The following is a 70,720-nucleotide window of genomic DNA, read 5'->3' on the forward strand; positions in this document are numbered from 1 at the left end:
ATTATTTAACATAACATATCAATGTATTATGATATAATATAATATTATATTATATTTATAGTATAATACAATAATAAATATATAAAATATTATAATTATTAGTGTAAATTAATTTTTCATCATTTTAATGATCATTTATCTCTCTAACAAATAGAGAGAAAGGAAGAAGAAGATTGAGAGGGAAAGAGAGAAAGAAAGAAGCGGGATAAGGATTTTAGGGGGAAAAATGTGATTTAAATGGGGGTATTTTGGTCCAAAAAATAGCTTCCCGACAAAGCTGAAAACAGCATTTTTGAAAAGCTCCAAATTAGAGCTTCTCCCCAAAAGCTGTTTTCAGCTTCCGGCAAAAGCTAAAACAGTTTTCCGAAAATTTTACCAAACACCATTTTTTATCTAAAAGTACTTTTGGAGGGCCAAAAACTATTTTTTGGCCCTCCAAAAGCTCCCCCAAACAGGGCCTTAGATGGTATAGAAATATAAATCCATGCATCTATATCAAGTTTTTGTTTTTTTAAGTTCCATACGTTACTGCATGTTTAAACCCTAATTGCTTAGAAAAATAACAACTAGTGATTGCACAAATACCTAATGCATCGTAACCTCATCCTACATGGTTCAAACTCCATATTAAGTTTTGATGGATTTCTTCCTAGTTTTCACTTTTCTCCAATAATTTAAAAAAGGTCATACTACCATGTTGGTCCATGCATGATGCCAAACACAGCCACCTTATTGGATTCTCTTTTTCGTCCCACCTCAAAACCATTATCACATTCATAGTCTCCCTTGTACCCTTCACACCCACTCTTATCCATCTCTAGCCTCAAGATTGTGAGGCAGAGGACTCCCCAATAAGCTTAGTTGTCTTCTAGCAAGCTCGACACCAAGCCTTGCCTTTTTACTACCTTACGAGGCCATCTTAGTGCCCTTGTCTCCATCTTGAAGACAAGACCTCTCTCTCTAAAGTCCAAGCCCATCCCTTTCCTCCCCTACTTTGGCCACTTTACCTCAGGACTTGCCACATCTACACTCCATTCATAACACGAGAACCTCATCCTTTATAGCGACGAGCTCCTCGTGATGTTGCAAAACTATATATATCATCTCTCAACCTGAAGACGAGGGATTTCGATCCTCTCGACGCCTCCTCACTGGGTGTTGGGATGTGAGAAAATTTAGAGCGAGATGAAGAAAACTGAAACCTGTCACAAGAGAGAGAAGAGAGTTGGCTGCAATTAAGCATGGAGGAGGAAGAGAGAGTGGAGAAGGGAGTTGCATGCTAGATCACAGAGCGAAGGAAATTAAGAGAGGCTAGGGCGCCATGCATGAAGAAATGAGAGAGGGGGAAGTGAAGAAGATCAGTGTGCGTGAATGGGAGGCAACGTTGCGTGGAGTGCTAAAGTGTTCTCTAGCACTCCCTCTGGCTTGCTTTAATGTTTCCAGATTTCTTTTTCTTTTATTATTTTCCTTCTTTTGACCTTTCCATGAAGTTTTAATACCATTAATCTCTCTCAGCATGGATTACTACTTAGTTTGTGATAGTGAATCAAATATAGAGCAATTGGTGACATAATCTTGTGCGTTATCGACCACCTTAGAAGCACTGGAGTTATCAAGATGTGCCTTATCATGTTGTTTGTCATTATTAGCATGTTTTTGGCAACCTTTTGAAATTTGAAGACAATTTTGTACGTGCCAACCAAATTGTGATCATGTTAGGTTGATCTCCTCCTCCTCCTCCCATGCAATCTTCTTCCTAGAAACTCTTGTTGTCATCAACTACGGCCTATGTGAGGGATTCACAAACATGCAAATTCCATCTCTATTATTGGTGTAACAACTCAGGACCTCATCCAAAATGACTAGCCTGAAAGTATTATTTGGATTTCTTGATCTTGTATAAATACCCAAGATCTACCTAGCGAATAATCGATGTAGGACTAAACACACGCCCGCATGAGTCCTCACATACTCCCCCCGTTTAAGCCCTGACGTCCTCGTCAGGCTAAGGGTTCAAATTCTTTCAAATCTAATCACAAACACCACGATCGGCTCGTGGGCAGCCCCAATAGATCCACGCTGCAGTATCTCCTAGTTCACATAGGTTATGGGCTGGGTCGACTCTAATACCATTTGTAAGTTGTAACAACCCAGGACCTCATCCAAAATGGCTAGCCGAAAAATATTATTTGGTTTTCTTGATCCTGATAAGTACCCAAATCTACCCAGCGAATAACTAATGTGGGACTAAACACACGCCCGCACGAATCCTCACACATATTGTTGCATATTTAATTGAATTCTTATTTTGAACAAAGTTTGCTTATCATTTATCATTTATCAAGGGCAAGAACTCTCTATCCAAACAAGTCTTCTTTAACCTAGAAATTAATGAACCTATAAATGTCTTCGAGACCTACATCTATCAACAATATTATCTACCAAGATAATGACTAAAACCAAAAAAAAAGGTTCTATTCCGAACATCATGAGAAAGAGAGCTAAAGCATTTTAAAGAAAGTGTGACGGAAAAAAATGGCCTGCTCCTGGCTCTGTAGAATTTCTACAGCTTGCTACAAGAGGAGCGCTTTCATTCCCTGCCACCCTCTTTTATAATTGGCTATTCCTTGTCGGCATTCTCCGGACAAGATCTTTCATGATCAATCCCAGAATTGGATAAATAATAATTGGGACAAAAAAATAATAATAATCCAACGCACTAACGATGGACTTTGATTCAGAATTGGCCATCTGGAATGGCAATAACATTCTTCGGATCAATTAACAACTCAAAAGATTTGGCTGACCAAATGACCAAACTTTATCCAACGTTTGTAATTACAATCTTATTTGGTTCGGACATCATAGGTGTTTGGAATCCACAAACCATTCCAATGGATGGTCAAAATTTCTTTGAATATATTCGGCTTGTGCAAAGCTTGGATTGGAGAAGGATATGATTCTTGGATTTCTTTTACTGGAGCTATGCTATTTTTTTAAATTTTTGACTAGTCTGATGCTCTTTACCTTGAAAAATCACACAGGTCTCAAAAAGTATTTGTTATGCATACCCGTCAGAATTTCTTTGTATATATTCAGCTTAAGTAAAACTCAGATTCAAGAAGAATATGATTCTTGGATTTCTTTTGTTGGAGCTATGCTATTTAATTTTTAACTGATCTGATGCTCTTTAGTTGGAAAATCACACAAGTCTCCAAAGGTATATGGAATATGCCCGTCAATATATACAGTTTAAGCAAAACTCGGATTCGAGAAGAATATGATTCTTGGGTTTCCTTTATTGGAGCTATGCTTCTTTTTTTTTAATTATTTTTTATAACTAGTTCAATGCTCTTTACCTTGAAAATTCACACAAGTCTCAAAAAATATATAAAATGAATACGCATTATAATTCAGAGCAACTAAAGGAGCAAGGCTTATTATACTTACCAGTTGTAACAATTTAAAATCTCATCCAAAATGGCTAGTCGAAATGTATTATTTGGGTTGCTTGATTCCATTCAAGTCCTGCCTTGTCAGACTAGGGATCCAAATTCATTCAAATCTAATCACAAACACCATGATCGGCTCATAGTTAGCCCTAATGAATCCGTGCTGCAATGTCTCTTAGTCCACATAGGCTATGGGCTGGGTTTGCTATATACCATTTGTAATAATTCAGAGCCTCATCCAAAATAACTAACTGGAAAGTATTATTTGGATTTCTTGATTCTATATAAGTACTCAAAATCTATCCAGCAAGTAACCGATGTGAGACTAAACATATGTCCGTACGGATCCTCATATTAGTTATTTTAATTATATATGATATGAAATCTATAAATTCTTTCTTGCCAGTTCACTGGTATCAATGGTGAGATTGTTCTTTGAGACTTATCCAGGCCTTCATCTTGCTTGAGAAAATATGACAGGAAAAGAGTTAAAGTTTGGTGACTAGTTAAACCGGAATATCAATAACTAGAGTACGTAGATCAGTTGTAGAAACCCACAACCGACATGGTTGAAGGTGACTTGGCCATGCTGTCACAGTCATGCATGCTTGGGATCCGCTTGTCCTTCCACCCCCATTCTTTTTCCTTCTTTTCTGGAGTGCATATGATCCTCGTTCTTAGGTCCCTTGTAATTTATTAGTTTTTTTGTCCCCACTTATGTCTTGAGGGGTCCACAACGCGACTTAAACTATTGCAGCCACAGAGCTAGGGGTGGCAATTGGGCCGGGTCAGGCATAAACAGGTCGGGTCAAATACAGGTCGGGTCAGAAAACTATAAATCTGAATCCGACCTATTTATTAAACGGGTCAGGAATTACAAACCTGAACCTGACCTGTTTATTAAACAGGTAACCCGACCCGACCCGTTTAACCTGTTTAATAAACAGGTAACCTGTTTACCCAACCCGACCCGACCTGTTTAACCTGTTTGCCCAACCTGACCTGTTTAATCTGTTTAGACCTATTTAATCTGTCCAACCCAACCTGTTTAACCTGCCCAACCTGACCTGTTTAGACCTGTTTAGACCCATTTAGACCCGTTTAACCTGTTTAGACCCGTTTAACCTGTTTAACCCGTTTAACCCATTTAACCTGTTTAGACCTGTTTAACCTGCCCAATAGTTAAACGGGTTAAACGGTTTAAACGGGTCAGACATCTAAAACCCGTATCCGACCCAATTAATAAACAAGTTAAACGGGTCGACCTGTTTACGACCCAAACCTGTTTATGGCGGGTCGAACACGGGTCGGGTTGGCGGGTCGGGTCATATTTTGCCACCCCTACACAGAGCCACTGCCTCCCACTGCACCACATCACCATTTGATTAAAGCGATAGTTTTTTACATAAATACCCTTCTAAAAATTTAAATTAACATAAATATCCTCATAAAATATTATTTTTTATAAATATTCCAAATATAACGATTTTTCTAACACTATTAATAAAAATTATATTTATTTTAATTATAAATTAAATAAAATTTTAAAATTATTTTTTTATCTTCCATCGCAGTAGCTTTATAAATGTTTCTTTTGCACACCTATTCATTAAGTATATTTTAGTTATTTTAATTTAAAATTATTATTTTTTTAACGATGTTAGATTGTGCAGATACATATGCAAAACTAAGAATAAAAAAAAAGATAGTATAGCAAAATAAATATTTTATAAGAATTTTAATAAATATTAATTTTTAAAAAATATTTATATAAAATTTAATATCTAGAAAGGTATTCATGAGAAAACACCGAAGAAATTTAACCTCTTAGCTCTTACATTGTTGCACGCAACCACTAAATTAAAAACATCATGAGAAACATGCAATTTATTAAAATAGAGCATATTAATTAGTTAACAAAACTATCATCAAAAATATTAAGGAAGGAAAGAGACTAAACAGGTCAATTAAGATGACTCCTTTTAGTCAAAGCCAGGTGGACATGCACGTAGCCATCTAGCATCCAGAAATAATATAAAAAATTACAAATAATTAATTAAAATAGAGAGCAATAATATGGCCACACAATCTTGGGTCTCCAACCCTATCATGTTATGCCAAGACGAAAGACCACTCGATTGAAATGAAGGACCCACCAATTGCCGAATTTGGATTGGCTGAGAGTGAACTCACCAAAGTTTGAAGAAAACTCATGTGGCATGGTTCTTGAAAGAATAAAAAAAGTCCCTTTTGTGCAAAAAGGCAAACAGTAACATTAAAATGAAAAGAACAGAGAAGAAAAGAAAAGCTTCATCCAATGCTGTCTACAGTCCACACCATATGTTTCCCACAGTAACCTCTTGCCCACTGCTTCTTCTCAATTGTTTGGGAGTGACCTTAGGGTGCTTGCTGCTAAATTTATTTTGTCCATAAATTTTTCTACACCCAAAATTGCCCCACCAGTGAAGCTAATGGGGCAGCGAACTAGGTGGCTGCTTATGTAGCCAGTTATCCCAGTAATACCTTGTGGGTTGGAGATGAAAAGTTGCACTTGACACTTTGAGGTATTTTGTTTTTCGATTTTATTGGGTATATCCATACTCGTCAGATATGATCCATCCGTCTTAGCAACAACAACAAAAAAAAGCCCCACCAGAAAATAGTGCAATAAGCTGCACAAAAAAATCTAAACATTCTTCTAAATATCAAAATTTATATAAATATCTTTTCAAAATTAATATTTACATGTATATCGATATAAAATACTTATTTTGCTACTTTATCTTTTTTTTATTCTTGTTTTTGCTTATGTGCTTAAAAAATTAACGGTTCCAAATTAAAATAACTAAAATACTTTTAATAGATAGGTGCGTAAAAAAATATTTATAAAACGATCATAATAGAGAACAAAAAAAAATTCAAATATTTATAAAATAAATATGGCTTTTATTAACGAAGATCCATTATATTATGAGCATTTGTGCAAAAACAGTGTTTCATGAAGGTATAAAAATAAATATAAATTTCAAGAAGATATTTTGTAAATTTGAATTATTAGCAAAAAAAAACTCACTATTTCGGCAGAGCGTCTTTTCTTTTTCTAAAAACAATTTTTAATTTAATTCAACATATATTATATTTCCAATAATACCCAGGAGTATACAATGATACCATTTCAAAATTATGTCCAAATATAAAGTTTTTGAATGACACCGAAAAAAAAAGTCGGTAAGTTTACCCGCAAAGAACTTTAACCATCAAGGTGTCGGCCGATCTAGTCTGTCCAATTAGCGAACGCCACTACGGCCGATAAGGCGACGCTAAACTTCTCCGCGGTTTACCATAACACAACCAAGCGCCATCCCACTAGCCTTATTAATATTTCCGTCGGCCCATCCCCTTCCAAGATTCGTTCTCTCCTCTCCTTCCTCCTTCCTGCTCTCAGTTTTTTCCCCCTTCAATTTTGTCCTTTTCTTGGTCAGATTGCTTCAGTGCTTGTAGCGGAGAAGAAGGCAATTTTTTTTATTTTTTTGAGGTTTTTTTTTTTTGCTCAATACCGCTGCAATTTATAAGCTTTCAGGAGAGGAAAAGGTGAGTTTTTTACTATTAAAATAGTTTTTTTTTAATCTCTTTTGGGTGGGAATAGATTAAAAAGTGTAGGAGATGATGGGGACTCCGCCTGGGTTGCATGTCAGGTTCTTGGTTTTCCAATGGAGGGTTGGTTCCAGAATATAAAAATTTGAAGGAGAGAACTGGATAGAATAGGGAGGAGGTTCCAGCTGCCTTCTTTGTCCGATCTCCGACTTTTCTTACACTTATGGGTTGTCCGTCCTTGTTTCAGGAGATTATATCTATTTTTCGGCATCTCCAGCTGTTGTTGGATCTCTTTCCATTTCAAAAATCTTAGCTTTCCATCAATCTTTCGATATTTTCTAGTTCTGTCCCTGGAGGCCTTTTAAATGTGTGATTTTTCGCGATTTCTGGTTGATCGGTTGTCTGTTTGAGCTGTGGTCATAGTGGCAGCTACGGAAGAGAGCGTTGGATGTGTTTCGTTGGTCCTTGAGGCTCCTATGATAAGATGCAGCCAGATCAGAGAAGAAAGGTGAAGTTTTTCCTCATTCATTCTTCTTCTTCTTGATTACTTGGTAGACCATATCGGTCTTACTTTGACTGTTTTTGCCTCCTTTTGTCTACTTTGGTATTCTATTGTTGTATTTTGTGGATCGTGTCTGTCTTTTGTGATGTTTTTCTTTGGTAGGTGAGATCTTTCCAGTTTTTGGCATCTGTGTTGAATATAATATAACTATTCTTGAAAGTGGCGAATTTTATATTCAGAGGATGAAGTGGTGCTCAAATAGACAAGCGGAGAATCAAGAGATTGTTTGAATTTTTCTTTCTCCTATAGCCTTCCTTATCATTTTCAATTTTTGATGCGAATTTTTGAAGATTTCGACGTTTGCAGATTGCGGTGGAATTTCTTGGTTACATACTCAATTTTGTCAAATTTTGTATGCATGTCTCTGTAGAATAAATAATGATGAATTTTCAGTTTGGATGATGTGGTACCCGTACCTCTCGTATGACCCAAGATGTGTGATGATCTTGTACTGTTGGAGATTGGATAAATTAGCCACGGTCATCTGAGAATAGTTTGGATGTGACACGCTGAGAATAGGTTTGTTGCTTGCTGTTTCTCTAGTGACCCCACTCCTGAAAGCATTGAAATTTTCATCTGATAGTGCATTATGCAAACACATGCAATTAGTTCATCTTGCATGTGGACCAGTTTATCTGCTGATGACTTTTTTGCTTCTTTCTGTCTGATTAAAGGAGGGTTATTCTGTGCAAGGCACTGAATTTGTGTAGCTGCTTAATCACTTGCTTGCATAAGCTTTTATTTATCATGCCCGCTTGTTATGTCATGTTCCAGCCCATTAAAAGTTTTAGAAATGCCAACTCCTATATAGAGATATGAAGGATCTATATAAGGCTTGCAAATATATCTTTTGAGAGCATATTTTACCCTTGATTGGGGAGATATCTTTTGGCATTAGTAAAATATCTTTGGGCAACTTCTATCTTTTGGCACATTTTACCCTGATTGTCTTTTTCCTCCCTTTTATATGTTCAAAATTGTAGTTGCTGCTTGTAGTCTCATGCTTTTTATGTAGTTCTAACTGCCAGCCCATATTCTGGACCTGATGACATTGATTATGCAGGCATCAGCAGAAGTAGACTTCTTCACAGAATATGGCGAGGGTAGCAGATACAGGATAGAAGAAGTGATAGGGAAAGGCAGCTATGGTGTTGTGTGCTCTGCTCTCGATACTCATACTGGGGAAAAAGTTGCCATCAAGAAGATCAATGATATCTTTGAACATGTCTCTGATGCCACACGTATACTTCGCGAGATTAAGCTTCTCAGACTCCTGCGTCATGCAGACATTGTGGAAATCAAACACATACTACTGCCTCCATCAAGAAGGGAATTCAAAGACATCTATGTTGTCTTTGAACTCATGGAGTCTGATTTGCACCAGGTTATTAAGGCCAATGATGATTTGACTCCAGAACACTATCAATTTTTCCTTTATCAACTGCTTCGAGGTTTAAAGTACATACACACAGGTGTAGTACATCAATCTTTTGCATGAGTTTTTATTTTCTATTTCATTTGCTTTTTTAAAAGATGCACGTGCTTATGGACATTGCAACCGTGCTGTAAAAGTAAGGGAGGATGATGCCAGAAGCAACCCTAATGTAAAGATTAGTAGCCCAAGGATTGGGGGAGTATAATGCAAGATCAACTATTTATGGTGCAAGAAACATAATTTAGTTAAATACATATCTTTAAATCTAGATGCATAATAGATGCGAATCAACCAACACAAAATGATTTTTGCTCCATATGCTTGTTACGTGATTTACTGGGACTTGTTTCCCCTGCTTTATTCCATTGTTTCTGAATTCTCTTAGTCCAATTATATGCCATAAAAATTGGCTACTCTTAGGAATATGGGGTTGATTTAAGTTGATTAAGGACTAGAGATTTGTATAATTTTGATACGTAGCTGAGTCACACCTACTCTTCAGTCTTGCTCCTGCTTCTGCAGCTGCTTCCAGGTCCTTCATTGTTCTAATATCTTTCTCTTTACTGCATATTTTTTCAAAATCAATCTTCAATCAGGACTTTTGATTTATTTTTTCATCATTTTTAAATCGTTGTTCATGCATTTCTTGAGAATACAACCATAGGAATAAATTATAAAGTATTGCATAATTCTAATCATAAGTTATTACATGTTTCTGCATCTGTTCTTCATTGCCATTCCCACACTTTTTCTTAACTCAGACAACTAAAATGGTCCCTAAATTCGTAAAGCTCTTCATTTGTTATTCATTCAGGGACAATCCTTTAAATTCTTTTCCCACCTGCCCTTTGCTTGAAACATTGGCTTCTTTTGCCTTTTTTTTTTCTTGCTGCTATATAGTGTTTTTGTACTGTATCATGCCAAATGTCAAAACACTAGCAAAAGCATTTAAAGATACTTGAGGTACATAATTATCTTCTTCATCGGGATTATGGTTTTCCAAATCATGCATGAATCACATTGAATGTTGTGTATCGATCTTAATCCAACTTGGTCTTTTTCTTGGCTACTAATTTTATTCTTCTGCTTTCATGCCTATGATTTGCAGCAAATGTATTTCACAGGGATCTCAAACCCAAAAATATTTTAGCGAATGCTGACTGCAAACTCAAGATATGTGACTTTGGACTTGCAAGGGTGGCCTTCAATGACACTCCCACTGCCATATTTTGGACGGTATTTTCTTCTCAGTTAAATATGGCCAGTAGTTTTATAAATAATATCCCTTGGATCTCAACATTGAATTAGCAGTTTGAACAATTGAACTAACCTAATTATTTTTGGCACTACTTGCAGGATTATGTTGCAACAAGGTGGTATAGGGCGCCTGAATTGTGTGGATCATTTTTCTCGAAGGTCTGTAGGATTTATTCATCCTTCATGTTGATTTTTTTTAAAAAAATCAAAGCTCTAATACTGCTTTTGGTGATCTAGATTTTATATGAGCTACTATTTGAAGAATATTTTTCTTTGGCTAAATTTTAATTATGTTCTGTCTTAGTATATTTATAATATTACTTCTGTATTTTATTGGAAAATCAGTGAATGGTCTATGCTTGAATAATTCCCTGCAAAGAAATGTCACCATAACAGTTATAATATTGGAAATGAATGCTTCTCTCTCTTATGTTGCATTATTTAATTACTGAAGATCTAGAAAAGTATGGAAAGTTTTGATGGATATTGACCTTACAACAACCACCAAGTGGTTGGGATGATTAGTCTGGCTCAACCATTATCAATGCACAGTAATTGGACTTTTGTCATCTCTTCTTTATTGAGTTCTTGGTTAAGGAGACGAAAATGATTTATGGGTAGAAGTTAAAATTAAAAATAGGAAAACATTTAATTTGAAACCATGGTTTCAAGTGCTGGCCTGTGCCTTCTGCCATGCACCATGCCAAGCCGTATTGACACTTGGCATGGATTAGCATTGGCATCTATTGAATGCTATTAATAAACAGGGCTTTTTAAATTCCTTATTTTATTTTATTTAATTCAATTTGACCTTATTTTTTAACATGGACAGCTAGCACATGTGTCTTGTGCCTCTGGCATTTAAAACTCTTGGTTAAAACTTAAAACAGTTCTGTAAATTAGAAGACAAGCTTGGAAAACAGGATGGAGGACCAGAATTATAGAGAAGATTTGATGCAGAGGGAAAGCACCTGAGAGGGGCTGCATAAAAACAAACACTGATGCCTCTGTAGTGGGAATCCAAACAAAACTGGTATTGGATTGATTACTGGAAATCAAAGAGGCCAAGCTATTGACAGTGTTCGAGAAGTACAACTTTTCGGATGAGTGCTTTTCACTTGATTTAGAAGATATGACCCCACTTTGGTGGCAAATTGAGATAGATAGTCACTTCAGTCATCATGAAAAAGGGGCGAGTTGCTGGCTATATTCTTGCATAAAGGGGTGATATATCATGAGAGAGCTTGTGGTTTAAATGAACTCTCATAATCTTGCATTGGACTGGTGGATTTGTGACTAATTTTTCCTTGAGCTAGATGAAAGGGGTGGAAGGTCATAAGCTCTCAGCAAAGAGGGGAGCTTGCTGGATGGATGTGGCCCCACATATCAAGTGTTAGAAACTGGGATTTTTTTTTTATAATAATACACTCATGCATGTGTGTCTCTTTTTTGTTTGTTTGTTGATATAGTTGGTGTTTCATGTTCATAGTAATGTTGATAGTGTTTTATGATCTGTGAAACATTTGGTCACATAATGTAACAAAGTATTATTTGCTAGTAATATATTGGCGGATTTAAACATTTCTTGGTATTGCTATTGCTCTATGCCATGGCTAGTCTTCTATTTATCACCATAGCGCTAAGAAAAATGAACAAAATTATATCCCTTACCCAAGCAACCTTAGGCTCTTTTTGCTATATTAGCCTGTGAATAGGCACCTTGATTGTCTCATTGATAAATAAAATTCTGACAATATCTTTGTCCTTAAGTTTGTAAAAGCATCTGTACATCTATGTAATTTAGTTTACCATTTGAATCTGTTGCAGTACACACCAGCAATAGATATCTGGAGCATTGGCTGTATCTTTGCCGAATTATTAACTGGAAAGCCTCTTTTTCCTGGAAAGAATGTGGTCCACCAATTGGATTTAATGACAGATCTGTTGGGAACTCCTTCTCCAGAAGCCATTGCCAGGGTCCATGTCACTTCACAAAAACTCTTTAACATGCATGAGGATGTCCTTTTTAGGTCATGGTAATCTGTAGTAGCTACATTGAACCTTTCTTTACTTTCTGCAGGTACGCAATGAGAAGGCCAGACGATATTTAAGCAGCATGCGCAGGAAAAAACCTGTACCTTTCTCTCAGAAATTTCCAAATACCGATCCACTTGCTCTTCGTTTGCTAGAGAGGATGCTAGCTTTTGAACCCAAGGATCGCCCAACTGCTGAGGAGGTACAGTTAGCAGGCTTCAACTGGATTACCATAGTAGAAATGAAGCTTTCTGTTTCTCCTTTACTTTGTATGTAAATATGCTTGCTCCATCTAAAGAAGCTGATTTTGCCACAAGGTGTCAGGCTTTGGCCGATCCCTATTTCAGGAATATAGCAAAGGTTGAGAGGGAGCCTTCTGCTCAGCCAGTTACCAAAATGGAGTTTGAATTTGAGAGACGAAGGATAACAAAGGAGGATGTAAGGGAGCTCATATATAGAGAAATTCTTGAGTATCATCCAAAGCTGAAGAAAGAGTTCTTGGAAGGGACGGAGTCAACTGGTTTCATGTATCCAAGGTATTTTGCTATAATGACCTAATCCCAAAACTTCGGGACCATTGGAGTCCTGATTCCTATACTCAGTTCCTTTGAGATCATAATTACTGAATATACATGCTGGAGGCTTGTATTGTCGCGAAGTTTGCATCTGGCTTTCCATAATGAAATTACCTAAGATGTATCTATTCTGAACTTTCAATGCACTTATCCTGGTTTATGGGTGCAACTTAGCTAAGCTTGGCAAGCCAGTTCTTGTTCTAGCTTGACTTGTTTATAATCAAGCCAAGCTCAAGCTCAGCTTAATAATAATTTGATACTAACTCCTAGGCTTAAAGTTGACTCAATTAATTTGAAGCTGAAGTCAAGTTGTTAATGAGCAGCTCATTGGCAGGAGCTAGAGCCCCACCATGACTTTTAGTATACATATTTAGCATATCTCAATCATTAGATTCTAAATGAGTTTAGAATGGTGGTAACACTTAGTTACTGAACTACATTGATCTCAAATTATTCTTAAATGATAGACTTTATTAGAAATAATAGTTTAGTTGAAACAAATGTACATGCACATGGGCATCCAGACATACTCATGCATACGAGTCATAAACTATTGTTATGGCAGTTCTGAAGCTAAGCTTGAAGTTAGTTTGAGCTCAGTTTCGGGCTCAAGCTTGTCTCATTTACTAATTGAGCAACTTTTCAAGCCAGCTAGCGGGCAGCTCATGGAACTGACAGCTGTACACAGGTTCACTTCACCATTTAGGTGTTTCTAATTGTTCTCATGATCTTAAGTTTCTTTAAAGCATTCATATCTCATAATGATGCTTGGAGAGAGAGAGAGAGAGAGATGGGTGTATAGTTCTTAGTGGCCGGAATTTTCTACCTAGGTAATGTACCTGTTTCGGATTCTTACCAGAATGTTGAACCTATAGACATTTCCTGAGCAATGACTAAAACTGTTTCTAAAATGTCCACTTTCCCACACATTCCTGGTTATAATTCCTTTTGTCAGTCTGGAACATAACAGTTGTTTTAGGCCTTAGAAAACTCTACATGCTTGACCTTGGATTCTTATAATTATTGAAATTACCTAGAACAAAGCTGCATATGTGCAAACTAAATTGTAAATCTAAAAATGTCTTAGAGAAGTATTCCCTTGATCATTAATTCAAATTATGTTTTCATGGTAATTTAACAATATTTACTTTACCATTGGCTTCAGTCACCTTGTTCTCAAAAATAGTGTAGTGTAATTGTATACCAATAAATATTTATATTGCCATCCAAGTTCTCAACTGCTGGTGGTACTGGTGGACACATAACAAGTCAGGCCAGTACTGGCATCCAGCATGGGTCAGAATGACACCAATTAAATTACTTTTTATTTTTTTGTTTTTTTATTTTGGCATGGAACGGTGTGCAGCACAACATGTGTCACGCTGGCAGGATGGTCACTATCTTTAGAAACCTTTTTGCCATTAATTAATTAGTCTAGAACATCTAATTCCCACTTTTTTTAAACTCTTCTTTCTTAGCCATCAGTGTTAGTGAAAATCTTGAAATTTAGATTCAACTAATTTTGTTTGCAGTGCTGTGGATCACTTCAAGAAGCAGTTTGCTTATCTTGAAGAGAACTATGGAAATGGTGCAACTGTTGCCCCACCTGAGAGGCAACACGCGTCATTACCCAGGTACCTGATATTTCATGCTTGAAGATAGCCAAAGGAATCGGTTTCTCTTTGTGTATGAAACTGATTCAGCTTTGTGTGCATAGGCCTTGTGTTTTTTATTCAGATAACAAGATGCAGAACTCAAGGGACATTACAGAAGATTTTTCTAAATGTTTAATCAAGGAAACTGAGAAGCCAAAACCAGAGAATTGCATGGTCCCTATGACAAGGGCTCCACTTCAAGTTCCCCAAAGATTCCAAGGTAATATAGAGTTTTCTTACAATTTTTCTGCAGCAAGTGAACTTGTTGGCTCTATTTTCCATACTTCTATATGTAATTTCAATTAGTGGATAGCATTTAATCTCATGGGCTGTTTGATATTGAAGATAATCTTAATATACTTTATGGTAGGCATGTTAAAGATATTCATCTGGGAGCTTGATCTCTAAAATAATAAATAGAAATTAAATGACATTTTGAAAGAATAGGAAGAATCATGTGAATTCCACCAATAATATTACTCCACCAAAGAAGCAAAGCTAGAAAGTGATTTAAGTGTCATATAGTTGGCCTGGAGAGCTAACTATGCAACATTGAAACAGCCACCATTATTATGCTTCTGAATGGGGTCAATTTAATTGGAGAACTCTAAGAAAGGGGGATATGCAAATGGATTGCTTCTTCCTGCACTTAATTCAAGTAATCCTAGTACTGCCCCATCTTGCCCCCTTTTCTCAGACTTTTGCCTTATATGATCTTCTTTTCACATTACCTGTCGATCTCAAGAGGTCTTCTTATCTGTGCATTTTGTTGTCATCCATTAATGTACTTGTTTCTACCCTTGTCCTTGTTTTACAATGCCTTGGTCGAAGTATCCTCATCTCCACTATTCATGAATGCTCGTCTCTTTATTTCTGAAGCATGTTCGGTATAGCAGTGGCCACCTTGATCATTCTCTTATAATGTTACTCTTAGTCTTCCTGATATGCTTCTGTTGTGTAGCATCGCTATAGCTCCCCCTCCATATCATTTGGTCCTTTTCTGATCTTTTAAGCCCAATATATATTGTTAATGCATTCCTTAACAGTTTAAGCTTTTGGGGCAAAATGATTAGTTAACATGATATTAGACCTATGGTTGCTGAAGGTCGTGGGTTCAATATGTGAAAATGACTGGTGCCTCGTCGTTAGCAGATTGTTTTCTCTATTTTGGTTTGCCCATCTTTTTATCTCCTCATTCTTTGAAGTTTACTCAATAACTCCAATTTGGAGTAGTCTAGTCTATTTAAATGACAGTTCACAAACAGCATACACCATGTTACCTCCTCTTGGATACTAATCTGCTAATGCATCTATCATTACTAGTACAAAAGGGTGGGTCAATCGAAACAAACTTGACGTGGGAGGATGTTAGTGCAAAGGAGTTGCAATTTATTAGCAGATTATATTGGAGAGCTACTGCTATAATAGCAGTCATCTTGCATGTTCATAGTTTGGGAAAATCTTGTTGCCTTTTTTTTTATGGTTAAGCAAATCTGCTGAATTTTTTCCCTGAATAAGTTAAACAGAGTCCATTATTTACTGTAAATTTCAAAAAAAAAAGAAGAAAGAATAGATCTGAACATTTTACGCACATCATCTTTTAGTTTTTCTTCTTATTCTCCTTTAAATAATCTGTCTGTCTGTCTCTATCTCTATATGTATGTATGTATGTATATATATATATATATATATATATATATATATATATATATATATATATATATATATATATATATATATATATATATATATATATAGATGTTAACAAATATTAATCTCTTCAATGTTACTAATCCATTAGACCAGAGAAGATGGATCAAACAAGGTTAAAGTGGCATAGTTAAGAAATAGATGGATACAAACATAACAAACCTTCTTTTCACAAACATGATTCTTTTTTAATGCCCGTATTCTTTATCCCACTTATTTTTGGAAACTATGTCCTAGAGAGAGGATTCCTTGAATACTTCTTAGATGCATTGTCTTTTGGATGGTATTATGGATGAAAAGGAGCTGTGTTAGTGGATCCTGCTACTTCATTTATTGTCAACGATGAGCTTGTGGATCCTGTCACTTCATTTGTTGTCAACGATGAGCTTATGGATCCTATCACTTCATTTATTATCAAGAAGTGCAAGGTATTGGGAGCCTGCAATTTTTTGTGAAGTTTGGTTATGAACTGTAATACCGTATCATGCTGATTCTTTTGAAACACTTTTTCTCAGCTTTTCTACTTATCATGACTTCCTTTTTCTTCTAATTTTACTATTGCCACGGTCAATTACTTGATTCAAATTTGATGCATATAAACAACTCAGAAAGACAGTAAATGCTACAGAACTACCATAACAGATCAATAATTTTCACTTGCATTTATTAAATAATGACCTAATAGTTTCAGTGGATTTTGCATGTTTTACTGTGTTGTTGCAAAACACAGCTTTTCTTTGGCCACTGAATGATGTGAAGCTCATTATGGATATTGCTTTGCGTGACAGGTGCTGCTGCAAGGCCTGGCAAAGTTGTTGGATCATTGTTGCATTACAACAACTGCACAACCTCGGGTTCTGAGCTGTATGAACAGCGAAGAGCTGCCAGAAATCCTGCCATCCCTGCACAATATGCATCTTCATATCCCAGAAGGAACCCAAGCTGTAAGATTGAGAGAGGAGATGAGGGAATTGAAGGACCTAATATTGTGCAGCCAAAGCCTTATGTTGGAAGTAAAGTGGCTGCAGCTCATGGTGGTCCTAGTAGTCATTGGTAATTTGTTAGATTACAGATATGCAATTAGTTCGCATGTCATGACATCAACTCCCTGGTGAACTCAGATTGTTCCATTGTCATCATATTCAATATTGCTCGTGCATTGCCAACTGTACAGACTCACTATCAAGAGATAGGACTCTCATTTAATTTCGCTCTGGTATCAGACTGGGAGTCGGGGTTGAAAGATTGTAAAGGTATCCATGATGGGAAGAATTTGGCTTGGCTGAGAAGGTTGTAATACAGCTTACTGACATGACTCTGGCTGTTGGTGTTGCTGTTGCTCGATGTTGAAGTTCATAGTCTGAAGGCAGTTGCGACACTAAACGACGACAAGGTGGGCTACATTGGGCTATATAACAACTGTTATTCTTAAGTCTTTATTTGAGTCAAAGGATTAGCAGGATGCCATATTTGTTGTATTGTATTATCTTATATCAATGCTGCTAGATGCTGCTGGCACACTTCAGCCTGTTGCAGTTGGCTTGTTATTTTAATATATGCCATTTGTCACTCTCTTTTACATTTGGAACAATTGAGCAGATTGTATGGGCAACCTTGCAGTGCTTGAAGTGCTTCCACAGATGAACGTCCTACACTGAGAGCAGGATATCCCATATTTTAGGGGGTAAATGCAGCTGTGATATTCTAGGATATCCCATGCGTGGAACAGGAAAAGTAGCTAAATAGCATGCTGAAATAGGTGGTAATAAAGCTCTTTTGATGTTGGAATTACCAGGGGGAATTGTTAAAGCCTTGTGCCTGGGGTGGGTTGTGTGACAATTCTGATTATTGTATTCATAAAAAAATGATTTGCACTATCTTGAACTGTTGGGAAGCCTTCGAAGCTGTGGGTACATATGTTGTTCATGAGCATGATAAATCGTAAATGCAGGATATCTTATGGATGCAGGATACAACTAAGTGCTTGATGGACTATTGAGCTGTCTGGAATAGTGTGTTGTAGCTTTATGATAATGCAACTATGGAAGTTTCCATCTCGAAGATGTTTGAGTAAATATGCTTGCATGAATATGATATGCGCTTTACAAGCGAATATATGCAGCCAATACAAGGAGCAATTGTGATTTGATGACATTTCCTCTGGAGTATGTGGTAGGAAAGCTTCATAGTTTGCATGAGAAAGGTGTCTCCAATACTTTATCAAGATTCAAGATTCAAGAAAGTGAAGCTTCATTGGATGAGTACTCTAATGCACTTAACAGCAAATTGCAATATGATGCATCTCTAAGACATATATATATATATATATATATATATATATATATATATATATATATATATATATATATATATATATATATATATATATATATATAAGCAGCCACTTCTGGTGTATTTCAAGGCTTTTAGTTACATTGCTACTAAGAAATTCTAAACATTTTTTTCTTGGAAAACATCAAAAAGTCCTCAACCATTATCTGACCCATCTATATTTCTTATAAATTTATATCCGCTCCATTTGGTTTATCTAGGTCCATATCTAATCTATCAACATATTTTTCAGGTTATCATTTATCAATTATGTATTTTAAAAATTAAAAACATAATAAGACCAAGAAGAAGAGATCTAAGATTAGATTTTTAATTAAAATAAGATAGAAGAAACTCATTGGGGACACACACACAAAAAAAAAAATGCAATCAATCCTAAACATGTTGGGCACTTCACTTCTCTCTTCTTTTTGTTCTTTTTATTTTCCCCCTTAGCTAACAATTAATCGCATATTTTTTGTAACCACTCAAACTAAACCTTGACACGTGTCCCACAATATTACCATTATTTAATAATCAAAAAGTAGAAATTAAGGGTTTATTTGAACCATATTGATCCTTCGAGAACACCTGAAATATATATATATATATATATTTGAACTTTTTTTAATTTCATTAATAAATATAGATATAGATTTTTTTTTTTAATTTAGGAATATGGATGTCAAGTTGCATAGGACTTAGGTTATCCGCTATGCTTATAACCGGAGTGTTCTCCGATTGGGAAACGCCCGTCACTAATCTCTCGGTCCTGTACTTTTGAAGCCGGAGCAAATCATCGTCAACATACTCCTCCGCTCGAGAGGGGAAAGCGCTGAGGGCGTCTCCTTTTCACTATCGTTCTCGAGAGATCGAAGATGGTATGCTCGAACTATTTGTTCTCTCGTCTGCCTGTTAACAAAAGTACCTCCTTTGAGGCATTCTGTCGAACGGTTTTCCTTCTTTCCCTCGCAGCTCTTCTTCTCGTATTTCAAGGAGCTGGTGGGGAAGGAAGTGACGGTGGAGTTGAAGAACGACATCGCCATCCGAGGCATCCTCCATTCCGTAGATCAGTACCTCAATATAAAGCTCGAGAACAGTAGGGTCGTCGATCAAGACAAGTATCCCCACTTGGTATTATTCCACTCTTTTTTTTTTTAATCTGCTGTACTCTCTTTTTGGTTCCTAGATGTAGAACTTGGCTTACTGGTTGTTAAAGATTGTCTGGTACTCTTGAATTCATGCTCCATTTAAAAAAGGGCAAATTTGGTGGTTAGAGTTCGTCAGACTTAAAAACTAGGGTTTGTGCTTATAGTTTAGATCTTGTGCTGGGAATATTTAAAGGTTGTAAAGAAACCGAACTTTAGGATGGGAAAATTAAGTGTGTCTGGATAGAGAGACCGGAATTTTCCTTTCAGATTTATGGTCTGTCATTTGGCTAGTCAAGACTCTGGACGGTTATTCTTTGTGCTTCTTCATTCAAGATATTCGAGATGGTAGGATCGATCCGTCCTTCATGAGGACTGATTGCTGTGCTGAAGATCAATCTGTATCCAAGGTGAGAGTTCCAGCATATGGGCAAGGATGAACAGGGTTTACAGGAGATTTGGTTCTTGAAAATAGTAAATGAAAAAAATAGTTAAGGATACAAGAATGTGACTTTACGGAGTTTAACATTAAATTCTGTTAGGTTGAAAACTGTTTTATGGAGTGGTCGTAAAGGGCAGTTTGCATCTTTTCTGCAGGAAACTTGATCAAATCTAGTAGTGGATTGGAGAGAAATAAGAATTGGAGAGAGGGGGGGGGGGGGTTTACAAGGTTAGGGCTTTTCTGGAGTAAGGATAAGAAGTGGTTAAAGGGTGAGAGAAGATACGAATGGATGCCCGAGAGGGATGTAAGATCACCCCAAAGTTATATGATAGGATATGAACAAACAAGATCTAATGATGGACTTGGTTTTAATTCGATAAAGTGACAGTATGGGATTCATAGGTCAGCCTGAAATTGTTGAGATTGGAGCAGTAATGTAGGGTTTGGAAGAGGAAATAATAGTAGCTGCACTAGAATGTAGGAATAAAATATGTTTCATATATGCGGATTTTTAGTGTCATCTACTCTTTCATTGCTAATGCTCTTTAACTTTTTCCTTCGTCTCTGTTGACTCTCTCTCCCTTGCCAACTAACCAAAACTAAGGCCATTATCATCTCCTGTGTCAGGAATAATAGTCGTTGTGCGATCTTGCTAATTCCACTATGAAGCCTTCTTTTAGAGTTGTTGTTATCGTATAAAACAAAAATAGAAAAGAAGCAAAATGATTCTTGAAACACCACACACTTTGCTCTCCTTAGTCAGCCATCTTCAAATTTGCAACAAATAATAGATATGGCTATAGAAATATAAACATGGATTTTTATAGTTAAACAAGAAAAGAAAAAAAATAAACAAATAGCATATGCTATTGATCGACATTAAAAAAAAAAATCCATCTTCATCTTCATGTATTACCATATAACTGAGAATTGAAGATTTTTCTGGTGCCTTGGGCTGCATCAGTAAATATATGTAATGACTTGCCTTTAACAAATAAAGGATACTGGTGGTATCATCTCTTATTCTTTTTGAGAGAAAAAGGAAGCCTTTGGCATGGTTTGGCACTTCGAAATCTGTAAGCAGTAGCCTGATCATAAGTTTACTTATGGATATCCTCATGAGAAACTTGGAACCCTGAGTTAGCAAATTACTTCTTTCTCTGCATTTATGTTGCAAGTCACGTCAGGTGTTAGGTTTTAAATTTTATTACCATTTATGTATCTTGGAGTAAATTAGAGATATGCAAATAGGATGAACTATGGCAAGCCATAGTTGGTGTAGAATTCCTCAAAAGTAAGGTATCCTCTATTATTTTACAAATAGCTTTTTGTATATGAGACTGGAATTTCCTTATATACAATGAGAATACATGGAGGAAAGAGAGGAGGAACAATCAAATCAGGCCTTTCTTTTCTTTTATCTAGGATTATCCACTCAACTTCGTCATTATCTTATTCTACCCTTTCATTCAGTTTTGAACTCAGATCTTTGTAAAATTTGTTGTACTCAGCCTTTTTAACTTTGTTAATTTTCCCATTAAATTTCCCCATGTTGCTTGAGTGTTTTGGCACCTGTTTTAGGTCCAATATGTCTGGGTGCTAGCCCATAGAGACATATATATAGTATGTATGTATATACATACATACGATGTATATGTACGTATTTACATACATGCATTATGTACGTATTTATATATGTATAAGCATATAGTTGCTGCCGTATTAGGATTCCAAATGAGATGTTTCTTGAAAATAATGGATATGTTTCTGCATAATTATCTGCTAGAAAGCATTAAAGATCACAGCCCTAAGTCTGAACAATGGGATACAAATGTACCAGGGAAGCTACTCTGCTCTGCACATCTGAATGTTAAAAATAGGCAATGCTTCAACTCAAACTCATAGGTTATCTTTTCTAGCTAAATGCATATAGGTCTAAACTATCGAGAAACTTCCTCTCACCCCATTCTCTTGAATGAGGGGCATATGTAAAGGGTTTTGTTTAAGTAAAACAAATTCTCTTGGAATGGGGTGGGGTTGATTCATAAGTATGCTGGACAATTTATGGGACAAATATTGTTCGTTGAGATAGCAAATTATTCAATATCAGCTGTGAAAGAAATTTTTGTTGAATGTTTATTCTGGACATTAATTTAGTGCAATATCACGCAAAAAACAACTTTGGAGGAAGGTGGTAAGGGAAAAATCAATACGAGGGAAACCATTGTGCTCTGGATTTTAAAATAATTGATAGCTTTGTAGCATTTGGGAAGAAATATTTTTATCTGGGAAGATTTTCTAAGAGGCTGAATTCTTTTCAAAATAAAAAAGAAGAATGATAAAATGGTTCATAACTCTTTTTTCTTGGACAAACTTTTTCCCTATCTACAATCTGGCAAAGACATAAGTTCTGTAATGGCTTACTGTTGAGAGGGTTGGCTTCATTATATCTTGGCCCCAGCCCATATCATACAACTCCTAACGATGCAGAAATGTTGCTGATGTGGTCTGGTACTTGACATTATAAAGAGACAAAAAAACCTAGAGGAAATTAACCATCTTGGGGAATGGTTCTGGAGTAAAAAGATTTTAGTGCCGGATCCTTTTATGCATCCTTGCTGGATGGTGTTGTTAAATGACATTAACATAACTTTTCAAGTAAATTTTTAATGTGAACAGTGTGACATTATAATAGCTATACATGAGAGAACCGGTAGCTTGTAGGCTAGCAGGTACTTGGTCTTTTTTATCACTTTGAAGAAGAAGTGAAATTAGAGGATCTAATATTCTTCTATGAGGCAATATATGACTAGTGGGGAAATGCTGGAAGAGCATTTGATTTGCTGCCCCTGTTCCTTACCATATGTTCGGTCCACAGATATGTGGCAGCTGATTGGCCAGATTTAGGACAGTTGTTTGGCTGGTAAGGAACCATCAGCTTCTTGAGACTTTAATCCTAGATATTCCTAAATTGTATTGTTTACGATTTTTTTTTTTTTTGGTGGTTTTTTTTTTGGGGGGGACAGGGGGTGGGGGGCGGTAGGGGACAGGGGGTGCTCACGTGCTCCAAACTTCACGCGCCGGCATAAGGAGGAAACATATTTCGTGGAGATGGGTCCACCTTCTTTCTCACCCTCAACATCAATGGGCCAAATAACCTGATAAGAATATGCATTTCAAGTAATAAACAAGATAGTATAATGATAAAAAAATATTTTATCAAAATCAAATAATTACATACCTCCACCTCATCTGCATTATCGTGAATCTCATCTTTCTCCACGACACCTTTGTCCTTAGCTTCAACTGTAGTATGCTCTTCACTCACCTAATAATGAGTTGTATTTAATTCATAACAACAATCATGATCCCCACGACGACATAGTTAATAATTCATCAAACTTTGCTTATCTCAGTAAAATCTGTATCATGCTGAACATTTTCGTCATCCACCAAGAGACCATTATCTCGGAGGACCTTCTCAACTTTGGACACCCTCTTATCAACCAAAAACAAAGACCTCTTAGCCACTTTTAAGCGGATATGTAAACTTTCCAATGTAGGTCCTTCACTCTGGCTGGATGACGGAAACAAAAACAACACAATTATCCAATTTAGAGTATGTCTTTAACTAAGTGCCATCAAATGGAATTAAATGTGTACCAAGTAGTTATAAGTATGTGCCGCAAAATAAAAGGTGCGTGCCACATGGAAATAAATCTGTGCCAAGTACTTCTAAATGTGTACTACCTGACTGATTAAGCATTGTTGATTGTACTTAATTTACAAGGCGAAACCCACGTACATCGGAAAATATCTACTGGCTAAGGTTTTATGTTTTAAATTGCATTATCACCAGTTTAAATGTTTGATCTGCATTCATTTTGTTGAAGCTGCATTATTTACTTCAAACAAATTGACAGCTACTTTTGATCATTACATGTTTGGTTGATCATTATGGCTAATCCTTTTCTATGTAACTAGAAGAGACAATGTAGTTGATTTTGTCATTGTCGCATGACCATCGTGCTGGTCCTAAATTTTGTATGTCTTGCTCCTTTCTCTGCACCTTTACAGCTTTCACCATTATGGTTTTTCTATTTTTGGCTATTTGTTTCTCTGTCGTTGTCTTATTATCGTGCTGCATCTGACCAATTGTAGATTCTTCTTCTATAAGTTACCCTGTACTCTGCCCAGAAAAAGGGAAGGCCGCAAAGTCGAGTTGCACTCTTACGTAAATTGTTGCAAAACAAAACTTATACATCATATTTCTGTTCCATGACATCCAACTGTTGATACTTCTTTGATCAGCACCATGGAAGAATGACTTACCATTGTATTATATTATTTAACTCCACTAGTGTTTTGGCATTTTTCGTAGCCGTTAGAAAGGGCTATATTGCTAGCTTTTGTTTATAGTCATCGATTCCCCATCCTTTCATTCTCAAATCAATCATATGAAATGATGAAAATATATAATTTTATTGTCTTAAGTCTCTATAAGCTTTAAGCTTTCTTTACTAACATAACATAGATCATTGCGACTTCACTTTTGTGCATCATTGCATCGCTTCTCATGCTTTGTTGTCAAACTTCTACAATTCTCTATCAAGTGTACTGCTTCCCATGCTTTCATTATGCATCAATCATTTAAAGGGCCTCTGTTATTTGTATAGTTTGCAGAGTATAAATTTTTATGCTGGCTCTGTTATTTTGCAGTTGTCGGTAAGAAACTGTTTTATCAGGGGATCGGTGGTGAGATATGTTCAACTCCCTCCTGATGGAGTCGACATTGATATTCTTCATGATGCAACAAGGAGAGAAGCCCGTGGTGGTTGATAGTCCAAGCTCGAACTCGCCTTTTGTTATCAGGGGATCAGCGGTGAGATATGTTCGACTCCCCCTCGATGGAGTGGACACTGATACTCCTGTTAACGCTATAAGGAGAGAAGCGTGTGGTGGTTGATAGGGTGTAGTTTCTTTTGAGGTTTTTGATGCTTGTTATCAATGCTTGCAGCAAGATATCTATGTTACCTTTAAACACCTTTTAAACACCTACATTTTTCTTGCGTTGTTCTTGGTCCTTGGGATTGCAGAAATTTATTCAGTCCTTAATAGCTCAAATATTATGCTTGTTTGATACCTTTTCTTCAGTTTCCCCCTAGAACCTCAACATTTTTATAAGTTTTTCCACTGAGCTAACATGAACCAACTTCATCCAATTAACAAAATGGTGAGTCCCTGAACTTATAGAAGGGACATCTAACTATAAGATTACGCCCGTTGGTATCTTTTCTTCTTTTTCTTTCCCCATTTCTATAACCTTGATATTTTTGTAGGTACTTCCATTTGATGGCGTGAAATCTTCCTGTGAAGGGCAATGCTTGTTTGCAGGTAAAGCCTGCAAACTGAGGAGTTGGGATCAGAGCACTGGATATTACTGTGAGGATTTAATGCTATATATATATCTATTTATCGCGCCAAAGCAGTTGTTGCAATGTAGCTTTGCCTTAAAATGATGCAAGTGCGCATGCGCTGAGAGAGGAATGCTTGGCTGCTAGGGTGATGTATTGAGTTCATGAATCAGCTTAGCCTATGCACGATAAATTTATAAGCATGGCAAGCAATCTTTCTCTTGACAAGCCTCCTTGTACGAGGCTGGGCTTCACTACCAAACTCAGGGGCTAATCTTAGCCGGTCTGATTGAAAAAAAAAGAAAAAAAAAGAAAGAAATTTCCTTGGACCCAGCTCAATTTAGATCTCGTAAGAGTAAAAAAAAAACAAAATAGAAAGATTGTAGATTATTTTTTTTATTAGTTAAAATAGAATACTTACAATCTCTCTATTTATACAAACAATTTTAAAATTCCTGTGACCAGTAAAAATCTATTTTAATTTTGTTTTTAGCTATTTTTGAAGGTCAAAATCTTCTTTAGAATGGACTTTTTTTTTTTTTTATATACTTTCGGTATCCTATTTGGAAATCCAAACCTGGAATGCTCTCGATTAACCATGTGAGAATTTATGTGGACGTGTATTTAGTCCCATATCTGTTATTCGCTGGATAGATCTTGAATATTTATATAAAATTAAAAAATAAAAATAATGACTTCTGATTAGTTATTTTTGGATGAGGTCTTGAGTTGTTATAAATAGTATTAGAGTGGATCTAATCCATAACTTATATGAATTAGGAGATATTGCAATATAAATTCATTAAGGCTGACCATGTTATCATGGCATCCGAACATTTCAATATATATATATATATATATATATATATATATATATATATTAATTGGAAATTATGTTGGAAATCTATGGTTTCGGAAAGTTTTTGGTGTAGATTTTACGCCTGGATCTAGCCAGACTTACCTGAAGTGGTAATAGTGAATCCAATGGGTCTGGGTATCAAGCTAAATTATTAGCTAAAATAAGGCGGAAACGGCAGATTCTTTTTATTTTTGGCTTCTGTTAAGGCTCTCGTCTCTCTCTACCAAAAGAGCTCTCGTCTCTCAGTCGGTGAGAGTTAGCAACCGAGCAAAAGATCTGCGCTAAGAGCTCTCCGTCATTGCGTTATTCTTCACATCCTTTCTTCCACAATCGCAACCGGTTCGTTTATCTCCGGTTTTCCCTTAGCTTACCACCTCGTATGGATCTGGATCCCCAGCCGGAGCCTACCATAACCCGACGGTCAGTGTTCCTAAACATCTCGAGCTTCTCATATTTTCTTCATATGATTTCCTTTTTTGGGGGGGAAATCTAGCACGCGTTCGATTTTTTCCAGGGTTCTGTTGTTGTTTTTTTTTCTTCCTTTTTTTCCATTGGTTTTTTGACTGTTTTGATCTAAATAGGCATGACGCTCTTTATATTTGATTTTATTCCTCAATGAATGGTTTCTCCCGTTGGTGGTTTATTAGCATTTCTCTCTACTGCCGCAATTATACGACTTGTCCTTGGGAAATATCTTTTGATTGGAGTATCGTCCACAGAGGCTCTAACACCTATTTCCAGAAAATGGAGACAATGAGAGAGTTTCACTTCCCCTGCATTCCCACTGCCCGTTGTAGGAAGATTGCCATTCAAAAAAAAAAATCTAATATTTTTGATGGTGCTGTTTGGCTGACACATATGTAGTTATGATACAAGGATTTTGCTGAAGCGTGCTTATTTAAAGCTTTACAAATCGCTGCTTTTAAAGTATTATCTTTTTTTCTATTTCATACGACGTTGCTATATAGATATGTTATGTGGAAACATTGAATATGCTATGAAAAAAATGTTGTCTAGATTTGATGTTATTAAGGTGGCATTTCCGCTTCTAGTTTTACGGATCCAAGCAGGACCTTTTTCCATTCAATCGGCTTCTTCATTTCTGTATATGTTTATCTATAAGACAAAATGGGTGTGAATAAGGAGATGTTAGATGCTTATGCATGTGTTGATGTAAGTTTTATCTTGTGCCACTTCCTTCAAGCTCTCTGTTGTATGCGTTTAAGGGTTATTAGCCTTCAAAAGGACCAAATTCCTCTCTAACACTGTGTAATCATGCTTATCCTTATGGTTATGTTTTTTGAGTTTGTGCATGGATATGAGGTATGATTATGAAGTAAGATATGTATACTTTATCCTTATTTTACAATAACTCTGTGAGGCAATTTTTCTTGTTCTTTTGCTGGTGAACCTATGATAGATTTTTGCTTGCACCTCGACATATTGACAATTTAGATTAGATGAGAGTCTGGAGGATGTTGTAATGTGGAGCAAATATCAAAGATGGGATTTTTGAGGTTTGAGCTTAATGTCCTTTTTAGGGTTCAGCTTTCAAATGGAAGAATTTATAAACATACTTCTAATTCTTGTGTATAGATTTTGGAGATCAATCATATTTATGTGCAAGTCTCATGAGGCTATCCTACATACATCGCCTTTCTCTCCTCAAAATCAAGCTTCTTAGATTCTTCATTTTCTTCATCTGCATATTGTTGGGTTTCACCTCTTCTTTGATGGCAATGCCCGTACATGTAGCCAGTGTTACCTAGAGATGTGGCATGAGTGCAAAATGTCCGAGTGTTCTCAAGTATCAAATATCACAACCTCCAAAAACTTTGACAAAGGGATACAACATATATATACATTGCTTTGGTGTCTATCCAAGAAGAGAAACTGAAAGGAGGAAGGAGAGAAAGACATGGTACCTATAAACAAAATAATAGAACCATGGATTTGCAAGTTGTTTTAAGTTATTTTCTAGGTTCATTTAATATTATTCAAGATGCGTCAAGATACTTAAAGTGATAATTAGCCGTGATAGCTTATACTAAAAACATAGGGACACTTCATATAACAAGTTCTCCCTCTCTCACACACAATTGCCCCCCCCCCCCCCCCCCACAAACAACACACACAGAGAAAGAACGCCAGGGAGGTACAGGAACAGGACCCATTAAACTGGATTTGATTGCAATTCTCACTGCTCCATTCTGAATCTTGGGCAATTTATGATGCCCGCCTAGCCTTGCAGACAAGTTAGGGGGTACCTGAAAGATGCAACAGTCATACTTCATGTTGCAGATTGTATAACTAAGTTTTCACTAACAACTAGAATGCCATTGTTAGAAAAATTGTTTCTTAGTTAGGTTAAGCATTTGGCAGTCATGGACAGAATCATGTTATTTACACCTATGAATAGATGAGACTACCTTTGGTCTTTTTTCTGAAACAACAAAAAGTGTACTACTCCATCTTGTCCTTTGTCACTTCATATATATATATATAGATAAATATAACTTAAATCATTGTAATCTTAATACCTTGCTCTGCACTACCTGGAATGGATTATGTTTTTCCAACGGTCTTTGTCAAATAATATCTCATAAAAGTATCGATCAATCTATGTTTTAATATACTGGATTCAAAATTTTTATAGTGCAAATGTTAAATTTTGATAATTCTCTCTCTCTCTCTCTCTCTTTATATATATATATAGGGGATTGATAACCTACTCTCTGTTATAGTAGGTTATCAATCTACCCATTTTTTATTGGACAAAAAATATTCTTACTTTTTATAACTCTTAAGGGTATTTTATGTCTTTTTACAATCCCACATTAACTCACATTCTCAACCCCCTAATTAATACTCTCTCTCTCTCACACACATATATATGTATGTATGTGTATGTATGTATGTATGTATGTATGTATGTATATAGATGTATGTATATATATAGATAGATATATGGATGTATGTATATATATAGATAGATATATGTATGTATATATATATACGTATGTATATGCATACACACACACACACACCGGAGAGAGAGAGTAGGTTATCAATCCCCATATATATATATGTATATATATGTGTGTGTGTGTGTGTGTGTGTGTGTGTGTGTGTGTGTGTGTGTGTGTGTGTGAGTGTGTGAGTGTGTGTATGTGCATCTGTGGGTGTATTTCTTGTTATATTAAAATATTAAAACATTACTACTGCACTAGCCGGCTTAAATGTGAAGCCGGCAGAATGCAAAACAAACGGCTCCCCCCCCCCCAAAATTTATGTACCACAAACAAGCATATCAAGTAGTTTCAGCACATGCGATATATACCAAAATTTGCTTGAGTTATTGAAAACTTATCCAATTATTCTTGATTTTTCATCACAAATTTCGCTTCCAATTTTGTGCCAACTTAATGAGAAGGAAGATTGTGAATTTCTAACAATTTTCACAAATAATTCATGATTTTATGCTAATTGTTTATAATATTTCCGTAACTTTCTAAGTATCTCTTATTCATTGAGATGCCTTTATATCCTTAAATACTCATTTATCGCTTGCATTGTCCCTAATTCCTCACAAACTTTTTCTCCGCATCCATGAATTTTTTCACCAGGTGAAGTAATGTCAAATTAGTTACCAAACTACCAGGTGCATAGATTGTTACATACCACATATGTTAGTGGTTTCACTTCTAATCTGTTTGTGTTCTCTTTAGTGTATAATTAGAGCAAGTCTTGCTCGATGGCTTGTTAGACTTTCTTGCTATTAAATGTTAAATCAAGCTTAAATAGTAATCCTAGCTGTTAACAGGCACAAATGCTCGGCGTGCTACCAGCAATTCAAGAAAAAGGAACATCTTGTTGAGCATATGCGAGTGTCATATCACTCCATTCATGAACCTAAGTGTGGTGTCTGCAATAAGCACTGCAGAACACTAGCATCGGTGAGGGAACATCTTATAGGTATCAATTTAATCATATTTTGAAACTTAAAGTTGATTTACAATTAGCCATATCATATTTAAGCTCTGTATCCTTTTAAATGAAAACTTAGATTTCAATCTTTATGTGATACTAAGAGCATAAGTAAGCTGAATTGGCTGAGATGGGGTCCATATGATTGCAGTGCTGATGCATTTTAATTTTAACATTGGTCTTTGCTCATTTTGTTATGCTCATGCCATTCATTGTTTTTAATGGATTTGTTTGTTCATCATCATTAATATTTAGGTCCACTGCCAAAGCGCCACTGTGCAGAGGTATTTGCTGCTAGTGGTTGTGATCTTTGTTTGAACATTCTCGAGAGCGCCAATGCTCTCAGACTGCATAAAGACTTATGTCGCTTGAGTCCTGCTTACCACGTAAGTATGTTTGGTTTGCAAAATAAAGACCAAGTTCTCATACTGCAATGCTTTTATAATTGCAAAAGCTTATGTTCCTACTTCCTAGTGCTTTACAACTACTTTTCTTAATGGAATAGCAATTCTTATAGGGAAATATGACAATGTCTATTGTGGAGAATTATGCTCAGGCTGAAACGGATATGCCTAGCTTAATCATGGGAAGCAATGGTAACCAAGTTCCTGAAGTTGTTGCCATGGACTGTGAGATGGTTGGTGGGGGAAGTGATGGATCACTTGATCTCTGTGCGCGTGTATGCTTAATTGATGAAAATGAAAATGTGATCTTCCACTCATATGTGAAGCCTATAATTCCTGTCACCAATTTCAGGTACCTTTCATTCATCATGCTCGAAAACTAGATATGTTATTGACTACAGATTAATCAGGAAACACTAGATAAGATTTGCATTTGGAAATTCTTTCAGATTTGAAATAACTGGTATAACTGAAGACCATTTGGTAGATGGAATGCCTCTCTTGGAAGTTAGAAAAAAAATTGAGAAGATATTGTATAATGGAGAATCAATATCACGAGCCCGTCTGGAAGGTGGAAACGCTAGGATTCTTGTAGGTCATGACTTAGATCATGATTTAGATTGTTTGAAAATGAATTACCCTCCTCACTTGATAAGGTAATATTCTGATGTCACTCTTACTGGACTGCTGATGTTTTTAAAAAAGGAATGCTATTGTAACACTCCGCATCTTCTCCTGTTTTTTTTCCTATATGCAGGGATACAGCCCAATATCGTCCCTTAAAGAGAACTAATGATTCAGTCAGCTTCTCACTGAAGTACCTCACTCAGACGTACTTAGGGCAAGTAACCTTTACAATAGCTGAACTCATTTAATGTTGCCAAAATTAAGTCTTTGAATGGAAATATGTTTTTTTTTTCTTTTTCAACATCATGATTGAAAATAATGTCCCTTTGCCTGTTGTAATGGTTTCGAAGGCCCGTCAATTTGTTATGCATATTCATGATGAGAGTATTTAAACAAGCAGCCCTAGTTTAGCTATTTACCCATTATAATGGTCATCTTATGGTGGTAACAGTGCTCACTTTTTGCCTTTCCACTGTTTATCCAATTAATAAAAAAATTTCTAAAATTCAAATAACGATCAAAATCAAATAATATTTTGATCTGTTAACAGTGACAATCAACTATTTAACCTTTATTGTTAATTCCTTTGATAACTTCCAATATTAATCATTATGATAGCCACTATTCTTATTATGAGAAAGATGAGATAAGAAAAGGTTGGAGGTTTGACTGCGCAAATTATGGCTTTTATTTTCATGACAATGATAAATAGTGGTTTCGATAGGTGGTCCATTATCGACAACACTGGCCTTAGAGAACCCCGCAAAACAAAATTGTTACTTATTTTCTATCTAGATATTTGACTTTTGAACTTCAAGTTATAAACACCTAACAACTAGAAATGTTCCAATTTCTTATTTTTCTTAATCCCTAATCCTCACAAGCCACCCCCCCGCCCCCCCCCCCCGCCCCAAGGTTTCCCTGTTCGACTTTCCTTCGGCATGCATCATTTTATTCGATTCTAACTGAAAGGGTCAATAAAAAGAAATGCTAATTTATTACTTTGCATCCATTAAATAGTTAATTATAAGTGAAAAAGTAATGTTGCAAAATAAAAGGACAGAAAAGCAATGGTGGGCATAACAAAAATTTACTCTGTGCATTTAAATTTTATTCATCTTGCTTTGATTATGAGTGAAAATTCAATCTTAATCATCTTGTTCATTCTTATTCCTTTTTTTTCCACTTTATATATGCTTGGCGAAAATTAACTACTGAATTGAAGTTATTATCTTCATTTTGGATAATCATAATGGAGCATCATTGACACCGTGCTTTGAAAAACATTTGGACCATTGGATTGTGCAGTCTCAATAATTTTTATCAGCTTATTTGTGAAATGTTTTTTTATCTTCTAGCTTGTTAGTATATACTTATGCAATTGTGACAAACTTCACAAAGCTACACTCCACTCAGTATTGGGTATATAATTCTAAGGGTTGGTTCTTGTAGGTATGAGATCCAAAATGGTACACATGATCCCTATGAAGATTGTGTTGCTGCATTAAGGCTATATAAAAGGATGCGATCTCAGATACACCAAACTGAGTTTCTAACGTCAAACGAGAGCAATGTAACTTTTGATACCAAGGCATATAATTGTTTTGATTCCTCAAGGTTGAAGGGACTCGTCAAGATGTCTCCGGATGATCTGCTCGGTATGTCAGTAGCTGATTACAGGTGCTGGTGTCTGGATAGAAGCCAAAACTCTTGACTCAGCATTACTTGCCCAACTTGGATGGATATTTTGGTTGCTCTATAAACAGTTAGGATAATGCCGGTCTTCCATATGTTCGCATCGCAATAGTTTCCATATGTTAGCTCCTGTGGCGGGTTCCTACTGTAAATGAACCATCAAAGTTTGTGTATGTTTTTCTCTTGCTATTTAGCAGGGAAAAAATTATAATTAAAAGGTGAAAAAAATCAGATCTTCGACACCTCAGTTCTAGGAGCAGAGTTACGAGCGGCTTGGATGGGATTGCGTTAAGCGCGGCGCGTGCTTCAGGCGACCTTCATACTCTTGGAGGGTGATTCGACCACGGAGATCGACTGGGTTCGACGGAGCACGAGCAGGGATGAAGATGTTTATCCCCTGCTCGGTGATATTTGGTTGATGGTGAGAGAGGGCATTACATTTCAAGCTATGCATGTATATTGTGAGGCTAACGGGGCACTGGGTGGCGGCATATGTAGCGAACCACTCAGAAGGCACCCTGTGGGTTGGAGAGGGTGAGATGCCTGTTGCATTATGAAATCTTTTGTTTGCCGATTTTATTGTGTTGCCCAAGGTGACAAGCCATGAGGGAGGGGTGAATTGGTTTTTCTTAATTTTCGATTCCTTAATTATGTTAATTGATGAGTGAGTGATTTAGTTAATATAGATTAACTAAAAATAGTGAAGTTAGAACAATACACAATACAAACAACAAGAAGTATAGTGGTTCGGTGCTCTCCTATGCATCTACGTCCACTCCTCAAGTGACCCTTTGGGAATTCACTATAATTCCGCAGATTATAGTTGGATTATTTTTCGGGCTCACAATCCAAAAATTTTTACACTTGGTTTTCCGGGATCACCAAAAATCTATGTTGGTTTTACGGGCTCACCAACAAATCTTCACCATTGGTTTTACGGGCTCACCAACAAACCTACACTATTGGTTTTACGGGTTCACCAACAAACCTACACTGTTGGTTTTACGGGCTCACCAACAAACCTTACAAGATTGTTAAGAAGAAGAAGAAGGTTGAAACTCCTAAATGAGCAAATATAACAAATATAAGCTACAAAGAAGAGTTAGAATATAGTTATCGCTTTGATATGGCTCTTCTCTTTTTTGTCAATGAATGCATTACTCTTCAAGGGTTGGTGAAGCTCTTAATGCCTCTTATGATCTGCTCAACCACTTCCTTTTAACTATTGAATGAAGCACCTTGATGAAGAATACTAGGGCTTTATCTTTCTTGAGTGAACTTTGATTTTCATGCGAAAGATAACTTGTTCTGATGAATAGTATCATTATAAATACTTTCCCACATGTTTAGGTTACTCCCCATTGGTTAGATTTGAAAAACTATCCGTTACTAGCCGTTGGGAGGTCAAAAAGTACTTCCGCAGAACTAGCCGTTAAGCTTCTGCCCGTGCTGGGGTCGACCCAAACTTTCCTAGGGTCGACTCAAACCACTGTTTATCATACTTGGGGTCGACCCAACTTCCACTGGGGTCGACCCAACTTTCACTGGGGTCGACTCCTGCTACAGCGGGGTCGGCCCTCTCAGGAATCACAGAACCTTGTATTTCAGCTGTTTTTCACTGGGGTCAACTCAACTCTTTTTGGAGTCGACTCAAGCTACAGTGGGGTCGACTCAAGTTCCATTGGGGTCGACCCTCTCAGGGATTTCAGAAACACAGTTTTGAACGACATAGCCTTGGGGTCGACTCATGTTTAGTTGGGGTCGACTCAAGCATTCTTAGTTTCGGCTCCATTTGGGGTCGGCTTAGGGAAAGTTGGGGTCGGCCCTCTCAGTAAATTCCAGAGACTTCTTTTCTTGAGGCTTGAAGCTGGGGTCGACTCAAGCATACTTGGGGTCGACTCCACTACTGTTTATTCGTGCCATTTTCGTAGAGGTGTGCCTGATGGTTCCATGATGTGCCAGGGTCGACTCCACCTTTGTTGGGGTCGACTCATTTCATACTTTGCTGCATCTTAAGGTTAGACTCATCTATACAATCAATGAAATATACTTCAAGCAATTTTGAATGTATGCCATGGTAGTGCTACATACTCTTAACAATAAAAATTACTATTTTACCCTTAAGAGTACGTTTCACTTGAAACTTTGCTGAATTAGAATTAAGAATTCACTATCCCTTTTCTATTACAAATTTTATCTCATTATTAATCATTGAAAGACATCTTGATCTCATTCTTCTAATGTATCGAGAGTGTTGAATTCAGTAATGATGTATCATGTTAACTTGTAGTACTTAATTATATATTTCCTCAATGGTTGTGTTAATCATCAAAATAACACTATCATCCTCATATTGGGTGTATCCCTATCCGTGATGTATGAAATGTCCGTTTCAGCCAAAAAAAAAAAAAAATAGAAACAAAAATATTAGACACATTTCATGCATCGTCAGAGAAGTTGGCATCATATAGTATAACAGATTATTTTTCTCCTTCCAAGATCTGTTTAGTTGCATGAATAGATAAAAATTGAGAGAGGAAACCTTTTTCTTCCATTAACTTATGGATACCAGCATCTAAGTTTGTGAATAAACCTAAAAAAAAAACTGAATAAACTTGAATAAAGTCAGCTTATCTAGTTTTACAAATTTATTCATAGCAATGGGGATGATACGATGATGGTAGCTTTTTCTTTAATATAAATTACGGTAAATTGATGGCCGGTACATAGTTATAATCATATCAAGCTTGACTATAACCATATTTTCGTTATAAAAAAGCAATAAATAAAAAATGAGTGCCGTAAATAGGCGAGAAGTCGGCATTCCGAAAAACACGCTTGTAAAGAAAGAGAGACGCATCTAATGCTCGATGCCGCAAGAGGCACGGCCTTCTTCCCTCGAGTTCTCAAACGCTGCCTCCATGCCGACGGCCAACTACCCCTTGAGTTCTCCCTCGTTGCGGCCCTCAAGTCCTCCGCCACCTCCCTCCGCTCCGGCGAGCCCCTGCACGCCCTCGCCTTCAAGTCCGGCCTCGCCCGCTCCAACCACTTCGTCCGCAACGCCCTCCTCAACCTCTACGCCAAGTGCGGCCGCCTCGATGACGCCGCCCGCCTCTTCTCCTCCCCCGACGCCCCCCTGCTCCGGGACGCCGCCTCCTGGAATATCATGATCGCCGCCCACGCCAAGGCCGGCCGACTCGCGGACGCCCGCAACCTGTTCGACGCGGCGCCTCGCCGGGACCGCGTCACATTCACCTCCATGATCATGGCCCTCGCCCAGGCCGGCAGCCCTGCCGAGGCCCTCTCCGTCTTCTGCGACATGGCCGCCGCAGGCGTCGCGGCGAATGAGGTCACGCTCGCAAGCGTCCTCTCCGCCTGCTCCCGCTTGAGCTCACCACGAGGAATCTCTATGTCCCACGCCGTGGCCACAAAATGTGGGCTTGATGAGTATGTCCTCGTCGCGACCAATCTGGTCCATGCCTATGCCGTGTGCTCGCAGTTGAGTGATTCTCGAGCTGTTTTCGATCGGATGCCAGAGAAGAACACAGTTACCTGGAATGCGATGCTCAATGGTTATGCTAAGGCCGGCCTCATTGATCAAGCTGTAGACTTGTTTGAGAGGATTCCAGCAAGAGATTTGGTTTCCTGGAGTACGATGATCGATGGGTACTTAAAGGTTGATAGGTTGGAGGAAGCTTTGATCACGCTTTGTGGAATGCTGCAAAATTCTGATGTGAGGCCGAATGAAGTCCTGCTGGTTGATTTGCTCTCGGCCTGCGGCCGCTGCTCTGCAGTTCGAGAAGGTCAGCAATTGCATGCTGCAATTATAAACACCGGATTGGATTCCTACGATTTCATGCAGGTGACACTGATCCATTTCTATGGTGCATGCAAGCTCATTGATCTTGCTTGCCTGCAATTCGAATTGGGATGCAAGTCACATGTTTCATGCTGGAATGCACTGATGGTGGGGCTAGTGCGGAACAACATGGTGGATGCCGCGAGGGAGCTCTTCAATGACATGCCTGAAAAGGATGTTGTCTCATGGAGTACCTTGATTGCTGGCTATGTCCAGAACGGGCAGTCCAATCTTGCTTTGGAGCTCTTCCGAGAGATGCTATCAATGGGGTTTGAGCCCAATGAGATCACGTTGGTGAGCGTTCTCTCTGCTGTTGCAAGTTCCGGCACCCTGGAACAAGGGAAGTGGATCCATGACTATGTGATTAACAGGTCCATCCCTCTAACTGATAATTTAAGCGCAGGGCTTATTGATATGTATGCAAAGCGTGGGAACATCATAGTTGCAATCCAAGTGTTTGATCATGTAAAGGAGGGGTCAGCTTCAGTGTCGCCCTGGAATGCAATAATATGTGGTTTGGCGATGCATGGGCATGCAGATATGTCCCTGAGCATAGTCTCCGATTTGCAAAGAAGAAACATTAAACCCAATTCGATCACCTTTATAGGAGTATTGAGCGCATGCTGCCATGCAGGTTTGGTAGATTCAGGGAGATGCTACTTCGAGTTAATGAGAAGAAAGTATAAGATAGAACCAACCATAAAGCACTATGGCTGCATGATTGATCTTCTAGGCCGAGCTGGGTGTCTAGAAGAGGCAGAGCAGATGATCAAGGCGATGCCCATGAAAGCAGATGTGGCGATATGGGGGAGTATGCTGGCTGCTGCCAGGACTCATGGAAATCTGGAGATTGGGGAGAAGGCTGCAGAGAGTTTGACAAGGCTGGAGCCCACTCATGGGGCTGCCAGAGTACTCCTGTCTAATATCTATGCAGATGCCGGTAGGTGGATGGATGTGTTTCTCGTCAGGAGAGCAATGCAGAGTGGTAGACTGAAGAAGATGCCTGGATGTAGTGGAGTTTTATGAATAATTGCTGTTAGGGACTTGTGACTGAGCCATAATCCAAAGTCTCTATTTTGTAGACACAGTGATCATATTGCCTTTGCCAGATATCTGAGCGACAAAATTCTGCATCATTATTTGATTTGTTTGAAGTCATGATTAAACTGTAGAGAGCAAGTTCTTGGGGTATGGATATGTAGCAAGGGTGATTCTGCGAACTGCGGATCGTCCGTAAGCATGATGTTGTGGACCATTGATGCTTTGCAACTCAACTATTTATGCTATCACAAGGGAATTGAGCAAAGAGGGGAAGGAAAGGAAGAATGGGATGAAAAAAGATGATTTATTGGCAGTACCATTTGCTTTGGATGATCATAAATCCACATATCTGAAGTTGTGGATTCAGTGATATGCCTTAAGCAGGTGAATGCATCATTAAATTCATACCAGAGGTGGGTTATAACATGGAGCACTCAGATTTACAGCAAAAGTACAGCCAACAGATGAACTTCTTTGCAGCTGTTTCTTGAGATTTGAGCTGATATACTTAAGCTTGGTTCGAATCTTTTGTTTTATCAGCCAATAAAAGAAGCATATTTGAATTGGTTATTTTCAAACTTGTAAGAGTCTGTAAGCAACTTCTTTTGTCGTGGCTATAAACTTCTTGCACAGAATAGGTGGTTTCCAACACCAGCTATGTCATGGTTATCTTTTTAGTCTTTGAAAATTACAAAATTTTAGATGTGGGAAAATTTTGTTCTGCTATTTTTCTTGAAACTGATTGTTGCCACTAGAATTAGCCATGGATCTCATCTGTTTAGTTTGATAGAATGTGGATTAGATATAAAAATATTTTAGACCTTGTTCAGACATGATGATTATCTGTCTATGGTTAAGCAGGACTAGTGTATGTTCAGCATAAATGTTGGTTGGGATTCAGAGATGAAAATCACAAGTCTGAAATATTGATTTAAACTGAGAATGCCTGATCACTACAGCTACATCTGGTTCTAGAATAAGAGAAGTGGAAGGGGAATAGTTATGCCTATTGGTATAGTTATGGCACAAGTTGCTCCCATTTACTTTTGGATACGATCTATGGAAAACTCTAGGCTCAGGTTGTTTTTGTCATAAAAAAAAAGCAGGCACAAATTGAGAACTTTATGCCAAGAATAGTATGTGATATCTTCATTTGGAGTAGCATGCTGGTATAAGCAAATTAACTATTCCTTATGCATGTTTTTGAAAAGCTCTCTGGTTGGTACAAGGCTCGTTCCAAACCTTGTCCCTGCTTAAGACTGGCTTCTTTAGGTCATGTAGAGAAGGTATCCATGCCAAACAATCCTGTTGGTCAATGAATGGAACAGTGGATGTAAGACTACTAAAATTAGATGGTGGCAGTTTCCTCATTGCATCACCACATAAACGAAAGGGTGACTGAGATCCAATCTTCGAAGTATCCTCACCTTCAGTTTCAGCCAAGAGTCGCATCTACCGACTGCTCTACTATAGAAATAAATATCTCTTTAAATTACAGCAAGTCTGGCACTCATCCCACTTCATAAGGAAAAGCAATGGGATCCTTCTTAGAAAGGGTATATGTTTGTTTTCTGCTTCACAGTTAAATAAGACACTTAAGCTAGACTAATTGATGCTGGCTTTATTAAAAATTCAGGTGCACCATGTGCAGCAAGTATCACTGCATACATATGCATCATTGTCAAATACAGAATAGAAGAGAGTACTATTAAGTGTAATAAATACATCCTCATATGAATGACTCTTTGCTGCAGTCAGATGGTTAGAATAGACAGTAGCAAGTTCACCTTAAACAGCAAAATTTATTGAACTTTCATTCTGAAGACGAGGAAGTTCCTGACATCCTCAAGTTTCAAGTCCTCTTGATTTCCCTTTCTCAATTAGTGATTTTATTGGAACGAATTGTAAGAATGACAGTCTGATCAGCTTCCCAATTGGCTGATGTTTTAACCAAAGCTATGAAACAAGACCAGCTGATAAATATAATTATCAAGCTTGGCATGATTGAGAGTCATGCTCCAGCTTGAGGATGGGTATTTATGAATATTGATGAGGTCAGGGTCTATCGTAAATGGGTTGTTACTTAAGCCTGAAGCAAGCCCAGATTCACCCATTAGGGTTTTGTGGAAACCTGCCACTGTTTACAGCATTTTGGTCCACCCCTCCTAATCAAGTGGCCTGCCCTTTCTTATGAATAAATAAGTGTCGCACGGTTCCTAGATTGATGCTGCGCAGCACATCTTCCTTCTCTTCTTATCAATCTGCTGCTGCTCACCCTCTCTTTTGCACATCTTTTTTTGTCATGAGTAGCAGCTGAACCTGTTACATAAGCATGCTCCAGGGCTCTTGACACTAATGCTTCAATCTGAAAATGACCCGTTTCTTTTCCACACTGATGTAGATAGAACAAATCGATGATCCTACTGTGACATCAACCATTTAGATCGCCCATTAAAAGTTCAGTGGTTTCAGGTTCATGTGCAGAAACCTTGATTAGCTGCATCAGCCCATCCAACACCAAATAGATCAAGTCTGCCTTTGGATGCTCCCTACCTCTTGCGATAAATACATGCACCTCCTTCATTACTTCAATCCAACTGTATCCCGGTTCTTTTACTGCCCCGATATAATCCATTCCCTTTCTCACCTTCTCCGCATCTGCCCACATTCCCCTGGAAGCAAATATATTCGACAACAGGACATATGGCCCACTATCTTTCGGATCCTTCAAGATTGCCATTTCAGCTGCATACCTTCCCAAATCAACATTACCAAACTCTCGACATGCGCTGAGCAAGCTCCTCCACAGAACCGCAGCAGGTTCAATAGGCATCTGCTCAATAAATTCCTTTGCCTCCTGCAATTTCCCTGCACGACCCAAAAGCGTAACCACAGAAGCATAATGTTCCATGCCCGGTTTGATCCCGTATTTGTCCTTCATAGAGTGAAAGTGGCATAGTCCTTCCTCAGTGAGCCCTGCATGGCTACATGCTGATAGTACACCGACGAATGTAACATAGCTCGGTTCAATCTCCTCATGTCTCATTAGCTGGAACACTTTAAGGGCTTCTTCTGCATGCCCATGTTGCGCATATCTTGAAATCATTGAGTTCCAGCAAACAACATCCCTTCCATGAGTTGAGTCAAACAACACCCACGCTTCTTCGATGCAACCACACTTTGCATACATGTCAATAAGTGCGTTTGAAACATGAGGATCAAAGTCCAAACCTGCTTTTATGATCTGACTATGGAATTGTAAGCCATGGAACAGGCTTGCAAGATTACTAGCCACTGTGACAAGTGCAACAAAAGTGAACTCATTAGGTCTCATCCCAGCAACACACAGTTGATGGAAGAGTTTGAGAGCCTCTTCGCCTTGAGCATTCTGGGTGTACCCAAAAATCATAGCATTCCACACCACAAGATCTCTCTGATCCATCTCATCAAACACAGCTCTGGCATCATCAGTGCACAAGCACTTTGAGTAAACATCAACCAAAGCACTACCAGCGTAAAGGTCCAATGCCACACCAGCTTTAATGACAAGGCAGTGAATCTGATTGCTTAAATCAATGGCTGATAATGAAGCTGATAACCCAAGGAGACTAACATATGTCAAGAGGCTTGGATGCGGTGACCCTGATCTCATCCCATTGAACAGGGCAATTGCTTCCACAAGCTCCTCATGCCTCGCGTATCCTTCGATCATAGCATTGTAAGAAATAACATTGTGTTCGATCATAGCATCAAAGACAGCTCTCGCATCGACTAGATAACCACATTTAGCATACATATCAACAAGACCATTACTTACATACTCATCAGACTCCAATTTAGCTTTGATGGCATACGCATGAACCTGCTTCCCTTGATTCGAGGCCATTAAAGAACCGCACGAACTTAAAATACTCGTACAAGCGAACCCATCGGGTTGCCACCCTAATTTGATCATTTCAAGAAACAAATCCATTGCTTCCAAATCAGATGAATTCTGCATATACCCTGCAATCATCGTAGTCCATGACACCAGGTTCTTGACAACCATCCAGTCAAACAGCCGACGCGCAATCCTCACTTTAGAGCACTTGCAGTACAAATCTATGAGCACATTATTTATCGAGACATCCATTTCTGTTCCACTTCGATACGCATACCCATGGATCTGCCTCCCACCATCAAGAAAATCTAAGGCTGAGCAAGCACGAACGACGGTTGAAAGAACAAATCTATCAGGCGGGACTCCAGATTCCTTCATTTGGTTAAACAACCGTAGGGATGTCGCACTCTTCCCTATCTGTGAATAACCCGTGATGACCGCCGTCCAAGTCACTGAATTCGTCACCGGAAGCTCATAAAATATCGACATCGCCTCATCCATGCTTCCAATTTTCGTGTAGAAGTTGATCAAGGCAGTACCCACGAAGACATCCGAATCAAAACCCGACTTTGCTGCAAGGCCATGGACTTGAGCAGCGTGATCGACAGCCCCTGATTGAACACAGGCTCGCAGGACACTGGCGAGGATGAACTCATTCGGGCTCTCGGAAGAGGACCTTCGAAAGGAGGAAAAGAGATAGAGGGCCTCTTCCTCTCTGCAGTGCTGGGTGTACATGGAGATCGTCGAGGACCAGGAGATCATATTTCTTTCTGGCATTCCTTCGAACACTTTCTGCGCATGTCCAAGGAGGCCAGATTTCGAGTATCCATTCAGTAGCAGGTTGTTGACGAAGAGGTCCGATCGGAGACCGGCGATGATGGATTGGGCGTGGATCGGTTGGAGATGGAGGCGGGGGGTTTGGCCGGAGATGCATGACCGCAGGAGATGGACGATAGTTTGAGGTCGTTTGACGTGGGAATTTCGGAGGAGAGGCGAAGCGACGGCGCTTACGGCTGTGGATTCGAACGTCATGCGAGTGCAACGGCTGGCTCCTTTTTTTTCCTCCCTTTAAACTCCTCTGAGGTGGAGACTCCAGTTTTGTCTCATAAATAAAAAAATAATCTTATATAAACATCCGTTAAAAAAGTTTTTTTTTATGTTTCGTAGTGGCAGAAAATATTAGGATTGGAGATTTAGTGAGCTGCTTCCCTTTTTATTTTTATATTATGCATGTGTTTTACTTCTAGTGGGACCCATCATATTGCTTTAGTTCTTGATTCCATTCAATTTCTCTCTTGATCATTAAACCATACCTGGAGTTTGCATTATATGTGGTGTAGCATATAAGTTTATGTGGTATATAGTACATAGGCAGCATGCAGTATATGGTATGAGATGAGACAAGAGGTTGGGTTTCACCCTTGATCGGGTTTGGCCCTGATTATGCTTGTTTTGGAATCGATTTTAAGATTGAACTCCAAAGATCAAGCACGATTTGTTTGTCAATGTTTCAAGATTGATTTGTTTATCAATATTTTAAGCTCGACAAAGCTTAATTTCAAATTGAGACTAAGCGACAAATGAGCTTGATCGATGGACTTAATAATCCTAAATCAAGTTAAAACAAATTCCAGCTTGAATCGAACTTGATTCAACATTGATTTAGCATGTTTTGCCAACAAATTGATTCAAAGATTTTTTTTAAAAAAAAATTGATTAAAACCTTTATTCAATATACTATTATCTATATAAAATAGTAGGTGTACTATAAATATATTTGAGCCTTATCGAACTTGGTTAATCTTTGGTTCGGCTTGAAATTAATCCCAAGCATTTTTGGCTGGTTCAAGCTTGGCTTCGTTAGCTTCCAACCAAGCTTCATTCAAGCCTTTTCATTCAAACAAATAATTTCAAATCAGAATAACTAAAACTTTACAACCCATTCTTTCATGTGGAACACATGTGGATACGTACATCTGCATAACCCTAGAATTGTCAATATCATTAAACTTTTATGCATCATATCTTACATTTTTCCTAAAAGGAATTTTAGAGGTTTATATAAGCATAAAATGGTTTTATTATGCAATGATTAAACCAACCTGGTGTTATGCTTATAAATCTCTATCCTTATATTGTGTTCCGTTCAATCAGATAAAAGAGATGGCCAACTCCATGGTGAAATTTATTTTGTGATCCTCTGAATGGATTTGAATCAGCAGTCAAAAGATTTCTGTCTGCTAGTTTTCTAGGGGCCACCTTAGAAACGTACCGAGTTCCAAGGAGCAAAGCAGAAACCTAAGATCACTTTTGTTGGCGAACAAGTGTTGGGAAATATTGTGCCATCAGAACCTCCTGAAAGCATCAAGGATCATATCCAATTTCCTTTCTTCAGCATTGCCTCATCAAAATGTCATATAGTTTCTTCACTTGATTGAATTCATTTTTGATGGAAAAGTTGGCCACATGGTCCTCCAGCCTCCCAGAGTTCCACGCCAAATGAAATGTAGAATCCCATCTCTTTTTATCAAATGCCACACTATCAGAGATGCAGAATGATGACGGGTACTCCCACAAGTGCAAATCAATTTCCAGAATTTACGATGATTGAGTTGATACACTGCACAACAGAAACTCAGGTTCTATTTTGGAGAAAATATTCGGCAACAAAGACGACAAACCTTAACTCTAGAGCTGGCTCTTGCATATTATTTTCACAATACCGACAAAATAAAGTTGTTTTAGGATCAATAACTATTACATGGACCATTATACATGACCACAGGACAGAATGATCATCAGTTCCAAACTTCAGCTGTTAAACAGCCAAATGAATACATGCATACATATATATATATATATATATATATATATATATAGTAGAGAAGGGAGGAGGTCTTCGTGTCTTCATCAAATAGGAACGAAGAAAGCATCACTTGCATTGCAGTCTTCAAGTGACTTTTCACAATAAAGGACACCTCATTCAGTCCAAAATTTGATAACAGCATCTATAAATGCCTTTATAGTTGCCCAAACTGGGTTGACTTCTGCCGTCTCTAACTCCTTACTAGCCTTTCCAGATGATTTGCTGGGGCATTGGAAAAATTCCCATGTCAAAACAGAGAGAACTTAATGAGTAAGAAAAGATTTCAGGACTAAACCTTACCATAGTTCCTGGTACACTACAGATGATGCAAGATTACAACTCAAAGTTCCCTTAGTCTACTCAGAGGTATGACAATCAGGCCATGGTTCCTTTTTTCTTTGCTAGGGAAGCAAGTATTTCATGTGGAAAATTATAAAGCTATAAAAAACATATGAAACAACGCAATAAACTAATAGAGAAAAAATCTTGCATGATGTACATAAACCATGCTGATAGTTCAAGCACTGCGAAACAAACTGCATTCTACTGACAATAAGTGTTTTATCTTGGACCTTTTAGAAAGTGTCCAATATCTTCTAAAATTTTCAAACAATACCGGCATGTCTATTATATTGCACTATTCCGATGAGAGAATAGTACCTCAGACACCCCGAGATCACAAGCAGAAAGATAAGAAATGTAATAGACTGTTATTGACATCCTGTGAACACACTCATGATCTCCCATTGGCATTGCACCATTCATGACCTGTCGGCTCTCCGTTGTCTCATTGGTTCAACCACTCAGAGAGAGAGAGAGAGAGAGAGAGAGAGAGAGAGAGAGAGAGATCTGGCCACCTCTATACCAAAATCATGATGCATCAGGTAAGGCCACCCACCCTTCCCTTTTTAACCATTTATTTGACTGAAAAATAAGAAATATAGGGAAACCATGCCCAAATTTTCGAGTTCAACATAAAATTTTAACACACTGTTGGGAGGGAATCAGCTTACAATACAATATTTTTTTTAATATATAGTTCTTTTTATAAAATTATATTATTTTCAGAATAAAACAATTATTAAAAAATATACAGTAAGAAGAATTAAAAATGCAAGAAGGGGCATCTTAGTATTGTACATATTTAAGAGACTCAAAAGGCCTATTTATGAGGCTAAAAAGATTTTTAAAACCATTAAAACCAATGAAACCTATAAACAATAAACCAAAAAAAAGGGTTTGGCGGCATCCCAGTAAAGTCTCAGGACACCATCCCATCCTAAGTGTTGGGATGGATGCATCCCAATACAACACCAACTCAAGAAAAAAAAGGATGGGTGATAGTACCAACTACTGAATCCTTGATAGTCACCTTTTCCTTGTTGATTTTCCATTATTCTCCAGTGGAAAAAAGTCCACAAGTCAGCTTGGTGAATTAGGTCACCAAAATTAATATGCATTACAAGAAAATTGGAAAGATCTAAATTTTACCTGCTACAGTTGGTATCTGTGTCAGTATTGCTGCTGGCAATGTCTTCATGCTTGGTGCTGCATTCAGAGTCAGATATTTCCTTCATACCGGGGGCAAGTGATTCACTTGAAGCACTTTCTGTTTTCAGGGCCGTGTTCTCCATATCATTAGGCTGCAGCACAGGCAGTGCCTGCAAAGTAAAACATAATGGATGTGAATCAATGTGATGCACTCTAGATCCAACTCTAAGCAGATAAAAGAAAACTTGATGCAGAAGGAGCCCATTTCCAGGGCATATCAAAATAAATAGAGAAGGAAAATGTTAATTCAGAAAAGGCATAGGAACGTAATGGCTGAAGAAGCCACATACTTGGGTGTTTACAACATTCCCAAATCAGCGGACTCCGAAATGTCTAAAAACAGGGGTACGTATGCTTTGGACTTACTAGTTATGCATCATATGATTATTAAATGAAAGGTTTTCAAATAATTCTTTTGTCTATAGCTTGCTATAATCCGCTGCTTGAACTTTGGTTCATATGTGGCTTAAGATATATAGAACAATCAAGGACAGGCAAACCACCCTGAACTGCCCAGTTCAGGGTGTACCGAACTAAACCCGACAATTAACTGGATGGAATGGGCTTTCGATTCGGTTTGGATTCAGGCTTTATGTAACCCTCTTGCTGGCCTCACTCATAAAAACATCCAAAACAATAACATAACCTAAAATAATATATAATATATTTCAATAAGTTTGCAAGGCTCATTTGAGCTTGGAGCTTTGATCCAATAAAATATTGAAAAGCAGGAAAACTGAGAAAAGGAACAAAGATTACGAAAAAGAAGCAAACATGTGTTAGATGTCACTCGTATACTGTACTGTTTGAAACCTTGGAATATAAAGGGCCACATAGAGAGCTTATAATCTTTATGAAGAAAACAATTTTTTCTCATAAAGCAAAAATAAATCTAAGTGGAGAAAAAGAGACTAAGTCATTAAAATTACAAATTTGCTTGATTGAAAACCATTTATGTGGGTATAAATAGTAATATGTTGTTAGAGTTATGCAGGACAACTAATCCTTCAAAAGTCAAAACAACTTATTTCAGATAAAGCCATGTTTATTTTATTTCTTTTGAATAACCATGATGAAAACCATCAAGAGTCATCACAACTATTTGGATCGGCTTTACTAATCCTTGTGAGCCAACCAATTTTCATTAAAATTTACCTTCAGCATTACTAATGAACATTTTTGAATAACCACTGAATTTGCCTAAATTCTACCCTCCTCTTTCTAGACCCTTAGTCCAGGATTTAGCATAATTAATATAATATTTAATAGATAATATAATCAGTCATTGACTGTGCTGATACAAAATTGTTTGAATTAAAATACCAATACATACCACAGAAAGAACGAGAGACCATGTATGTTGCAATAAAAATGCAAAGCACTATTTGAAAATTAATTGTGTCAGCCTCCCAAACTTATTCAACCATGATAAGTGGGGAAAAACAAACTTCCACTATTGCACATTAACAATCAAACAGAAAATTAAAACACGGAAACAATATTTAATTTGAAACACAACTTGTTCAGTGGTCCCACTTTAACCTAGTAAAATATGTACAAGAAGGAGGGCTGCCACCAAACTAGTCTGAGCTAAAACTAAAGACGGGGCACAGGCTACCAAGGACAAGAAAGGGACTATAAAGGCAAGGAACCAGGCAGTGGGCCTCAGGTCAGATGCAATCCAAGCTGAGGGCCACTTTTGTTTTTATCGACTTATCAACACCTACCCATAAGTTCTTATAAAGAAGATTCAGACCATGGTTCTGACAACAAAACAGCATTAGAGTCTCAAATAAAACAAGATAAAATCAACAAACAACAGAGGCTCAGATACCAATTTAACAAGGAATAGTAACAAATGCTGCAAAATGAACTCAATCAAAAATCATCTAATCATATGCCCCATCGATTCAAATGATAAACAAATGCTTGAATGATAATGTAAAAACTAAAGTTAAGAAATGTTAAAATGCCTTTATATTGGTTCACAATAACTGACTCCTCCGGATTGCTAGCGGCCTTCTTTAATTCTTGAACTCAGATGGTGTTGCATTGAAAATCTCAAAGTCATACCAGACTCTCTCTCTCTCTCTCTCTCTCTCTCTCTCTCTCTCTGTCTCTCTCTGTGTGTGTGTGTGTGTGTGTGTGTGAGAGAGAGAGAGAGAGAGAGAGAGAAATAAAAAAAAAGCTATCAGATTGACAAAGGAAGTATTTTTAAGCCTTTGCAGTAAATTTTCTTCACATAAATTTTTTGCTCTCATAGAGTTTGGATTTCTCTGAGCATTGCTTTTATGCTGTTAGAACTTATTACAGACAATAAATAGAGTTCAATCTTCTTTGTTCATTTAATTGTTGCACACTTGTTCTATTGGTCCAAAGACATGAGGCCACTACGGCTTGCTGCATCTTCATACAGTTATTGTGGGGCTAAATCTAAGAGTACCTATCACATTTTGTGCATGACTGACTATGTGATTGTGATTAAGCCATGAGTAATAGTTCATCCAATGAGGCATCCATCAATACTGTCCTCATAAGTGGTCAGATATTCTTGGGTGGAAATCCTAAATCTGGATGATCTATTGTCATTTACATGGTGTTTTATAAAATTACATTATTATTACTATATAATATTTTGTGAAGCAGAACTGATGAGATCTTAATGGCAAGGTTATATGGCACACCTGATCATGTTTGCTGATAAGACAACCAAGGAAGGCGGTATTTTTTCCATAGATCCAGAACAGAACTATGTTAAATGGATTGTTATTATCTTATATCAAAGTCAAACAGAAGTACCATGCAGACAACTTGTTCTCGACTCTCCATTACTCTTCAAAACCAAGAATCTAGAAAACTGCTCCTCAAATGCAACATGCAAAGATTCCTTCAACTTGATAACAATTCTAAATTCCTGTTTTCCTATGAGATGTAAAACTATAATTTTTTTTAATAAAACTGTCTTAGCAAGTAGGTCGCATGAATGTAAAATACCAAAGATCATGAAATGTCTAAACAGATGTTTAATAGTGACATATGAACCAACATTTATGTGACTTGTGAGCAGGTATTAAACAAATAACAACAAAAAATGGAAGAAATAAACTTTTGAGACTCACCTCAGTACTTGAAGATCCAGAACCAGGAGAAACTAAAGTTTGTGACATCATTGATGTCACGACTGTTGCTTCTTTATTAACTGAACCGGAAGTATGAGTTCCTGTAGATTTTGTACTGTTTATATTGGGAACTTTGTTGCCTGGCATGAAGGGCACCTCCACTTCTGAGTTTTGCATTCCTAATACTTCCTGGGAGATGATTAAGTCGTCGGTTTCCAGGGGGCTTAAATCTAAGTCCAAAGCATTGATAGAAGAAGATGCTATTGGAAAAATTTCTTGAGCACCAGAAACTAAATGATCCACCAGTTGATCAGATACATTGCTAGTCACTGAGTTAACAGAGATCATTGCTTCTGGTAAAACATTCATCCCAGTTAATTTAGGAATAACATCGCTTTCTGCAGAAATATCAGTTGCCTCAGCCACATCTCTGCTTTTCTTTTCAACATCTTTTTCATCCAGTATCAATCCATTTTTCAGAGAAGTAATGGATACAGACTGATGGAAAGGATGAGACTGCCCGATCTTATGAATTCCAGAGTTTTCTAGAGGGACAGGATCATTTTGTTCATGAATTCCTGTATGGTCATGTGTCGACCCAGATGGTTTCTGTATTTTTTCTTTCTTACTCTGTGCGTTCACTAAAATATCATATTGACTTGAACCATTGGAGTTCTCCGAATGATCAGAGGATTTATCGTGCATAATTTCTGCAACAGAAACATCATTTGCATGAGATGCAATTATTTCCTCATCAACAGATTTTACTAATTCATAGCTTTCTTCGCTTTGATGTTCGTTAACCATAGAAGACATTTCCATCCCCTCATGATCAGCCACATGCATCAAAGATGATATGGACAGATGAACGCCTGGATCTGTGAATCTTGATGCATGCTCCTCTAAGCCAGCTTCAAGATTCAATGCCTTCAAGCTTGCATCACCAGGACCCAGCACTTTATTTTCCTGAATTATATCTCTCACAATTTCTCGTACAATGTAGAAAGACCCACCAACTTCTTTATGTGTCAGATTTAGAGAAGGAAAACTCCCATTGTTTGAAGTACGGTACCTGAAAGCAGGTTTATATATAAATAAACAACATGAATCATGCTTTTAATCACTTTGAAGGAATTCAAAGTGTGAATTTATAAGTTTGATGCTCCTGCACAAACGTATGCAATAAGCTTTATCCCAAATATGGGGGTTTAGCTACAGGAATCCTACTTCAACACAGACTTTTGATAAAGGCTGAAACCACAAAAATAACAGGATTCTTATTTTCACACCTTCAAGTAATACAAAGCTTGCATCAACAGGATGAAGCCCTTAAAACTGGTGCAGAAGGCAAACACTGACTCTAAGTGAATGGCATGTGACTTACTGGTCGAGATACATATATAATATCAAATTTTGCAGAACATGGATAGTCATCGTTCATTGCTCAATATACCACATCCAGAAACATGCAGAAAAGTAGCACTTAACAGTAGATACCACATACACAAGTTTGGCCATAGGTTTATTACAAGTTGCACAAACTGATCATTTTCTCACTCTAAGTCGACTGATACAATGTTATATCCATGAATTAATTTCTCTAGGAACCTCCAAGCTTAGCAAGAATTCTCACAGCCTTTGAACCTGAAGTGGACAGCCCTTCTTTGCACGAGCCACTTGCGGATAGCCAGTGAACAGGTGAAAGTCCTAGGTTAACTAGGGAAATCATCTTAAATTGGAAACCCTATGTTTCCCCCCCATATCATCATCCAACTAATGATACCATGAAGAATCAGCTGTCTCAAAACCCCTAATGCACTATAAAAATCTTTCCAAGTTAGTTCCTCCATCTTGCCATATCAAAACATGCCCATCAGGAAATAGCTTCTATTCTCCAATCATAACCATACATGCTCTGCTAGGTCACTGAAGATGATCAAACGCACGAATATTATCCTCAATATATGATGATAGAATATCTTCGAAGATTTTGTGAAAATTGTGATATAGCACCTGGATAAACGAGTGATTAGGAAAAGTGCCTAATGTTTCTCTTAAAAAGAATAGAAAAGAAAAACTTGGATAAAAAACATGCTGCCTAATAGGATCTAACAGATAACGTGGACACATGAGCTAAGGGTTTAAGCTGAGGTTTGGGCTGCTTAGGCACTACTTGGTACTTTAAACAGGAAGTTCAAGCTTATATCAAATTTAAGGCAAGCTTAATCGGACTGTCTTAAGCTTGGCCTAGGACTTACATGGATGAGCCAATCTTGAGACAAGCCCTAAGTCATATTTATTTTTGCAAACCAGCAACTACTTGGACTTGGTTCATTTATAAGAAGCCTCAGAATGTAGCTTAAGATTGAGTTTTTTTCTCTAAATGAGCAAGCGTAATAAGTCCATTGTCCATCTGAGCCTATGCTATTCATGAATAACTCAGCTACATTAGCTACTAGATACCTTAGTAGACAGCTTGCTTCCACTTATAACTCAATAAAAACTGCTTAGATTTTCCAACCTAGGCAACCTATGAGTTCTTCACCTGTTGCACATACTGAAACTGTATGGATGCAAATATGAAACTGATGCATAGAGACATTTCAACAATTTTAAAATGTGATTTTTGAGGGACAAATTGCATTAGAAGGAAAAATTTTAATATAAACATCCTGGAGATAAATTTCTAATAGGATAATAAGAAATAGTTCAAACAAATTATTCTTGATACCATCTGCTACATTGCTCCTCGAAACTAGAAGACTCATCAAATTGCATGTTATGCATTATATCGACTAAGCTGCATGATTCCATAATGATATGCACTCTTTTTTTCCAAAATAGGATAGCCATATGTATATTGTTCTGTACTAACCACTCCAATTTAAGATGTAGATGGAGGATCGTATAAAGCAAGTCGTGCATACCTTACAACAATGGCACCACCTCTGCAAATGACACATGACAACTATAATGCACAAGTTACCTTGGAATATAGGTGAGAACTAATCAACAACACGATATAAATGCAGAGGCAAGAAAGGAACTATAAAATACTTTCTAAATTAATTTTCAAATAAGTGGACATATCTCATGTTTAAGCAAATGTGATTACTTCTTTATAAAGGACTCAACCATTTTTCTCCTCTCCTCTTTTGTTCGTCGACGGCGAGGCTTCTTTTCTCCATAATCATCCCGTCTAGCTAAAGCAAATGTTTGCCCGACCCAGCTGGCTTTTAGGGCCTGCATAATGTTGGAAGTTCACCAGATTTTTCGATTCAAGCCTGCATGAATGTGACAACAAGATTAGCAGCATGATTATGCGAGTCCAAAACCTTCGACATAATGGATGTGTATTACAAATTATGTAGAAGGTCGGTATAGCTTCGAGTGTAACAATTAGGAAGAGAACAGCATGACCAATTCATACATTTCAGAGCATAATAAGATATTCATAGATGTTTCAAGTCAATAAAAGAAACATGCATTGATTTCTTGACCAGTAATATATCACATACACAGCACAAGAAAAGAGATCAGCATCATGCATCACCTCTGACCGGTGCCCCCACAAAATGCAGACTGCAGGAAGATCAGGGAAACTAAATTAGAATTCAGGGTCCTATTTGATTCCCACATAAGAATAAGTGTTTAACATGTATTTCCGAATAAACAATTTGCACTAGTGTAAAACAAACAGATACCTACTTGACCTCTTTCATGTTATATTGGACTTCCTATATTTTAAGTCAAATGACAACTTCTGGTCCATAATATACATGTTATTACATTTAGCTGGCAAACAAATTAGCGAGAGGCTTTCTAATCAATGAATCCTTTTTCTAAGAGAAAAAAAATAAATAGCGATATTGCAACTACTAGTTATTTAGTACATGTTGTGTCTTTGTTTTCATATATTGTGTCTCTCATTCTCACATTTTTTCATCTCTATTATCCCTTTTCTTTTTTGATCAATATCAATGACTCTTATGCGGTTATTCAACATAGACACACGCCTAAAAATGTTCAAAATTGAAACAATAACTTCTAATTTGCTTATCCAATCTAAAATCACCAATGAGGTATCTTAGTATATTACTGTTTTCACATAATCTATGGTCTAAATAAATTTAACAACTTTAGGATATGATATCTCCTATTCTATCGATTATCCCATATGCACTTGCATATGCCTTCTCCCTCTAGCCCCTCGAGCTATATTTGGAATATTCTTCTTAAAAGAGAGAACTACACAAAGCCGCAGAGAAAGCTTCCTTCAAATACCCATTGAAGAGTACCATTCCGTAAAAATGACTCAAATACACAACATGGAACAGCTTGTGAGGACAAAAATGCGAGTGATAGCCAAAAGCATTACCAAGAAGAAAAAAAAAAGGGATTTTTGGACAACCTTTCAGCAACACAGTAGCAGCAAACAAGATCGATGGAGAGAAGGAGAGCGCCGAGGGTGCATACCTTCTAAGGCGGGGAGAAATCAGAGAGAGATATGGAGAGAAGCAGAGGGGTTTTCTCCGGGGCGCAGTGTGATTTGGGGTTTTTCGAGGGTTTTGTGGATGGGAGCGCGGCAGGGTATAGAAATCGGCCCGCCCATCCATCGCGGCCTCACCCCAACCGGCGTTTTAAATGCGGAAGAAAAGCGACGAGGATCTAGCGGCTTGGATGGATGGATCTGTTTCGATGATTAAGCGGACGGTGGATCACCATCTTCCGCATGAATCTTCTATGCGACCTGATTGGACATGAAAGTCAGTCCTGTCACCTGTGCCGTTAATTTTTTTTTATTTTTTAAAAAATATACCACTCACACCGAATGCAAATGAGTACAACTAAAAAATTTAGAAAAAAAAAAAACTGGCTAAATAGGGAGCATCCACTATTTAAAAAAAATCACCTGTGCGCGCGCGTATACATATATTTGTGTGTGCGTCATGATAACTCTGCGACGTTTTATGCGGATCTTGCCTCGCTAGAATAAGAGACAATATTGCTAAGGCTATTTTCGGTAGTTACAAAAGTTAGTTTTAAAAAAACAAGCTAGTATTTGAAGGAATCAGTTGTGTATTTGAGTCATTCATTCCGAAATGGTACAGTGGAAAGCGCTATACTAATAGGATAAACAAAAACGATGGTAATAGCTATGCTGATGTTAAGTAATTTATATTTTCTTACAAATAAAATCTTCTTTGTGAGAGAAAATTACGTTCTTTTCAAGTTCATAATTTATTCTTTAATAATTATTTTCAATTTTTCATTTTAAGCATTCTTCTTATGAAAAGAATTGTGCCTTAGGAATTACTAACATTCAAATTTTAACTTCATTGAATCAAAAAAAGATAGCATAATAGGTTAAATTTTTAATATTCTAAGTTAGCCTAAACATTTGAAGCAAGTATGCTCTATATACCTAAAATATAAATTAAAATATCAAAAACAAATATTTATTTATTTATAACCTTCTCATTATCGGAATTAGTGATGGGCATCGGGCCGTGCCGGGCCGGCCCGGCCCAGGCCCACCGGGCCACGGACTAAACGGGCCGTGCCGGGCACGGCCCGCTCAGCAAAAAACGCAAGCCCGGCCCGGCCCCAGGCCCGTGGATTGGCGGGCCGGGTCGGGCACGGCACGAGACGGGCCGTGCCAGCACGGCCCGTCTCGGGCGCAAACGGGCCGTGCCAGGCACGGCCCGTCTGGAGGGGGGAGAAAATAGCCGTTTCCAACGGCTATTTTTGGTTTTTTTCCCAAAATACCCCTCCCAACAGTCCAAAAACGGCTAATTTGAGGGGTATTTTGGGAAAAAAATTTTCTGGCTCGCGGGCCGTGCCGTGCTTGGCCCGCAGGCCGTGCCAGCCCAGGCCCTTATGGGCCGTGCCGGGCTCGGCCCGCGGGCCAGAAAATGGTAACCCAGTCCGGCCCCCTTCATGGGCCGTGCCAGGCACGGCCCGTTACTGTAGTTCGTGCCGGGCCGTGCCGGGCCATGGGCGGCCCGGCCCAGCGCCCATCTCTAATCGGAATAAGCAATCTTAATTGATTGTGAATGCAAATCATCTATTCGTGATATCAAACCAATGTTTATATTTGACGATTTGTTTGTTTTTTAATCGCTTGATATGTGTGTAAGAAACTTATAACACATAGTTGAGAAGGAGCAATATATGTTGATGTAATAAATAAAATATTATCTAGCATCTATTTACTAATACTAATGCTAATGGCGAAAAATAAATATCAAAATTTATTTTTTCGAGTCATATACTTCAGCCTCACTTTTGTTGCTAAGAATCATAAGATGCCCATACACTAGAACACTCAGCATATGGAAGAAGTGGGATATTGTTGACTAAAAAAAATAAGAAATCTGTCAAGTGTATAGAAATAAGAGAATCTAAACTCGAGCTGGATTTGTATAATAATGCCTCCAAATTTTTAGAGCAAAGACCACCGCTGCCAGTTCCAGATCATGTGTTGGATAGTTCTGCTCATAGGGCTTCAACTGTCTAGAGGCGTAAGCCACCACTTTTTCATTTTGCATTAGAACACAACCCAGTCCTTTCTTGGAAGCATCACTAAAGATGGTGAAACCTCCAGAACTAGGTAGAGTGAGGACAGGAGCAGATACTAATCTCTGCTTCAACTCCTGAAAACTCTGCTCACATTCTCCACTCCAGATGTACTTTGCTCGTTTCTGTGTCAAACGAGTCAAAGGAGTGGCTATCCTTGAAAATCCATCCACAAACCTTCTGTAGTATCCAGCTAGACCCAAGAAGCTTCTGATCTCCGTCACATTAGTCGGACGAGGCCAGTTCACTACTGCTTCAATCTTCCTTGGGTCCACTGAAACTCCGTTCCTGGAGATCACATGCCCAAGAAATGCAATGCTATCCAGCCAGAATTCACATTTGCTCAGCTTGGCATATAACTTCTTTTCTTGCAGAGTTTGCAAAACTAACCTCAAATGATGTTCATGCTCTTCCTTGCTTTTGGAATAAATCAGGATGTCATCAATAAACACAATAACAAACTGATCCAGAAATTCCTTGAAGACCCTGTTCATCAGGTACATAAAGGCAGCAGGAGCATTGGTTAATCCAAAAGGCATAACCAAAAATTCATAATGACCATACCTAGTCCGAAATGCTGTTTTGGGCACATCCTCTGTTTGAATTTTCAGTTGGTGATATCCGGACCGTAGGTCTATCTTCGAGAACACTTGAGCTCCTTGCAACTGATCAAATAGGTCATCAATCCGAGGCAATGGGTACTTGTTCTTCACAGTTACTTTATTCAACTCCCTATAGTCAATACACATCCGCATGCTCCCATCCTTCTTCTTTACAAACAACACCGGAGCTCCCCATGGGGAAACACTAGGCCGGATGAACTTCTTATCTAGGAGTTCTTGCAGCTGAGTTTTCAGTTCTCTCAACTCTGCCGGTGCCATCCGATAAGGAGGCTTGGAGATCGGTCCAACTCCCGGTACAAGATCAATTTTAAAATCAATCTCCCGATCAGGGGGCAGTCCAGGTAGGTCATCAGGAAAAACATCAGGATATTCTCCCACAATAGAAATATCATCTAGTGTTGACTGATTTTGAGTATCTATGACATAGGCTAGATAGGCTTGACACCCTTTTCTTAATGCTTTGCGTGCACATATTGCAGAAATAATATGTAAAGAGGACTTACATTGCATGGGTGCATCGCCTTGAAAGAAAAATTCCAGCTCCCCTGGTATCTGGAATACTACTCTCTTTCTGAAGCAGTCTATATGAGCATGGTACTTGGACAGCCAATCCATTCCCAAGATGATGTCAAAATCTTGCATGTCTAGCTGTATTAAGTCTGTCACTAACTCCTTTTCTCCTAACTGAATTATGCAATTCTTGAAGATAATGTCAGCAATTACTATTTTTTGTAGGGGTGTAGCAACATATAATGGCTCCACTAATTTCTCAGATAGGCAATGTAAGGAGCTAGAGAATTTGTTAGATACAAAAGAATGTGTAGAGCCAGAATCAAACAATATAGATGCATCAACTGAGTTGATGGAAATGGTACCTGTCACCACACTGTCACTTGCACTAACATCCTGCTGAGTCAGTGCAAAAACCCGAGCAGTCCCCTTCTGCTTCTGATCCCCTGATCCAGTAGGCATGAGGTCATTCTTCTGCTGCTGACAATCACGTGCAATATGCCCAACCTGACCACAGTTAAAATAAGCTCCCATCTTCTTAAGGCAAAGTCCACCATGTGGCTTGCCACAAAAATTGCAGGCCCCAAATTTGTTCTTTTTGTTTGCATTTTCTCCGAAATTTCTTGGCCTTGCACTCTGATCTCCAGTTGCCCTGGACCTCTTCAGATCACCTCTTTCCTTCTCTGACCTCTTCAGATCTGCTTCTACTTTCAGTGCTCTCTCCAGGACATCTCCATAACTGGTGAAGATCAGGGCTGACAATCGGGATCGAATTTCATCCCTCAAGCCCTGCTCGAATCTGTTAGCCTTGCTCTCTTCAGCCTCCATAAACTGGGGACAGAACCGGCCCAGTTCATTGAACTTGTTGGCATATTCAAGCACAGTCATATTATCTTTCTGCCTCAAAGATAAGAATTCATTTTCCTTAGTCCTTCTGACCGACTTAGGAAAATATTGTTCATAGAACATTTTCTTGAATTCATTCCAAGTTGGCATATTGTCATCATTTTCAATTGCAGCTTTCATGGCTGTCCACCAAAACTTTGCATTTCCACTCATCATTGGAATAGCCAACCTAACCTTGACATCTTCAGGAAACTGCAGAGCATCATACATCTCTTCTATTCCCCGAATCCATGTCTCAGCAACCAACGGATCGGCTCCACCATCAAACATAGGAGGATTCAACCTCCGGAACCGTTCATAATAGGAGTCTATAAACTGTGCAGGTCGGACAACGGCCTGCACTTGCTGTTGCATCTGCTGTTGCATCAATTGTTGCATCTGCTGTTGCTGTTGAAGAAGCTGTGCCATTACTTGGCATACCCCAGTAAGATCCATCTGGGTGGCTACAGCATTTGCAGCTGGCCTAGCTGGCATGTTGGTAGCTTCTTGAGATGATGTTTTCACTCCTTTTCTTCTATAGTTAGCCAGAACTTCGTTCTCGCTATCACTCATCGTCACCTATCAAAATATAGTATTAATCATTATTCATTTCATCACATTATATATATATATGTATTTAAATATATATATAGAACTTTTCTCTTATTATTATTATTGCTATTATTTTTATTTATTTAATATTTAAAATGTCATTATTGTTCTTACTGTGACTCCAATCATGTGAAAGCTAACTTAGCTACCCATTCCCATGATTAATTTAAAAGTTTTTTTAGCACGGCCCGCTCAGCAAAAAACGCAAGCCCGGCCCGGCCCCAGGCCCGTGGATTGGCGGGCCGGGTCGGGCACGGCACGAGACGGGCCGTGCCAGGCACGGCCCGTCTGGAGGGGGGAGAAAATAGCCGTTTCCAACGGCTATTTTTGGTTTTTTCCCAAAATACCCCTCCCAACAGTCCAAAAACGGCTAATTTGAGGGGTATTTTGGGAAAAAAATTTTCTGGCTCGCGGGCCGTGCCGGGCTGGCCCGCGGGCCGTGCCGGGCTGGCCCGCGGGCCGTGCCGTGCTTGGCCCGCAGGCCGTGCCAGCCCAGGCCCTTATGGGCCGTGCCGGGCTCGGCCCGCGGGCCAGAAAATGGTAACCCAGCCCGGCCCCCTTCATGGGCCGTGCCAGGCACGGCCCGTTACTGTAGCAAGCGGGCCGTGCCAGGCACGGCCCGCTTCGTGCCGGGCCGTGCCGGGCCATGGGCGGCCCGGCCCAGCGCCCATCTCTAATCGGAATAAGCAATCTTAATTGATTGTGAATGCAAATCATCTATTCGTGATATCAAACCAATGTTTATATTTGACGATTTGTTTGTTTTTTAATCGCTTGATATGTGTGTAAGAAACTTATAACACATAGTTGAGAAGGAGCAATATATGTTGATGTAATAAATAAAATATTATCTAGCATCTATTTACTAATACTAATGCTAATGGCGAAAAATAAATATCAAAATTTATTTTTTCGAGTCATATACTTCAGCCTCACTTTTGTTGCTAAGAATCATAAGATGCCCATACACTAGAACACTCAGCATATGGAAGAAGTGGGATATTGTTGACTAAAAAAAATAAGAAATCTGTCAAGTGCATAGAAATAAGAGAATCTAAACTCGAGCTGGATTTGTATTAAGTAGAATTTTCTAAATCCATAATTTATGTTTCTATTATCATTTTTTAATTCTAAATTATTATCTTTCCAAAACTAATGTCTCAAGGAATCACAAGTTTAAAATTTAAATTTCTTAAATCTAGAAAAAATAGCATAATAATATTGAAATTATAAAACTCTTTCTTAGCCTAACCATTTAAAGCATACATATACATGCATACACGAGTCCGCTCTCTCTCTCTCTCTCTCTCTCTTTCATGCGCGCGCGCGCACATATATATATATATATATATATATATATATATAGAGAGAGAGAGAGAGAGAGAGAGAGAGAGAGATAGGCAGATAGATAGATTATATGAATTCTTTGTATACTTGAAAACTTATTTAACATAAATATGCGTATTTGTCCTTTTATCCTTGCCGTAACTTGGAGAAGCAAATTTAGTTAATAATGGCTCAAATCACCTATAAACAATATTAAACTACTAGGGGATTTGTTATGGCACTTACTAATCTTTGCATGATAATATTTCAAAAATTTTAGCAGACCATTCATATAAAATGAATGGTCCCAATTTCTTCATAGAAATCGGTTATAGTCGGTGGAAATGCTCAAGTATAAGTGGTAAGTACTATAATTTGCGCAAAATGCAGAGTCATAAAATCATAATTGATAACCTGTATGTGCTAAGTATTGTAAGTTTGGCAACATTCAAGGGTTATAATTGATCCATCATGGTCGCTAACTCGTCTAGCCCATCATCTTACTCACCAATCCGCTCAAAAGGGCAATGGCCATAGTTGAAGTACCTCTGAGGTTGGAGGCTAAGAGCCATGAGATCAGGGCCATTGGAGGTAGGTTGTTATAGATGGGCCATGGATATGAACCCTGTTGGAGAAGATGCAAGAAATTGAGAAGGTTGGGAGAGGCTTCTCATCCCCTTCCATGAGACAATGGAGTACACGAAGTTTGTGGTCCCTCTTCCTATATAGGGTTTCTTGGAGGCTTGGGAAGAAGGACCTCTCATGTGAATTAGTTAATGGATAAAATGACAATTCTAGCCCAACCACAATTAGCAACTTAGATTTAAAAGTAGTATAACAAAAAAAAAGAGAGTACCATAACAAAACCCAACTAGCAATTAATTTAATAGCATGCCATGCAATTATTTTACTATGCGTCATGCAAAAGTTAAAGTCTATATTTGAGAAAAAGCAAGATACATTTAGACATCAAATCGAAAACTTACGTAGCATCCACTTATAAATAGACGCTAATACGGACAAACCAAAAAATTGTCGAAGAAACAAAGAAAAGCAAAAAATATGATTAGAATTGAAACTCTATTCTTACCCTTAAAACATCATAATCCATTCCTAAAACATCGACTTAAGTTCATGCATCATATACGACGCGTATAAATATTGTTTGCAGAAAAATATTTGTAATTTTAGCTAAAATCTTATAAATTATAATCATATTATGCCTTCGTAACACTACATGATTAAGCTCTAAATACATACTTCATACTTACAACCTAGCGTATAGGAAATAAGAAAATATTCTTCCTTTCCTGAAATAATAATTCTAGACGAAATAAGAAAGCTCACGCTTCTTATAATAAAAACCGCTAGATGGCAAGAAAGTCGAAGTAAATTTTGGAAGGTGGGCAGGGGCTCAGGGAGCGATGCGACCATTTCAAAGCGCTCTTCTCGGCCCCTCTCTCTGGGGCTCTGGAGAGGGAGAGCGGATGATGATAGGGATGGCAGCGAGCCTCGTGGGCTTCGCCCTCCTCCTCATGTTCCTCCTCCTCCTCCTCCTTTTCGTCCTGACCTGCCGCCCCTGGCGCTTCTTCCTCTCCTCCTCCTCCTCCGCCTCCCGCCCTGCCATCGCCGCCGTCAAGGCAAGAATGCGCTCCTCCTCCCCTCGATCAGAATTCTTATTCCTTGCTCTCGGTTCGATTCTTGCTGGGTTTTGCGAATCTTGGGGCCAATGGCCCGTGTCGTGTTTTCTTGATTTATAATTTTTGATTTCGGCTTTCTGATGTAGATAATCCCTATTTCCATTAACAATGAGGGATGGATTCTGATGCATGCGGTGCTCCTTTAAATTATTCTTTTACTATCTTAAATTTGTATTTTTTAATCTCCTTAGGACAAATTTTTTTAAATCTATGCTGGTACTACTTTAGTAAGGAAAATGATGAAAGGGTTCTATTTAGTTGTTGAGGAAATAAAGATTAAGACCTGGGATACGTGCTCATGATGTGGCCATTTGGTTGCAGGTTGAGTTTCTTTACCTGAATTTTACTCGGTTACATTGCTCTTTTTTGTTTTCTTTTGTTTCATTAGCTTTACCAAAGTGCAAGTGGAATGTACTTAATTTAGCTGATTTTTTTAATCTAACTTAACAACTGATGAGTGCTCACTGGTCTATTGCTAGAAATCTTTTATTGGCATTGTCCCTCCTGTTTATACCAGCAAGTAAATAATTATTTTTATTATTAGAGAGGTAGAATTCTCGATTTGAGGATTTTAAACCCATGCTGGGATGAATTCCTCCAATTACGCGTACCTTCACCTCTTTATGACATCTTTAGTTACTTTGCCCTCAGTTTGACTCTGATCCTTCATGGTAATTTCTTTCATTTTTGGCTTCACTGTAGGAGCTGCACCTTCACTTGGTAGGTATATTCTGGGAACTTTCAACTGAGATCTGACAGAAGACAAAAATATAGTCTCCGTTGGTAATTCAAGAGAAACTATTGTATCAAGCAAGTATGATGGTTAACCATGAATGTTGCAGTACTCCTTAACTACTGTAATATATTAGCATGTGTTTTGATTGATCTTGTCAAAATCTAAAATCATCTCAGCAAGCCATAACTACTGATTTACTGGTTGTTGGAACCATATATGTGAAATTCGGATTTGATATGAATCATCGAGCTGGTGCAAATGTGACATGTATGTAAGAAGAGAAGGATGGTGATGAAGAACAAAATAAATAAGGGATTTGATAAGTATCGGTTAATAATGTAAAATGTACCACAGGAAAGTTAAGTTTTGTAATTTTCTAATAAGAAGCATGAACTAACCAAAGCACAATTTAATTTACACCAACATTCCAGGACATTTTTGTTATATATTATCCAATATAACTTGATACTTTTCTAAATACTTAATATGTTGATCAAGAAAAGTCAATACTTGATTTTCACTTAGTGATCAAATGTTTTGAGGTTGCATTAGTGTACCACTTTGACTGTGAAGAGCCATAGTCCAATAAATGTATGCTAATGTATGATAACACGATGGTCATTATAGTGTTTAGTGTATCACATAACACAATCCCCTCTTAAACGCCTTGTGGAATCACATTAAGTGAGTTTGACAAGGAGGAATCAGAAGTTTGAATAGCAGGGGACTTCCTGAAAAAAGTTGACATGTTGCAGGGTAAGTGATAGACGAGGTGAAGAGAATGAACCAACAAGATAGTAATGCTGATGCAAACTGTTGAAGGGGATTGGATATATTGTGGAAAACTGTTGTTTTAAAATGAAAAGAATTAAAACAGGGGAGGAAACGAAGCTATATGCAGTCTACAATGAAAGTATTCTTGTTACTAGGATAACAGCTCAGAAGTACTTCAAAATTCATTTTCTTACATGAATTCCTGTGTAAAGCTATTTGAAGATTGAGGTTATAACATTTCCTAGTCATAACTTCCAACTATAGTGACCCTAGGTCCCTTTTGTCCTAGCTGACTTAGGAATAAAAGAAAGAATTTTTAATCAACTGAAAGCTTTACATAATTGTAAAACTGTGAATTTAAATAGATATGACTTTTGGTCTCCGTATTTGGACCACTAGCAATGAATTAAAGTATTTTCATGTCTTTAGAGAGTTTAGCTTAAAAGTAAGTCCAAAAATATAATAGAATTGAAAATTATCTTTTGCTACATGATTTGCTTCTGTCGTAGTGCGATGCCATAGCTTGTTATATTAGTATATTATGGAAATGCTTTAGTAATTTATCTTAAATGTAATGCTAACTGCAGTTTCAGTTATGCTCCTATGGAAATATCCTTTTCGAATTTGCTGTACATTGACGAAGTATGGTTGATTTGCTTGCAAAGTTAGCAACTTCTACTTACTTTGATATGATTTCTATGCATTTGTAGGTGATACATGTGACGTACTTGTACTTTTCTATCTTTTAAAAATAGTTATCTTAACTTGAATTTGTGGGAACAAGAAAATAATGATGTGGCTAAACTAGATAATCTTGAAATACTAAAGTAATGGTTAATGTGGGAATATTGTCCAACCTGTGGTTTTATATTCAAACTAACCTGTATTTTGTTAGTGGTTCTATTATCCAAATTATTTGTTAATATCGACTTTTTTCTGGTAGGATACCATGATCAAGTCACAGTTGTGCATCATTTAGAAGTGCAGACTGCACTTTAATTCTTGGTAGCTTCTTTTGCAGCCTGATGATCTTGATAGGCCTCTTTTCGCTGAGAATTTGGATCAAGCATCAGAACAAAGCTATGGTTTGGCTAGAAGCTATGTTGAGGAGTCGATAATTCAAATTGATGAAAATACCAGTTCTCCGAGAGCACATGGACTTGTCAGTAAAAAAAGGGTTCAGTCAACTGATTCTCATGGCAGTCAAGGTATGCCACATTGCTACATATCATATTAAATAAATATCCTATTTCTGATGTTTAATCTATTTTTATCTTAGTGACTAAGGAAGGCCTTAATTGCTACAGGAGATACCCTGATTCTGGATGTGGTCACTGAAAGTTCTGAAGATTTGCAATTTGGCCAAACACTTAAGCGTACAGCAGTGCCAAATTGGCCTGCCGAGGGCATAAAAGATGTTAGGAGGGATTCCAGCTGTAATGTGGAATTCATTAGTGACAATGGGAGAAATCTGGCTTCTGCATTCAAGGATATTTCATTTATACGTATACTCGTTTCCTTCACTGTGCTCTGGTTAAATTATTTAATTAAAACCTATTTTGTTCTAGTGTTGGTTTTTATAAATCATGTCATCCAGTCTTTCTTTTAGAAGTGCAGAAAACAGTCTGACTCTGGAAGTGATTGCTGGTCCTTCTACTGGGCTTCACTGTTCTCGACAGTCAGAAGACACTTCTATGCTTCCACTGACCCTTGGAAGGGTTTCCCCAAGTGATTTATTACTGAAGGACTCTGAGGTTTCAGGGAAGCATGCACGTATAAATTGGAACATGAATGTAAGCCTTTTCCTATGACTATTTTATCTTCTTTTTTTGATGTCCTCTTCTTCCTCTTGCTCCTTTTCTTTCTTTCTTTCTTTTTGTTCTTTATTCTTTTTTCTAATGACATGTATAAATTGGAACATGAATTTAAGTCTTTTTCTAGGACCAGTTCCTTATGCTATTTTATCCTCCCACCCCTTTTTGTTTTTTCAAATGACCTCCTCTTCCTCCTACTCCTTTTCTTTCCCTTTTCTTTAGATGACCTCCTCCTACCGTCTTCTTTGGGTGCACGCATTGCTATTGATTCTTAGGTAGACATGATGGTGGCAGGCACAATTCTTACGCCGCTAAGCATTTCCAACTGATCTCACTTGTGGAACTTGGATTGGATTTTCTGAACTCAAAAATGCATGGGGAGCTTCCTGATGAAGTCTTGAGAAACTATCATTGGGAAATTATCAGGAAACCAGTAAGGAGTGTGGTTAGTATGTGGGAGAGATGAAAATCATGGATAACTGTTTTCTACGTGGCTCTCATGCATTTCAAACATTTTTAATAATCATAGTCTAATGTGAGTACATCTGTTTCGTGCATCTCATGTGCACTCATTTCCGTATGTGGCATTTGCTGCATTACTGGTTGCAGAAATTAAAATGGGAGCTGGTGGATATGGGTAGCTTGAACGGAACGTACTTGAATTCTCAGTTAGTCCATCATCCGGATTTTAACTCTAGACATTGGAGTGAACCTGTTGAGCTGGAAGATGGGGATATTATCACTCTTGGCACTTCTTCGAGAATATCTGTAAGTTGAAATGATATTTTCCTTTTACAGCATCTTTTTTTTAATAACAGTAAATCTTGCCTTATGCTTTGTGAAATAAAATAACTGAATTGCCCTTATAGCTATTGCATGGTAAACTTGCCATCCTTATCTAAATATATCATATACGTTTTTGAATTATTTTTGATTTTTTTTGGAAGCCTTATGTTACTTCTTTATGAGTATTTGTTCTGAATCCATGAGGAAGTGTCAACATTTCCTGAACTCATAGTTTCACATGTCTAGAGCTTGCTTGATTCGATCTGGGTATTCTGTTTTAATTTCTCTCTTTTTTCATGCATGTGTGCCTCTTGAGCAAAATAGATCTCTATTCAAACCTCTCTTCTTTTCTGATTCTTAAGGACTGTTTCTGATTCAAAAAAGGTCTTCAATGATTTCGGCCTGGTTGCATGATTTTAAACTGCATGAATTGTATGATAGGATTTTCAATTGGTCTTTTAGGTTTCATGAAGGTCATCTCTCGTTCCAGATTGCTTGGTTAGAAATTAAATACCAATTCTCAGAAGGCTAATATCATCCTAATAGCATGTGGTTTAAAGTTCTCATACTTTGATGGACAATGTTTTAATCCGTCAAAGCTGACATATTGATGGGATGAGTTTTTAGTCTGTGTTTCTGGCATTTGAGGTGTTCTTTTCACCACGTATGGATCATGAATATCTGTGACTTTGTTTATTGAAGATTATGTGTTAAAGCATTACTTCTGTTGTTGCTTGAAACAAGTCAGTTGGCCCATCATGCACTTTGTATGTGGGCCACCATTATTGAATGATGTGGAACTGCTGAGCATGCTTTAATATGTCTAGGCATTGAATATGCAGATGGCTTCAGACTATTGAAATGATTTTTTATGTTTGGCTTGTTAGGATCTGTTTAATTGCTAATCTACATTGTTGTCATTTGTTGAGGGTATTTGGACTGAATTATGCGAGGTGAGAGTTTGCAAAGGTGGAGGTTGAATGTGGACTGTTTAATATTAACAATAAAAGGTGTTCCTTTGTTGGATGATTTGTCAAAATGAGAGGCCTGTATATGTATATTGACATGAAAATTTAGGTGGCAGATCATGTATGTGAGTTAGGATGTTAGCTTCTAATATCTTTGATCAACAATCACAAATGTTCTACTTAGGAAGGTACATTGCTATTATGGGTCTTCCAGTAGGATCCTAGTGGTAAACTTGATGTGGTGGTTCATGCAGGTTGAAATAGACGATCATAGATTCTGAACAGACAGTTTAGCCTTATGCGATGATAATTTAATTTTTTCCAATTCTGTGTTACGCTTGACATACAAAATAGTCTTTTTCCCTTGAAATTTTATACTTTTCGGTTGGTGAAGTAAATAATGGTCTTTTACTCAAAATCTTTATGGAATTTGATGTGGTTTTGAGGATGTTTCATTGTTATCAAGCATTATTATTGTATTTGGTGCACATGAGGTGCGTTGGGCATGACTCAATATAGAGTGGATGAAAGTTTTGAGAAAGAATTTGAAAGCTCGGGGTAACATGGAATTAAGTCTGTAATAGGAAATAGTGACAATGAAGGATTCATTTATCTGACCCTACCAAGTCACTAAGACAACAATTGATGGTCATGGGTTTGTTCTACTCTTGTATAGACATTTCTTAGGTTCTCCAAAACAATTTATGTTTCTATAAATGGACACTCCTTTATTCCTGCTTCTGCTATTGACAGTGTTTCCCATTCCTATTTCTATTTCAGTAGGAAGAAGGAAAAATGACTTGTAGGATACTTGGTTACCCTTCCCATTTATCATCTTTGTGCTACTGCTGAAAGTGAGGTTAGGTCCTTATGCTAATGCTGAAAGTAAGGCTAGCTTTTTCTCTTTTCATTGCCATTTTTTTTACTACATCTTAAAACGTCAATTTGGGCAGCAGGATAGAGTTACTTGGTTGATCAAGTGGTTGTTAGTATCAAATTTGCATGTTCAAGGCTGTATAGCTGTTAGTTTTTCCATCCTAAATGTACTGTGCATTCAACATGTTATTTCACTTTTTGTAGGTTCAAATTTCTCAACATTTTGAATGCCGTATACCTGTTGGAATTGGTATAGCATCTGATCCAATGGCCAGGCGCCGAGGTGCAAAGAAGCTTCCAATGGAAGACATCTGCTTCTGCCAGTGGCCACTTCCCAGTGTTGAACAGGTTTTTGAATCACCAATCCTGTCGTAGTTTTTTAAAAAAATGATTTGGTCTGATCAAGTTCTTGCAATTCAGTTTGGACTCTTCGGTATTTTTGATGGGCATGGTGGAGTTGGAGCAGCCAAATCTGCAAGCATGTATGTGATCTCTTTTCTCTCTTAAATGAATAATTGATGAATACCCTATAAAGGTTCAAGGATCTCATTTTAACATGCTGCACATTACTTAGAGTGGACCTGTATAAGTAATCTCTTGTAAACAAAGACACAACTGCACATTTGTTCTTATGTCATCAATCTTTTGTGGGTTCTGATATATTTTGCTTTGTATTATTAAATATTTTTGAGGCTTTCTGTCATGTCTCAATAATGATATAATTGAAAGCAATTTCTATGTTGAGCATCTCTTGCTCTGTCAATTTATCTCCTCCATTTTCTCTTGCCTATGTATGGCTTTTCATATCATTGTTCTTCGGTTTTTCTTATATGTCCCTTGTTCATTTGTCTCTTGAATGTGGACATAACACAAGTTTCACTATCAAACTTCACATAATGTTGTGATTCTCAAGAGCAATGCTGTTGGCTTCTCTACATCCATATTTTGTTGCTTTGAGTGCATCTATTTGCTTTTATATATTTTTTGCTTATTGGTCCTTGCTAATGTTTCTTATTATAGATGAAAATAGATGACGCTATTTTCATAATTTCAAGATTTCACCTATATGCCTTCTCTCTCGCCCCCCCTCCCTCTCTTTTGCTTCTTTATATTCTCATGATTTTATTTTGAGTGTACATTCTCAATCTCCTATGCACTTGAAATGTGATAAGAGTAAGCAACCCAGTTACTTCTAGTGCAACTAAATTGTCTCTTCACTATGGGAAAGGAACAAAATAATATTCAATGGGATTTTGGAGGAAATTTTAAGACGATAACGGACTAACTATTAGCAGAATAAAAATCATATATGGAACACAATTTTTAATGGAAATAGAAATATAGATGGGGCTGGAATCAAGAGATCGACAAGAGATGCCAAAAAGTGATTGACTTCATTATCTAGAATCTAATATATGAGATAATGGAGATGTATAGAGAATTGCAATAGAATCAGAGATGGTTGGATGAAGTGGAGACGTGCTTCTGGGGTACTGCCAATTGAGCATATATTGGTGACTTAAAAGGAAAAGCTTTAAACTTTTAAAATGACAATGAGGCTTGCAATCTTGTATGGTCTAGAATGTTGGCTGATAAAGAGAGCCAAACAAAACAAGTTAAATGTAGTAGGCACAATAATGTTGAGATGGATGTGTTAGAACTTGAAAGGATAGAGCATGAATTTAGTATATTAGAGATGTTGCACCAATTAAGACTAAAGTGATGGAGATCCAATTAAGATGGTTGGACATGTACAATAACAAACTAAAGGACATCTAGTCAGAAAACATTCTTCAGCCTTTTGTTAAAGGTTGTAGGAAGAAAAAAAGGAAGATCTATGGTAGCATAGATGGAAATTGTAAAAGAGGATGTAGAAAAGCTTGGACTAATAAAAGAGGCAGCTCCAAATGGGAATGCTTGGGGAATGCAGATTCATAAAGCAGAATGCTTGCAAATGTGAACGTGACAGTGTCACGCACCATGAAAAATAACTACTTTAATAAGGATATTTTCTTGAATAACTTATGGTTGTTCGCATAAGACTTCACTTAGCATTGAGTATGATCTGTATTTTCATATGCATGTGAATGGATTTTCCACTCTAGAGTGCTTAACTTTCACAATTTTAATTGGTTGCAACCCTTGATTATGATATTTCAAATTATGAAAAATGTCTACATGTTTTTAAATCACTCATCGGAAATTTATTTCTTGATTTTATCTTCATGCTTAGAAGATGCTTTCTTATGTTTTTCGGCAACTCCTTATCTAGGAGGCATGAATATGGATATGGGATATGAATACGATATGTCTAGTATATGGCAACAAATAAATTTATATTTTCCATGTTTTATAAAGGTTGCCGCAGTATGCAGGCTGTCTAGGGGACGGATAGTCATATGTGGTATGCAGGTTGCATGTGTGGGTGCATATGCAGTTGGTGTATGTTAACTGTATAAAAATAAATAAAATATATTAAGTATGATAAAATCAATAACAATGATGGTAATGTTTTTTGGATAAATAATATCAACATTATTTATAATAACAACTAATGAATGGTGCTCATCACTTAGGACTTTATATTAATACAATAGTCATAACATATTGAAATCCACATCAAACAAACCATCAGTAATGACATGCTCTATTTGTACAAGCCACATAAAAGTGGGTCGCATAATGCTTAAAGGCAACATATGTGGTAGCATAATGCTACTTGAGCCACAAATACAGTCACATAGTGCTAAGTGTTCTGTTTTTTTTGGCCCATATGAGGTATGACAGCATACAGTAAATGCACATAAGCAGTGTGGTGCAGCCATAGGACTACATATGCATATGTGGTTGCATATGCAGCCTTGTGCACCACATTTTAAATCACTAATTTTTTCACATATATTCTTAAAAACATCCAACAAGCATGATTAGTTTATCATAGAACATCATATAGCAACATCCAACATCACAGATTATAACATACTTCCTAATAGCATGGTTCGCGGTCCGTATAATAGCCTAATAGCATACTATC

General features: G+C 37.6%; 7 protein-coding genes across 12 annotated transcripts in view; 5 read left to right on the forward strand and 2 right to left on the reverse strand.

The window, feature by feature from the left end:
- The first annotated feature begins 6,856 nt into the window (after window positions 1-6,856).
- On the forward strand, window positions 6,857-18,158 carry LOC103709912 (mitogen-activated protein kinase 15). Of its 3 annotated transcripts, none has more exons than XM_039132274.1 (11): window positions 6,857-7,043; window positions 7,148-7,554; window positions 8,672-9,080; window positions 10,152-10,279; window positions 10,400-10,459; window positions 12,128-12,277; window positions 12,381-12,536; window positions 12,659-12,870; window positions 14,442-14,543; window positions 14,627-14,784; window positions 17,063-18,158. In XM_039132274.1, the coding sequence occupies exons 2-11, from the start codon at window positions 7,531-7,533 to the stop codon at window positions 17,329-17,331; spliced, it is 1,668 nt and encodes a 555-aa protein (XP_038988202.1). In that variant the 5' UTR covers window positions 6,857-7,043; window positions 7,148-7,530; the 3' UTR covers window positions 17,332-18,158. The 3 variants fall into 3 exon arrangements, with proteins under 3 accessions (XP_038988202.1, XP_008793664.1, XP_008793663.1); XM_008795442.4 differs by having other exon boundaries at window positions 7,294-7,554; XM_008795441.4 differs by having other exon boundaries at window positions 6,857-7,554.
- A 1,133-nt stretch (window positions 18,159-19,291) lies between these two features.
- LOC103709913 (sm-like protein LSM2) lies at window positions 19,292-25,337 on the forward strand. The gene is made up of 3 exons (XM_008795443.4): window positions 19,292-19,486; window positions 19,581-19,739; window positions 24,915-25,337. Exons 1-3 carry the CDS (start codon window positions 19,484-19,486, stop codon window positions 25,032-25,034), a joined length of 282 nt encoding a protein of 93 aa, XP_008793665.1. The 5' UTR covers window positions 19,292-19,483; the 3' UTR covers window positions 25,035-25,337.
- A 1,280-nt stretch (window positions 25,338-26,617) lies between these two features.
- Window positions 26,618-33,778, forward strand: LOC103709914 (RNA exonuclease 4-like). Of its 2 annotated transcripts, none has more exons than XM_039132277.1 (7): window positions 26,618-26,888; window positions 30,292-30,443; window positions 30,711-30,841; window positions 31,012-31,211; window positions 31,309-31,515; window positions 31,617-31,700; window positions 32,939-33,778. In XM_039132277.1, exons 1-7 carry the CDS (start codon window positions 26,848-26,850, stop codon window positions 33,198-33,200), a joined length of 1,077 nt encoding a protein of 358 aa, XP_038988205.1. In that variant the 5' UTR covers window positions 26,618-26,847; the 3' UTR covers window positions 33,201-33,778. The 2 variants fall into 2 exon arrangements, with proteins under 2 accessions (XP_038988205.1, XP_038988204.1); XM_039132276.1 differs by having other exon boundaries at window positions 26,621-26,888; window positions 30,973-31,211.
- Window positions 33,779-35,731: 1,953 nt separating this feature from the next.
- LOC103709933 (pentatricopeptide repeat-containing protein At5g19020, mitochondrial) lies at window positions 35,732-38,802 on the forward strand. The gene has a single exon (XM_017843481.3). It carries the CDS (start codon window positions 36,045-36,047, stop codon window positions 38,064-38,066), a length of 2,022 nt encoding a protein of 673 aa, XP_017698970.2. The 5' UTR covers window positions 35,732-36,044; the 3' UTR covers window positions 38,067-38,802.
- A 1,567-nt stretch (window positions 38,803-40,369) lies between these two features.
- On the reverse strand, window positions 40,370-43,122 carry LOC103709934 (pentatricopeptide repeat-containing protein At4g39530). Its single transcript, XM_008795469.3, has one exon. It carries the CDS (start codon window positions 42,991-42,993, stop codon window positions 40,513-40,515), a length of 2,481 nt encoding a protein of 826 aa, XP_008793691.2. The 5' UTR covers window positions 42,994-43,122; the 3' UTR covers window positions 40,370-40,512.
- Window positions 43,123-44,573: 1,451 nt separating this feature from the next.
- Window positions 44,574-54,120, reverse strand: LOC103709915. 3 transcript variants are annotated; one of them, XM_008795446.4, is made up of 6 exons: window positions 53,974-54,120; window positions 53,016-53,079; window positions 52,613-52,781; window positions 49,498-50,569; window positions 46,319-46,488; window positions 44,574-45,049 (listed from the first exon to the last, which is right to left on the reverse strand). In XM_008795446.4, exons 3-6 carry the CDS (start codon window positions 52,744-52,746, stop codon window positions 44,941-44,943), a joined length of 1,485 nt encoding a protein of 494 aa, XP_008793668.2. In that variant the 5' UTR covers window positions 52,747-52,781; window positions 53,016-53,079; window positions 53,974-54,120; the 3' UTR covers window positions 44,574-44,940. The 3 variants fall into 3 exon arrangements, with proteins under 3 accessions (XP_008793668.2, XP_008793669.2, XP_008793670.2); XM_008795447.4 differs by having other exon boundaries at window positions 53,051-53,079; window positions 53,974-54,119; XM_008795448.4 differs by lacking the exon at window positions 53,016-53,079.
- Window positions 54,121-61,420: 7,300 nt separating this feature from the next.
- Window positions 61,421-70,720, forward strand: part of LOC103709916 (protein phosphatase 2C 70) — a 15,250-nt gene continuing 5,950 nt past the window's right edge. The window contains exons 1-7 of the mRNA XM_008795451.3: window positions 61,421-61,672; window positions 64,264-64,450; window positions 64,550-64,747; window positions 64,860-65,035; window positions 65,666-65,824; window positions 67,891-68,034; window positions 68,107-68,168. Coding sequence (XP_008793673.3) covers window positions 61,457-61,672; window positions 64,264-64,450; window positions 64,550-64,747; window positions 64,860-65,035; window positions 65,666-65,824; window positions 67,891-68,034; window positions 68,107-68,168 — 1,142 coding nt within the window. The 5' untranslated portion in view covers window positions 61,421-61,456. The remainder of the gene's footprint in view (window positions 61,673-64,263; window positions 64,451-64,549; window positions 64,748-64,859; window positions 65,036-65,665; window positions 65,825-67,890; window positions 68,035-68,106; window positions 68,169-70,720) is intronic.

The sequence above is a fragment of the Phoenix dactylifera genome, chromosome 12 (assembly GCF_009389715.1).
Source record: "Phoenix dactylifera cultivar Barhee BC4 chromosome 12, palm_55x_up_171113_PBpolish2nd_filt_p, whole genome shotgun sequence".
Lineage (NCBI taxonomy): Eukaryota > Viridiplantae > Streptophyta > Magnoliopsida > Arecales > Arecaceae > Phoenix > Phoenix dactylifera.

What these genes read in the sequence shown, in the direction of transcription:
- LOC103709912 (XM_008795441.4), top strand. Translation starts at nt 7,531, where the DNA reads ATGCAGCCAGATCAGAGAAGAAAG. An exon ending in TTTAAAGTACATACACACAG is followed by an intron (nt 9,081 to 10,151) that starts GTGTAGTACATC and finishes TATGATTTGCAG; the next exon opens with CAAATGTATTTCACAGGGAT. An exon ending in CTCCAGAAGCCATTGCCAGG is followed by an intron (nt 12,278 to 12,380) that starts GTCCATGTCACT and finishes TACTTTCTGCAG; the next exon opens with GTACGCAATGAGAAGGCCAG.
- LOC103709913 (XM_008795443.4), top strand. An exon ending in AAGACAAGTATCCCCACTTG is followed by an intron (nt 19,740 to 24,914) that starts GTATTATTCCAC and finishes GTTATTTTGCAG; the next exon opens with TTGTCGGTAAGAAACTGTTT.
- LOC103709914 (XM_039132276.1), top strand. Translation starts at nt 26,848, where the DNA reads ATGGATCTGGATCCCCAGCCGGAGCCTACCATAACCCGACG. An exon ending in GCTTGAGTCCTGCTTACCAC is followed by an intron (nt 30,842 to 30,972) that starts GTAAGTATGTTT and finishes CAATTCTTATAG; the next exon opens with GGAAATATGACAATGTCTAT. An exon ending in TACCCTCCTCACTTGATAAG is followed by an intron (nt 31,516 to 31,616) that starts GTAATATTCTGA and finishes TCCTATATGCAG; the next exon opens with GGATACAGCCCAATATCGTC.
- LOC103709933 (XM_017843481.3), top strand. Translation starts at nt 36,045, where the DNA reads ATGCTCGATGCCGCAAGAGGCACGGCCTTCTTCCCTCGAGTTCTCAAA.
- LOC103709934 (XM_008795469.3), bottom strand. Translation starts at nt 42,993, where the DNA reads ATGACGTTCGAATCCACAGCCGTAAGCGCCGTCGCTTCGCCTCTCCTC.
- LOC103709915 (XM_008795448.4), bottom strand. Translation starts at nt 52,746, where the DNA reads ATGCAGGCCCTAAAAGCCAGCTGGGTCGGGCAAACATTTGCTTTAGCT. An exon ending in GTTGAGTCCTTTATAAAGAA is followed by an intron (nt 50,570 to 52,612) that starts GTAATCACATTT and finishes ACCTGCTTTCAG; the next exon opens with GTACCGTACTTCAAACAATG. An exon ending in ACAGATACCAACTGTAGCAG is followed by an intron (nt 45,050 to 46,318) that starts GTAAAATTTAGA and finishes CCAATGCCCCAG; the next exon opens with CAAATCATCTGGAAAGGCTA.